The 71,086-nt window shown below is 45.1% G+C and overlaps 3 protein-coding genes and 1 long non-coding RNA gene across 5 annotated transcripts in view; 3 read left to right on the top strand and 1 right to left on the bottom strand.

Annotated features, from left to right (window-relative positions):
* Positions 1–4,852, top strand: part of BTC (betacellulin) — a gene marked incomplete at its 5' end in the record, with an annotated part of 24,135 nt that extends 19,283 nt beyond the window's left edge. Inside the window, one exon of the mRNA XM_081887330.1 lies at positions 653–4,852. The remainder of the gene's footprint in view (positions 1–652) is intronic.
* An 8,723-nt stretch (positions 4,853–13,575) lies between these two features.
* Positions 13,576–59,427, top strand: SMYD1 (SET and MYND domain containing 1). 2 transcript variants are annotated; one of them, XM_081884182.1, is made up of 10 exons: positions 13,576–13,767; positions 35,716–35,892; positions 43,439–43,652; positions 46,190–46,320; positions 49,181–49,219; positions 53,144–53,336; positions 54,496–54,588; positions 55,838–56,001; positions 57,462–57,630; positions 59,011–59,427. In XM_081884182.1, exons 1-10 carry the CDS (start codon positions 13,646–13,648, stop codon positions 59,167–59,169), a joined length of 1,461 nt encoding a protein of 486 aa, XP_081740308.1. In that variant the 5' UTR covers positions 13,576–13,645; the 3' UTR covers positions 59,170–59,427. The 2 variants fall into 2 exon arrangements, with proteins under 2 accessions (XP_081740308.1, XP_081740309.1); XM_081884183.1 differs by lacking the exon at positions 49,181–49,219.
* LOC309354401 lies at positions 49,229–51,906 on the top strand. The gene is made up of 2 exons (XR_014162261.1): positions 49,229–51,153; positions 51,331–51,906. It is a non-coding gene; the product is annotated as an uncharacterized lncRNA (long non-coding RNA).
* Positions 59,428–61,084: 1,657 nt separating the features above from the next.
* Positions 61,085–67,666, bottom strand: FABP1 (fatty acid binding protein 1). Its single transcript, XM_081884515.1, has 4 exons — positions 67,521–67,666; positions 66,324–66,496; positions 64,358–64,450; positions 61,085–61,200 (listed from the first exon to the last, which is right to left on the bottom strand). Exons 1-4 carry the CDS (start codon positions 67,585–67,587, stop codon positions 61,150–61,152), a joined length of 384 nt encoding a protein of 127 aa, XP_081740641.1. The 5' UTR covers positions 67,588–67,666; the 3' UTR covers positions 61,085–61,149.
* Positions 67,667–71,086: the final 3,420 nt, after the last annotated feature.

Below are 71,086 nucleotides of genomic sequence, written 5' to 3'. Positions count from 1 at the left end.
TTATGCTTTACTCTGACTCCAGTGCACAGCCTTTGCTGGTGTTTGAAACTAGAGTACACAAGATGTTAGCCTCAATCCATTTGCATCCTGTAGTTTCTTGAGAAATACAGTGGTACCTCGGGTTACATACGCTTCAGGTTACATACGCTTCAGGTTACAGACTCCGCTAACCCAGAAATACTGCTTCAGGTTAAGAACTTTGCTTCAGGATGAGAACAGAAATTGTGCTCCAGTGGCGCGGCAGCAGCAGGAGGCCCCATTAGCTTAAGTGGTGCTTCAGGTTAACAGTTTCAGGTTAAGAACGGACCTCGGAACGAATTAAGTACTTAACCCGAGGTACCACTGTACTGCTGATTGATGCACATTCCCTCAAAGCAGCTTCCACCCAATTCAAAAACTTAAGCTGAGGTGTGTACAGTTTAGACACCCATTGCACATGTGCAGATGACAGCGTCATTGAATAGGAGTTGTGGGGGATTGTGGAATTGCATGACTTGTGGGATAATAACCATTGGCATGATTCTGTAAACTGATGTGGGGAGGAAAGATGGGACCCAGATTTATTAAGAACACAGTCCTCCAAACCTGGAAATGACTGCAGTGAACAGAGTAAAAAATCCTGACTGAATTACTTTCTCTCCTTACCCCGCAGGTTGTCAAAAGATGCTTGCAGGCAGGTTCCATACTTTCCAGTGCCCTTTTCATCTTGACGGAACTCACAAGGGCTAGTGACTTGAAAACCAATGTGGCTAAATGGATGCAGGTGTAATAATTGCTGTGCGTTTGTGACTTGATTCCGTGAAAAAAACCAGGAGGAATTGTCTACCATGGGAAAAACAGGAATTTCCAGAAGCAAATAATGGATTATCACAGGGCTGCTTTTCATATCCCCTTCAGTGCTTCAATACCTCCCCCCCCCCCCGAATTTGCCAGCATGGAACAGAAGCAGTCGTTCTTTTTTATAAATAATACAGGAATTGGTGTAATAATCTGTAGTATTTTTATGTACAGCAGAATTCGTGAACCAAAGTGTGCCTTTAGGAGCAAATGTAAATGCCGATGAGGTCTGGATGTTGTATTTATACAAATAGCTGCAGCTTTGATTGATGATACAATGTTTTTTTGATTTTACGTGGCAAGGATGTTTTCTGTTGGCTGTTTCGAGCGCAGCTGACCCCTTGCTTTGCTTTAAAAAAGAGAGTTGCATTGTAACTGTAGTAATGAGAATTTGGAAAGTGTAAATTTCCCTGTTCTGTGTATCTTGTCTCTTAGATATTTGAAAAACACAAAAGGCAGATTATTTTTTGCGGGCATCTTCTACTTCCATTATATCAGAGCAATACTAAACAGCAAAGGGTCTCCTGCACTTTAAAATATTTTTTTGAAGGACTCTTTGTTAAGATATAAAAGCAGGATATTTTATTATGAAACAGGACAACGTTGTATTTAGGAACTTCCCATGCGCTGTGGGTTAAAACACAGAGCCTAGGGCTTGCCAATCAGAAGGTCGGCGGTTTGAATCCCCGCGACGGGGTGAGCTCCCGTTGCTCAGTCCCTGCTCCTGCCAACCTAGCAGTTCGAAAGCACGTCAAAGTGCAAGTAGATAAATAAGTACCACTCCGGCGGGAAGGTAAATGCCGTTTCCGTGTGCTGCTCTGGTTCGCCAGAAGCGGCTTAGTCATGCTGGCCACATGACCCGGAAGCTGTACTCCGGCTCCCTCGGCCAATAAAGCGAGATGAGCGCCACAACCCCTGAGTCGGCCACGACTGGATCTAATGCTCAGGGGTCCCTTTACCTTTACCTATATGATCAGACAAAATCTGCTTTATACATTTGGGAGATTCCCAAACTGTTGCAAATTCTCCACTGCAAGATTTGGTAGTGCAAAAAGCACGTTTTATCATAGACCAAAAAAATAAAAATAAATCAGCCCTCGGTGCCTTAACCCGTGCGGTCACAATTTTTTCGAAAAACATCCTCACCTGCAGGGTCACAATTTCACTAAAAATCTGACATTATCCAATTCACTCAAGAATGGTGCCAAACTGTTGCAAGTTCTCCCCTGGAAGGTTTGGCAGTGGAAACAGAAGGGTTTTTCTTATAGGCCCCCAAAAACCAGCCCTCCACGCCTTAACCCGTGCAGTCACAATTTTTTCCAAAAAAATTCCTAACCCGCAGAGTCACAATTTCACCAAAAATCTGACGTTATCCAATACACTCAAAAATTGTGATATTCACTCCTTTAGTTCCTATGAATGGTGCTAACATTGTTCAAACATAACTGGCTGAGGTATAACCAGGCTGATAGTTCCACCTTCTTTAAGAGAAGAGGAGGAAGAGGAAGAGGAAGAGGAAGAGGAAGAAGAAGAAGAAGAAGAAGAAGAAGAAGAAGAAGAAGAAGAAGAAGAAGAAACCTGTCTAGAAGTTGGCTCCAGTGCAGGAGAAGCAGGAGGCAAGACCACCAGAGAAAGTTTGTGTTGTTGTTGTTTCAAAATGGCGGTACACCTTGGAGAAGGATGGATAAGCTAGCTGTTGTTAATAATATTTAAAGGTGAACTCTCTTGTGCTGGCGATGTATGGTGGGAGATGCATAACCCTAAAATAATTTAATACTTGTTCTCAGGTGTGGGGTGGAAGGGTCTGTGCTGCTCATTATCAAAAGTGGCCTGTGATAATCCATACAGTAAGTGATGTGGCACATTACTTTTCCCCAGGTATAAGTTATTGTAATTCTATTTCTGGGGGAAAGGTGATCTCCTCAATGGAATTGTAACCTTGTGAGGAGACACTTTGACAGTATTTATTCCTTGTGTAAAGCTGCGAGGAGAGGCTTTGTTGAGTTCATTTTTGTAAGTGTCTTTTGTTGCTGCTTTTTGAATAAAGTGGTCTGGGCAGCTAAGGAAGGACACGTGTAATTATAGTTCAAACGGCCCATGTCAAAACTCCAAGAATTTTTAAAATATTCCTGCCTGCCCCACCCCTTCCAATTTTCACCATCCTTTGTAGGGATATTGTGTCGTGTATTTCAACTTTGAGGAACACAAATTTAAGATTCCCCCCCAAATTCTGCAACACATCTCTTTCTAGCTTCACCTGGAGAAATTATTTGGGGGAAGTTAATGGATTTTCAATTACCCTTACATTGTGGGATTTCAAAACCACTTCCCAAAGCAAATGGGACTTCGCCCTCAAATTCCGTGACTGGTAGGAAATCCATTTTTTATGTACTGATACCGAAAGTGTACATTAGTTTGTTTGAGCCTGACCTAGTAACCATACTCTGAATAACCACTCACAATCACAGTGTCTGACCAGGCCACCTTTTCTGTCGTAATATGTCCGTCTTTTGGTGATATGAGATGCAACTGTCTCAGTGCTGAAACCCCAGTGGGAAAATCAGATGTGTTCCGTTCCAATTGGTATTTTGCAGCCTAACGCAGCTAATCGCGCCAGTTTTGATGGGGAAAAGGTTTTGTCTTCTCACTGGTGAATCTGTTGGACAGGCTGTTCCCCGTTCTAAAAGTCCTTATGTGTGAAGTAGAGATTCTGACCTTCAGGAATGACTGGCTCTCCAAAACCGAATGCATGTTAATCTTCCTCGATGAATAGCCACTACAGAGGAGGATTATCATCACCTTTGTAGTCTATAATGCGCCCACACTGTCCTTCTTATTGGCAGTTTTCTCACTTTTCGATTGTTCCAGTGAAGAGGGAAGTGCCGTATTTTTCTCTCCATAAGACGCACCTGACCATAAGACGCACCTAGTTTTTAGAAGAGGAAAAGAAAAATATTCTGGATGTATAATTTTTGTGGTTCATGCTGTGGCTACAGACATGATATGTGATTTGACGGTGAGTTTGGGGTAGCCCAATGCAAAAATCCTGAGAATCCATGTGGATCCGTGCTTTGTAACCACATTTTTGCGCCATTGTGGCCTCACAAAACAATGGGTGCATGATTTTTTGGTGCAGACTGTAGCCATGGACATGCTATGTGACCTGATGGTGAATTTGGGGTGACACAATGCAAAAATCCTGAGGATCCATGTGCTTTTACCTCCCCCCTCCCAGGCAGCCTCCTTTATCTCCAGAATCCCTTACCTCCCTCCCGATCCCTTACCGATCAGCTGCTCAGTGGCTTTGTTTCAACACCCCCTTCCCTCTTGTTTGCCTTAGTGTCTTTTCCTTAGCTGGAGCAGTTTTTTGCTCCTCCTTTTCTTCTAATTTCTCTCCAAATTGCTTTAATCTTCCTGCCTCCTCTCCTTGCAAGTTCACTGTCTTTACCTCCCCCCCTCCCAGGCAGCCTCCTTTATTGCTAGAGTCCCTTATCTCCCCTCCTGATTGCTTGCTCAGCCGCTTTGTTTCAACACCCTCTTCCCTCTTTCTAAAAAAAAAAGCACGATCTGCCTTTTGCCCCTGGGCAAATCGGCTCCAGGGACCACGCATTCGCTCCATAAGACACACAGACATTTCCTCTTACTTTTTAGGAGGAAAAAAGTGCGTCTTATGGAGCGAAAAATACGGTATAATGGCTCATGAGACCTGATCAACCATCCCCAGAAGGACCCACCTTATTTTGTCTAGCCTTTGGTTATGATGAGCCAAGTTGGACCCAGGAATAAGTCACATCCCTACAACATTTGCCAGACAAGACACTCAGTTCATATTGTGGAAAAGTCAACAGAGATACTGACTGTGCAAGTTGTCAGTAAATATACCCAATCTGATTTAAGACTGTAATTCTTTAATATTGGGACTTCTGAGTAGATGTGTACAGGGCTGCGTTGTAAACAACTGGAACTGCAGTTTGCTTCCCTCTGTCATGTACAAATAAATAACATCATGGCAAATGCATTTGCTGTTGTGTTTGATATGGGGTGCTGCACTATAATGGTGAGCTGAAGGCAGTCAATATTTTTGCTCTACTGGTAGTTGGGAGGAAAAGACGGCTACAAACACATGGACCCGTGAAAGGGAAAATAGCACCTCACGTTGATATTCTTTAGCAAAGGTGTTTCACAGCTGTGTGCCTTTTTTCCTGTTTTTTAGTCATTTAGTCGTGTCCGGCTCTTCGTGACCCCATGGACCAGAGCACGCCAGGCACTCCTGTCTTCCACTGCCTCCCGCAGTTTGGTCAAACTCGTGTTGGTGGCTTCGAGAACACTGTCCAACCATCTCATCCTCTGTTGTCCCCTTCTCCTTGTGCCCTCCATCTTTCCCAACATCAGGGTCTTTTCCAGGGAGTCTTCTCTTCTCATGAGGTGGCCAAAGTATTGGAGCCTCAGCTTCAGGATTTGTCCTTCCAGTGAGCACTCAGGGCTGATTTCCTTCAGAATGGAGAGGTTTGATCTTCTTGCAGTCCTAGGCTGCAAAAAAACTAGATTGAGGGAATGGGTGTGTGAAGAGGCTAAAGAATATTATCATTAAAATTTCTATACCACACTTCATCTGACGATCATGGGGGGGGGGGGTTGCAATATAGAAACACAAAAAGACATAACGTAATTACAAACATAAAACAATACCCCCTGAAGTGAATCCAAAGTGAATTCACAATTTTCCATAACTTCTAAATTTAAAAGCTGAGGAAGGTCGGACGCCTTGGTAATTTGTGACAATTGACAGGAATAAAACAGATTTATTTTCAGAAAACCTTTGAAGCCCACTAGTTAAATGTGTTCCCCCCAATATTTTTTTTTTATCACAACAGGTCTGTTTTATAGGCTGCGGCTGCTCATGTACACGACTATGTATTGTTTGGACAAAAGGAAAAAAATTGTTCCCACAACGTCAGGTCCACAAGTGGAAGTAGAAATGCAATCTCCAAAGAAAGTGCCTATTCATTTACATTAGTAAGATCAATATGCATCTCAGGACTCTAAGCTTATCTGATTTTTTTTGCAGCAGAAATCCTAGAAGTGTGCACCAGTATTTTAGACTCTAATGGGCAAGCCTCCAGTTAAAAAAATATATCTGGAAATATAGAACCAGGAAACCCAAGGCAAAATCCTAAAGGTGCAGAAAAATGGGTTTTATAGATTAATCCTTCAGTAAGAATATCACTTTCCTGTCAGGGAATTTTAAAAGATATTCTGCACCAACATATATTTTCTTCCCCTGCTCTTGCTAAAACCAATTGCTAACTATATTACCTTAGTTCTATGGGCTACTTAAGGTCGTCACATTTAACTCCCTCCTCCCAAATTTTAGCTGAATTGGAGCCAATATTTTTATTTTTCAAATGCAAATTATTTGTACTGCAGAAGAGACCAAGCCCAATTAACCTTCCCTGCCAATTAATGAAGCTCTCGGTGACAGTTTCCTGAATTGTAGCTGCCTAGTTTTTCACCACATGATGGGGCTATATTATCAGCTTATGTCTAAGCTAAGAGAAGTCAGTCTTTTGAATGTTTGCAGCATTCTGGAACTAAAAAAAACCCATCCAATGCGGTAGTGGTCTCTGGCTTATCTTGTGAAAGGAAGAATATCTGCTGGCATTGCTTGAACTGCACATCAGCAAATTTCAACAAGGCATTTTATTGTTTCAACTTAGCTTTTTAATTGCAGTTCTGGGTATTGCTCTGTTTGTTTAATATACATTTACTCTTTGGACTACCTGTGTCCTGGTCTGTGTGCATTCTAAGGGTGGTATATCTCGCTCCACAAGTTGCTTGTAGATTAATTTGAATAAGATTATAGTGTCGCCAACAAAGGTCCGTATATCCAGTTACAGATAGGTAGCCGTGTTGGTCTGCCATAGTCAAAACAAAAAAAAATCCTTCCAGTAGCACCTTAAAGACCAACTAAGTTGGTATAGTTGATGAGCTATACTAAGGTCCGTATAGTTCAAGCTATGGTTTTCCCAGTAGTGATGTATGGAAGTGAGAGCTGGACCATAAAGAAGGCTGATCGCCGAAGAATTGATGCTTTTGAATTCTGGTGCTGGAGGAGACTCTGGAGAGTCCCATGGACTGCAAGAAGATCAAACCTCTCCATTCTGAAGGAAATCAGCCTTGAGTGCTCATTGGAAGGACAGATTGTGAAGCTGAGGCTCCAATACTTTGGCCACCTCATGAGAAGAGAAGACTCCCTGGAAAAGACCCTGGTGTGGGGAAAGATGGAGGGCACAAGGAGAAGGGGACGGCAGAGGACGAGATGGTTGGACAGTGTTCTCGAAGCTACGAACATGAGTTTGACCAGACTGAAGGAGGCAGTGGAAGACAGGAGTGCCTGGCGTGCTCTGGTCCATGGGGTCACAAAGAGTCGGACACGACTAAATGACTAAACAACAACAACATAGTGGGAGGGTCTTGCTGGCCTCTGTAGGTGGTGGAGGCAGTCATTGTGTGCGAACCATTAAGAGAATTTTGCATTCAGCAGAGCAACTGGCAGGGGCGTCTTACCCATAGACGTTAGTGGCGTGGGGCACCAGGGCGTCAGATTTTGGAGGGCGCCACAGACTGAGTGTCCGGGAAGGAGGGTCAGGGTGCTCCCTTCCCTGCTCTGGGGCATCCCGCTCTTCTCTTAGCCACCCATTGGAGCGCGCTGCATCCAGCTCATTCTGTGCAATCCCGGCGTCGAGCGAGGATGGGACAGTCGGCGAGTCACCTGATCTGCTTCCTGGCCCTCCTGTTGCGTGGATTTCCTTGGACGGGGGCAGGTAAGGGACGCTGGGCGCTTAGAGGGAGGTTTCACAGGAGGGTGTGGGAGGGCATCTGGGCTGCGATCTGAGTGCCTCTTACGTGCAGTGCTGAGCGTGCGTTGGACCACGTGATGTAAACGATGACGGACCGAAGTCCCCCCCCTTTAAAAAAATGTCAACAACTTTGGGAAATGGGGGGAGGGGGAGAGATATTTGCACCACGGCACTGGATATGCTTAAGACGGCCTTGGCAACTGGCCTAGTGACCTCCAGGAGCAAAGACGTTGCAAGGAACCCTGAGCCCTTGCCCCAGGATATAAATACAATAAAAATACAGTCGTACCTTGGTTTTCGAACAACTTAGTTCTTGAACATTTTGGTTCCTGAACGCCACAAACCCAGAAGTGAGTGTTCCGGTTTGCGAACATTCTTTGGAACCTGAACGTTTGACGTGGCTTCCGATTGGCTGCAGGAAGCTCCTGCAGCCAATCAGAAGCCGTGCCTTAGTTTTCAGACATTTTCGGAAGTCAAACGGACTTCCAGAATGGATTCCGTTTGAGCACCAAGGTATGGCTGTAATATGAACAAGTCCTACCTACATTTTTAACATCATGAAAGCTGTTTGGAAAGAAATGCTTTTTTCAGAAACGAGCCAGCCCCCACCTAAACCTAGTCTGAAACACTCACCTAAGCTAACCCAATCTCTCTTCTCTTTGCTCACTAACACCTCTAACTCTCCTTCCTTCTCTCTCTTAATGCCTCTCCTCTGATTTCATCACTGGACACTTCTGGCAGCAATAGATGTCACGAAGGAGGGCAGGCCACTGTTCCCTGGACAACCCACCATCGGAACTTGATGCTCCTTCAGAACTTTCAGACAGAACGTTGGTCTGATGGTCCGTCTGCTAGGTTGCTTCAAAGTTTAACATCTCACTGCATTCCCATATCTCTCTTTTGGGTTCCAAAGTTACTGGAACAGGCCCTATAGATGATTTCCCTTACGGCAGTGTAACACAAGGAAACTTAGTGAAATGGGCATAAAAGGCATATTTGCAGAGCCCAGCACAGTGGGCTGGGGGTGGGGGCACTTAGAGGAAGGGTTTAGAAGCAACCAAAATGTCACTACACTGGCTTGGGATAAAAAATGGCCACAACTTTATTGATTCCAGATGTAAGCTGGTTTTGGCATAGGCATTGGGTATGTATCCTGAATCGGCCAACTCGATGGCTGAGTCATAACTCCGTCAGGGTTAATCCTGGGGTTAAGGATCCCTCCATGTCTCAGATCAAATAGGGCAATTCCACCAGGATGCCATCAACCTCCATCTGAGCTTTTGGACAGAACCCTACCCTTGGAGCCTTTTACCAGGGTGCCCCAAATTTTGATCCCCTAGGTTTTTGACTAGATAGATAGATAATCCAAAGACCAGCTCACGTAACATAACACAATAAAAACAGCGTTCATAAAGATAAAATATGCAATCGGAGCAGATTGCAGCAATAGCTCATAAAATTGAGATATATACATACACCTATACAACTGAGATTTGGGCTACCATTAAAAAATTGACCTTGAGGTGCCTCAAAGAGCGACTTCAGCATTTACCTAGTGAGCTATTTTATTCTAGAGGGTGATATGTGTTAAGTTGTGGGTGAACATATCAGACAACACAGCGATTCTTCAAACAGCTCTTGTTTATTCACAGGCCAGAACAGAACTGAACTGAGGGGTTCAGCCAGCCTGCTTATATAGAGCACCACTAGAACCCGTTGCTCGGTCCCAGCGCCTGCCAACCTAGCAGTTCGAAAGCACCCTCGGGTGCAAGTAGATAAATAGGGACCGCTTTCTAGCGGGAAGGTAAACGGCGTTCCGTGTGCTGCGCTGGCTCGCCAGAGCAGCGATGTCACGCTGGCCACGTGACCCGGAAGTGTCTTCGGACAGCGCTGGCCCCTGGCCTCTTGAGTGAGATGGGCACACAGCCCCAGAGTCTGGCAAGACTGGCCCGTACCGGCAGGGGTACCTTTACCTTTACCTTTAGAACGCAACAGTAACCATTTTCTGTAACTATCCAATCACTGAACGTCACTTTCAACCCCTTATTTGCATATGTGGACCTGAGTGAAAACTATCTACAGTATCCGCCTGCTGGCCCAGGGTATGAACTTCAGTACATAACAAACGGTGCCTCCAGATCTGGGCGCAGAATCTGGCTATCAGCCAGGTGGTCTTGTGATCTTTGCCTAAGAGGAGAGAATTAAGTATAGACTTGTCTGAAAGATCGGTGAGCCTCTTCAGCAAAGGATCAGTGGTGTCTCTACAGATCTCAACATAAAAAGGACATCTAAAAATATATATGTTCAGGGCTTCTTATTTGCCCTAATGGGCAGGCGCAAAGTCTCTGTGCATACAGGACTCTTCTATAGGAGCCTACCAGAACCGGTGAGGGCAAGGCTGAGCTTCTAGCAAGAGTAAAAGCCCTTCTTGTGTTTCTGGATGTGAGGAAATACAGATATGTTGCTGGAGCGGCTACGTATCTCCCATTTTCTATGATTTTATAATTGGGGACCCTTGTACAGTCCTGTTGTCTCTCTATGTCCATGATTCTTTGCCTAACCACAGATCTAGCTTGGCCCAGGCCCATAGTTATGAGGGTTTGGGGAGCAAGGCTCAGTTTCTGAAGAGTGTTTAGAACTGCTGTCTGCCTGTCAGACTGAAACTGGTCGCTCAGAATCAATGGGGCTATTCCTCGGGGAAGCAGTTTCAGAGTTGTTGTTGTTGTTTAGTTGTTTAGTTGTGTCCGATTCTTCATGACCCCATGGACCAAAGCATGCCAGGCACTTCTGTCTTCCATTGCCTCCTGCAGTTTGGTCAAACTCATGTTCATAGCTTTGAGAACACTGTCCAACCATCTCGTCCTCTGTTGTCCCCTTCTCCTTGTGCCCTCCATCTTCCCCAACATCAGGGTCTTTTCCAGGGAGTCTTCTCTTCTCATGAGGTGGCCAAAGTATTGGAGCCTCAGCTTCAGGATCTGTCCTTCCAGTGAGCACTCAGGGCTGATTTCCTTCAGAATGGAGAGGTTTGATCTTCTTGCAGTCCATGGGACTCTCAAGAGTCTCCTCCAGCACCACAATTCAAAAGCATCAATTCAGTTTCAGCGTTAGCCACTTATATATTGATGTTAGACTAATATGAGCTTCGACTTTCATCATGCCTGTTTCTACTCTGACCCATGCATCTGAAACGCATCTAGGAACTTGTAGAAGGGCTCTGAGGAGTTTGGATTGCACTCTTTCAAGGGGAATGAATGAGGAGGGTAGGTTTTTGACTAAAGGATCCAACCCAATGTCTTTCTGCCAAAGTAGGGGCAGTTACGATGAGGATAGCACACCCCCCAGACTGGTCCAATTTGTCTGCAGGCAAATTCCTCTCTAGCCCCAAATACAGCAACTGAGTAAGTAATTCCATAGCAAAGCCATACACGTGCGATACCTGCGTAAGCCCTGGGCAGAGCTGCAGGATGACCAATTTCGGACGGCACTGCCTGATCACAGTGCAGCCAGTTTTTAGGCCCCGGCAGCGGAACTGACAGAAGACTGGCTCTGCCAGGTCCACTGCCAAAGGACCACCCCTGAGACCACCAGGGTCATGATTGGCCCAAAGGAGTTTAAATCTTGGCAGGCAATCCCACCAGCCCCCATGGCTGAACAAGGCCAACTGGGATGCTAGCTGGTTGCATGGACTAGAAAGTTGGCCTTGTTTGGCCATGGTAAAATACATCTTAGTGTATTTTTTATCTTTGTGGAAGCCACCCAGAGTGGCTGGGGAAACCCAGCCAGATGGGCGGGGTACAAATAATAAATTATTATTATTATTATTATTATTATTATTATTATTATTATTATTATTATTCTCCAGTGGCTGTGTGGGGTCTCAACGGCCACTGACGTCTGGATACAGAAAGTGGTCTTTCTATTTTTGTGCCGTCCTCCAGAGACATACCAGACCTGCATTCCAGACTGGTACATTGATACCACCCCCTTTCCTATCTCGAGCCAATATTTTTATCTCTCCTGTTATAAAAAGAAAACACCTTAAGCCTCTTCCGTCTTAATCAATCAAACCACCTTTGTAGATTAGTTGAGTCAGTCATGTTCACAGTGAGTACTATTTTTAACTTCGATGCTTTCTAGCCTCAGATGTGGGTCATATTATTGTACAATTTACATTTTGATCGTATGTCTTTGTAACTTTTATCAACTTTCTCTTTTTAAAAATACAAAAAGCCATTTGTATTTGTTGTACAGTGGTACCTCGGGTTACAGACACCTCAGGTTATAAACACTTCGGGTTACAGACTCCGCTAACCCGGAAGTAGTACCTCAGGTTAAGAACTTTACCTCAGAATGAGAACAGAAATCGCGCGGTGGCCTTATAATTGCACACATGTGCTTAAAGGTGTGTGGACAATGCCTGATGAAATCTCCAAAGACAGGAATTTCAGAAATAAGACTTCTACTATTCAGGGGTGGGGTTAATCTTCAGAATTCTGCTTAAGCTATTTGTCTTTCTCTGTGACGAGCAGAAGTAGAATGAATTAAAAGCTGCAATGTTATGAACAGTTACAGTCACCGTGCTTAATTTGCATGTGGAACACATCTTTCATATATCACAATCTGGTTTAATGTAGTGCGGGGTTTTTTTTAAGGTATGTATATCTTGCCTAGGGATGTGGGTGGCACTGTGGTCTAAACCACTGAACCTAGGGCTTGCCGATCGGAAGCTCAGCGGTTCGAATCCCTGTGACGGGGTGAGTTCCCACTGCTCTGTCCCAGCTCCTGCCAACCTAGCAGTTCGAAAGCACGTCAAAGTGAAAGTAGACAAATAGGTACCGCTCCGGTGGGAAGGTAAATGGCATTTCTGTGCACTGCCGTGGTTTCGCCAGAAGCGGCTTAGTCATGCTGGCCACATGACCCGGAAAAAATGTCTGCAGACAAACGTCAGCTCCCTTGGCCAGTAAAGCGAGATGAGCGCCGCAACCCCAGAGTCGTTCGCGACTGGACTTAGTTGTCAGGGGTCCTTTACCTTTACCTTTATATCTTGCCTCCACTCCCAAGCAGGTTCATGTTTGTTGTTGTTGTTTAGTCGTTTAGTCGTGTCCGACTCTTCGTGACCCCCTGGACCAGAGCACGCCAAGCACTCCTGTCTTCCACTGCCTCCCACAGTTTGGTCAAACTCATGCTGGTAGCTTCGAGAACACTATCCAACCATCAATGGTTCATGTTTACATGAGTATAATCTCATCTTCACCCAAGGGACAAGCAAAGATGCCATGTCTGCTTGGGAGAAGGGTGCCAGATTTCTGCAAGACCTTTGAGTGACTTCCAAGTGCAGGTTGCATGGCTAGTGCCCTCTGGGCAGCTTATGTGCTTAGGGGGACATGTTTTCAGTGCACAGTCTTCAAATGCAGCCCCACATAACTCCGCTTGTGTGTCAAACAAATGCAGCATTGTTTAATTTCTTTTTAAAACAGTGCAAACAGTGTCGAATGTTACTGGGCATTACACGCAAGGCATGCTACTTAGCACTTTCTCAGCTGTTGGCTCCTGACAGGCAGAAGCATGTGGTTTCTAAAAATACACACAAGAACACACATTATCTTTCCAGTAGGAGAGTGTAAAGTAAATGTTGTGGCTGTCGCATGCACAATAATTTTCATTTTGGTTGAAAAATAATATTGTGTTATTTCGTTGGGCTAATGAAACAAACTGCGATCCTACAGGACCAAACTCTCGCCACCCATCCAAGGACACTTTGAAGCCCTTGTTGTGTCTCCCGCCCCCTTTGCTATGGAAATTTGGTGTTAGTTGGGAGGTGCCGAGGCAGACCATTTATAGGATTGGTCATCTGGAAAGCCTTTAAAGAGCAGGAGTGATAAGAGATTTGAGTCACTTGGAAACCCTCATCTTACGAGCTTGGATGCTTTGATATAACAAAAAGGAGCATGGAGAACGTGGACGTGTTCACCTGCGAAGCCAAAGGCAGGGGGCTGAAGGCCGTGAAGGAATTTTGGGCAGGAGATGTCATTTTTGCAGAGCGAGCCTATGCTGCAGTAGTATTTGACAGGTAAGGACAACCAAAAGAAAGGAAAGTGTGTTGCTGAAAATTTGGACCTCGCTGCTAACAGTGAATGGAAGAGGGAGCTGATGTGGAAACAGCTGGCTTTAATTCATCCCAGTCTTAGCAGGGGGAATGCTGTTACTCCTTGTCTAATTTACTAATGAGAAGCATTTCAGGAAGAGAGATGCATTTGGCTGTTAGCTAGAAGGTTAGTGAATCGAGCCCACCCAGGGACAGCTGTGGGCAGGATTCCCGTAAGGGGTTGGACTTGATGACTTTCGAGGTACCTTCAAGCTCTACAATTCTATGATTCTGGTGGCGCTGTGAGTTAAACCACTGAGCCTCTTGGGCTTGCCGATCAGAAGGTTGGCGGTTTGAAACCCCGTGACGGGGTGAAATCCTGTTTCTCGGTCCCTGCTCCTGCCAACCTAGCAGATCGAAGGCACATCAAAGTGCAAGTAGATAAATAGGTATCACTCTGGCAGGAAGGTAAACGGCGTTTCCGTGCGCTGCTCTGGTTCGCCAGAAGCGGCTTAGTCATGCTGGCCACATGACCCGGAAGCTGTATGCTGGCTCCCTTGGCCAATAAAGTGAGATGAGCGCCGCAACCCCAGAGTCGTCTGCGACTGGACCTAATGGTCAGGGGTCCCTTTACCTTTACCTTTTCGACCCTATAGCCAGAACAGAGCAGGTGCAGAGTGGCAGCTCAAAGACTGAGCTGAGTCAGAAAGTTCCCAGTGAAATTCTCACCTCTGCTGTGATCTCACTGGGTAGCCTTAGACAGGTCAGTAGTTCTCAGCCTCAGTCTCCCCCATCTGTGCCATGGGGATAATAATATTGATCTGCCTCACAGGGCTATAAGAATTACTGAGATATGAAGATGCTTTAGCATTCAAAGCACTGCATGGTTGACAAACATTTATCACCATGGTCACCTGACACCAGCAGTGTCAAGCATATGAATGACTTGTTTGTACTATTCTGCTGAGGCTACCAGATTGCAGTGCCGTAGTGTGTGGGGTGCAGGGGGGGGCGGCCGCACCGGGCGCAACATCTGGGGGTTAGGGTTAGGGTGCGCAAATCCACGGGTTAGGGGGCGCAAATCCACGGGTTAGGGGGCGCAAATTACTTGCCTTGCCCCGGGTGCTGACAACCCACGCTACGCCACTGCCAGATTGTATGCCACAGGGATATTTCTGCCCGTAGCTGTCAGCATTTTCCCTTTTTAAAGGGAAATTCCCTTATTCCGAATAGGATTCCTCGCAAGAAAAGGGAAAAGTTGACAGCTATGTTTCCGCCTCTCTTTTATTAATACATTTACTGTACTGAATTTTACAGAGATATGTCTCTCAAAGGGTGGGAGTAGGATTAATCAACCTTTTTATTTATTTAATTTTATTAAACAAGATTTATATAACAATAAAACCTCTAGGCTGTTTACAGAAATATAAAACATTAAAAATCTAAATTAAAAAGTTAAAAACACATACTTAAAATCATTCAAAATCAACAGCAGCTACAAAAATTATAAAACGCATGTAACTTCTGCGTGTCTGGATAGGCTTTTTTAACCATTTGCCCAAAGGCCCCAATGAATATTTCCTCGTTGAGTTCCTACCTTCCTTCTTATTCTCTCATTATTCCTTCTTCTCTGCTACTAAGTGGATGCTTTAAAACCTGGTGATTGTTTTCACATAAATATATTATTTAGTTTGGATCAAGCCTTGGAGAGGATTCCCCCAAATTTGTTTTGTTGTTGCTTAGTCGTTTAGTCGTGTCCAACTCTTCGTGACCCCCTGGACCAGAGCACGCCAGGCACTCCTGTCTTCCACTGCCTCCCGTAGTTTGGTCAAACTCATGCTGGTAGCTTCGAGAACACTGTCCAACCATCTCGTCCTCTGTCGTCCCCTTCTCTTTGTGCCCTCCATCTTTCCCAGCATCAGGGTCTTTTCCAAATTACTGGGCATTAATCAATTATTATTTTTAATTATATTTATTAATTTCCAAGAAAAAGGATATAAGCATAACATTGTCAAAACAATTGGTTCCCCCTCTCCCACCCTTCCTTTGGAACAGAAGATGAATGCAGCAAATTTGCACATATGTGTAGTTGGCAGATACTAGTCATCAGGGCTTGAATACTGGAACGTGTCCAGAGGAGGGCAACCAAAATGGTCAAAGGCCTGGAAACGATCCCTTATGAGGAACGGCTAAGGGAGCTGGGCATGTTTAGCCTGGAGAAGAGGAGGTTAAGGGGTGATATGATAGCCATGTTCATATATATAAAAGGATGTCACATAGAGGAGGGAGAAAGGTTGTTTTATGCTGCTCCAGAGAAGCAGACACGGAGCAATGGATCCAAACTACAAGAAAGAAGATTCCACCTAAACATTAGGAAGAACTTCCTGACAGTAAGAGCTGTTCGACAGTGGAATTTGCTGCTAAGGAGTGTGGTGGAGTCTCCTTCTTTGGAGGTCTTTAAGCAGAGGCTTGACAACCATATGTCAGGAGTACTCTGATGGTGTTTCCTGCTTGGCAGGGGGTTGGACTCGATGGCCCTTGTGGTCTCTTCCAACTCTATGATTCTATGACTTTATAAAGCGATGCCATGTTCCAGCAAAATCATCCTTTTCAGTCGCATCATTCAGGGTGTGAACTCTTAATGCGTTTCTCAGATACATCCTGTTTCCATGGTGTGATATGAAGACGACCAAGTCTTTCCCAATATTTCGCTATGAGCAATCGTGTCGCTACAAGAAGAAAAATGATATGTTCCTAGTGCAACAATTTACGTTGAGTATCTTAAAAAATTCTTGGTGAACCCAAGCATGGGTTGCATTGTACATCCTAATTCACAATTTTGCTTGTTTCTGTAAATACCCTTTTCCAAAATGGTTGACCTATCAATTAACTGAAATGCTTTTTGAATCGAGCAGTTGAGAAGTCCCAGCTGGCTCCACTGACTGACTCCACCTTGAAGCGAGGCACTTGCAAAGGTTTCTTTAACTGCTTTCTCTCTGGTGTGAACACTATAACTCCTCTGTGCACTGTAGTCAGGAATGGTGAATTTGTAGTGCATGCTGCCCTTAAGTAAAACCCATCCTCAAGTGTCTTCCTTGAAACACTGATCTCCTGTTGCAGGCCTGTGTTAATAACCTCCCAGGGGGCTGCCTGTAAGTTAGTAAAGGTAAAGGGACCCCTGACCATTAGGTCCAGTTGTGACCGACTCTGGGGTTGCGGCGCTCATCTCGCTTTATTGGCTGAGGGAGCCGGCGTACAGCTTCCGGGTCATGTGGCCAGCATGACTAAGCCACTTCTGGCGAACCAGAGCAGTGCACGGAAATGCCGTTTACCTTCCCGCCGGAGTGGTACCTATTTATCTACTCACATTTTGACGTGCTTTCGAACTGCTAGGTTGGCAGGAGCAGGGACTGAGCAACGGGAGCTCACCCCGTCGCGGGGATTTGAACCGCCGACCTTCTGATCAGCAAGCCCTAGGCTCTGTGGTTTAACCCACAGTGCCACCAACCAAGTAAATTACTCTTCCATGTTTGGAGCCTGAAGTCCAGTGTTATTTTTCTAGAAAAAGAGGTGCTGGAACTCACCATGAAAGTCTCCCTCATTCTCTTAAAATGGCAATGGTGCCCAGCTGAGAGGTGCCAAAACTAAGTTCCGGTGAGTTCCAGCTGAAAAAAACCCTCTCCTGAAGTCCATCTTCAAGGTTCAGCAGACAATGGGCACCCCTTTAGTATGCAGTTCAAATTCCTATTTCAAGAAATAGGCAAAAGATCTTCTAACTCTCCCTTCCAATTCATCCCTGTCTGAAAGTAGTAAGAGTTCTGATATGTACTGAGTTGAACAGGATCCAAACTGCAGCAGTCTGATTGGTCCTAGAACAATAGGATCCAAAATGCTGCAGTTTTATTGGTCCTAGAACAATAGGATTCAGAATGCAGCAGTCTGATTGGTCCTAGAACAATGCAGCAGTATGATTGGTTGGCAGGAGCCACCCAATCCAGCTCCAGATAGAAGTGAATCCACAACCTGTTGGCCTACAGGAGAGTTCTGGAATTAGCCAATCACGCGCAGCCCATTGTGTAAATAATGTATATAAAGCAGATACTTTGAGGGGACTTTCATTCCTCCTCGCCACTATGAGCTGAATAAAGAGCATGAAATCCACTCTCGAGTTCTTTCTTTGCACACTTCATGTTCTGAATTCTGGGCCGCTTGTAGTACCCAAGTCACAAAATTTGGCAGAGGCTCTGTTGTTGTTCACACTGGGGGGGGGGTGACTTAAAAAGCACCCTGCCTGCATTTTGGCTCACACAGGAGAAAGTGGAACATGTACTGCAGGCTATTGAGGGCAAACCTGGGATCAGAGTTTGTGGCCGAGGCTGGGTGAGGTTGGAATAATGCTGGTTGTAAATGAGAGTAAGATATTTCTTGTGAGGTGCGGAAGAGAGTCATGAATTCTCAAATTGCTATTTGAAACAAGTTGATTGCTAGAAACCGAAAATTGTAGTGTTGCTTGTTTGGTTTTTATCTATGAGCTGCCTTCAACCATTTTGCACTTTTAACAAAACTGAAAAACAAGGAAAATTTGCTTCGCTTTATCTTTATCTTTTTAAGGATCTGGCGTACAAACTTTAAAACACTGAAGTTGGTACAATTTTAAGACGTGCAATGTCTTCCAAGCTCACTTGGGTTTTTGTTTTTTTTTAATTAACAGTTTTATTGCAGGCTTTCCACATAAATAGACAAGGCATGAAAGATGTGCAGGCCCATACGTCAATGTCTCATTGTGGAATTCTTGATCGTTATGTACAGCTGTCTTCTGACAAAATGGTTTATATGTGGAGAAGCAGGAACTGTTGATGTTACCCTTAGGCTTGTTCCATATCACCATTGCTTGGATAGTAGGTGGTGAGCATGCCATTGCTAAATACTGTATGCACAAACAGATAGTGGTAGTTTCCCCCCTGTAAAGTTAAAGGTAAAGGTAAAGGTAAAGGGACCCCTGACCATTAGGTCCAGTCGTGACAGACTCTGGGGTTGCGGCGTTCATCTCGCTTTATTGGCCAAGGGAGCCAGTGTACAGCTTCCGGGTCATGTGGCCAGCATGACGAAGCCACTTCTGGCCAACCAGAGCAACGCACAGAAACTCCATTTACCTTCCCGCTGGAGGTTTATCTACTTGCACCTATTTATCTACTTGCACTTTGACATGCTTTTGAACTGCTAGGTTGGCAGGAGCAGGAACTGAGCAACGGGAGCTCACCCCGTCGCGGGGATTCGAACCACCAACCTTCTGATCGGCAAGTCCTAGGCTCTGTGGTTTAACCCACAGCGCCACCCGGTCCTCTGCCATTGCTAAATACTTTATGCGCAAACAGATAGTGGTAGTTTCCCCCCTGTGCTGTTGCACAACTTGGAAACCATGGCTGCTCGACTGAAAACTCATCTATACACTTCTACTTTTTCCATGGCTTTCCCCAGAACACAGGACAACCCGAATTGTGTGTGAGCCTTCTTTTGATGAACGTTTAATCTGGCTCATTCACCCTGCATGGAAGAAACCAACCATGGCTGGGGATCTGACCATGTGGTCTTGGTGAATGGACTGCTAGTTTTAAACACATGAGACAATTTTATTTATCTGGGATGAATTCTGGTCTTCATTGTGAAGTGCATACAACTTTTCTGTTAAGGAACAAACTCCTTAACAGAATTGCTCGCAAGTGTCAAAAAGAAGCCAAGGCTGTTTTGGAGTTTCTGGGTAATAATCCAACACAGATTTAAGAATATTCAATTCTGTACTGAATCAGTGAGTTCCAGTAGCTTCTGAGAACAGAGAAATACATTGCACTGGGCACAATCCTTGGTGCTCGCAACAGATCATATAGTAAAGGTAAAAGGACCCCTGACCATTAGGTCCAATCGTGACCGACTCTGGGGCTGTGGCGCTCGTCTTGCTTTATTGGCCGAGGGAGCCGGCGTACAGCTTCCGGCTTGTGTGGCCAGCATGACTAAGCCGCTTCTGGTGAAGTAGAGCAGCACACGGAAACGCTGTTTACCTTCCCACCAGAGTGGTACCTGTTTATCTACTTGCACTTTCACGTGCTTTTGAACTGCTAGGTGGGCAGGAGTACGGACCAAGCAATGGGAGCTCACCCCATCGCGGGGATTCGAACCACCGACCTTCCTATCGGAAAGTCCTAGGCTCTGTGGCTTAACCCACAGCACCACCCGTGTCCCCAACAGATCAGATGCACAACAGCAAAGAAAATCTAGAGCCCAAGAATGTCCAGCATGTGAGTTGATTGCAAGGGATAGCCAGCCATGCATTCCCAAATCTTTTCTAATCACAGGGATCTAAAAGTTATTGGTGAGATGTCCACATGCCTTAGGACTTCAGTCTCTCCACTGAATGTAGCTGGTAGTTTCCAGAATGCAATGTACTGGAAATCAAGGAGCACATTCTAGAGCTTGGCTCTGTCTCTAATGCGTTGACAGCTTATTCCAGTAGCTCATGTTACACTCAAGGCATTCATGTTGGGAGGGAAGCTATGGCAGCTTGTCATAATGTAATGAGCTACTGTCCTGTATCCAATTAAAAGCTTGCATCATTGCTTCGGAGGATTATGATGAAGCAATTTTTAACGGATGAGATATTGTTTGGTAAAATATAATTGAGGTAGATGTCATATTTGGCTGGGAAGGTTAGGTAAAGGTAAAGGGACCCCTGACCATTAGGTCCAGTTGTGGCCGACTCTGGGGTTGCGGCACTCATCTCGCTTTATTGGCCGAGGGAGCTGGTGTACAGCTTCCGGGTCATGTGGCCAGCATGACTAAGCCGCTTCTGGTGAACCAGAGCAGCGCACAGAAACGCCATTTACCTTCCCGCCGGATCGGTACCTATTTATCTACTTGCACTTTGAGGTGCTTCCGAACTGCTAGGTTGGCAGGAGCAGGGACCGAGCAATGGGAGTTCATCCCGTCACGGTGATTCGAACCGCCGACCTTCTGATCGACAAGTCCTAGGCTCTGTGGTTTAACCCACAGCGCCACCCACGTTATGAGAAACCATATATAACTATATATGTGCCATATATAACTATATATATATATTATATGAGAAACCATATATAACTCTGAATATCAATGATCATACCCTTTAACCAAAGCACAACTATTTTGTGTGATGTCAACCCTGATATAGCCAAAGGTTAAGTATGCAGACTGAATTTCTCCACACTTAACAATGCTGTTTGCTTTTTTTGTGTGAAGAATGGGGCATTTGAGGGTTAGAGTGGTCTGATCTCCCCAGAGTAATGTGTTATGTCTTTGTCCAATTTGAAATGCGTCTGAAATGCACCACATTTTTTGAAAAGAGAAGCCTTGCTGCAGAGCCTAGCAGTGGGGCATAGGGTGCAATCGTATCTGCATATCTGCTCTGTAATAGGGGCAGATAGAATCATAGTATCATAGAGTTGGAAGAGACCACAAGGGCCATCAAGTCCAACCCCCTGCCAAGCAGGAAACACCATCAGAGCACTCCTGACATATGGTTGTCAAGCCTCTGCTTAAAGACCTCCAAAGAAGGAGACTCCACCACACTCCTTGGCAGCAAATTCCACTGTCGAACAGCTCTTACTGTCAGGAAGTTCTTCCTAATGTTTAGGTGGAATCTTCTTTCTTGTAGTTTGGATCCATTGCTCCGTGTCCGCTTTTCTGGAGCAGCAGAAAACAACCTTTCTCCCTCCTCTATGTGACATCCTTTTATATATTTGAACATGGCTATCATATCACCCCTTAACCTCCTTTTCTCCAGGCTAAACATGCCCAGCTCCCTTAGCTGTTCCTCATAAGGCATCGTTTCCAGGCCTTTGACCATTTTGGTTGCCCTCCTCTTGACACGTTCCAGCTTGTCAGTGTCCTCCTTGAACTGTGGTGCCCAGAACTGGACACAGTACTCCAGGTGAGGTCTGACCAGAACAGAATACAGTGGCACTATTACTTCCCTTGATCTAGATGCTAAACTCCTATTGATGAATGGGTCATTTTGGGTTTCTATCAGTTTCTCAGTTTTCCAGTTCTTCACTTTTCTGAATTAGTTGGCCAGTTCTTTTTAATGAGTCCTTGCGGAAACTTGTGAGTATTTTAGTGACAATTTCTCTTAATGCACAACTTTCTTTGCAAGCAATTTCCCTTAATATAATTCATTTTATAGACTTTCCCCACTAATCAATGCCTTCCAGTAACAGACCAATCTTTGTACACTTTATTTGGTTGGAGCACTGCGCCACAAAATTCAGAGAAGCATGAATTTCAAAGGATCGCTGTGTTTCGGTTTACGTATTGTTTTTCAAATTACAAATTGGGTAGGGTTCGCATTAAGATCCTAACCATATGGAATTCCCCCACCATCCCTACTCGGTAGTAAGTCCTGGTGCACATCTGGGAAATGAACATTTTAAAAGCTTCAAAAATTAAATGTTAAAAAATAAATGTTCACAAGATGGTGAGGCACTACTCTGTGAGAGGGAAGGTCTTTCTGTTTTGTTCTCTCCCCTGCCCTCAGTCCTGTAAAAGTCTAAATGAACACTCCTTCCAGGAGATGTCATTTCAATATTCTATATATCTTTAACTGGATACCTCAGGTTACAGACACTTCAATTTACAGACGCTTCAGTTTACAGACGCTTCAGGTTACAGACTCCGCTAACCCAGAAATAGTACCTCAAGTTAAGAACTTTACCTCAGGGTCGAACAGAAATCGTGTGGCGGCAGCGGGAGGCCCCATTAGCTAAATGGTACCTCGGGTTAAGAACAGTTTCAGGTTAAGAACGGACCTCCAGAACGAATTAAGTTCTTAACCCGAGGTACCACTGCAATACCCTTTTTCTATATTGGGTTGATCTGAAATTATTTGCCAAAGGGGATTGAAGAGAGCTGGGCATGGATAGAAGCGGAAAGGAGGGTGAAAGTGTAAGTAGGGCCTCCCCAGCTGATCTTGGGGGTGGGGAGCTGGGTGACAGCTGCTTGGCATATTCCTCACCTGGGTGGCTACCTGGAAGTTCAACCATCTCGCTGGAGGTTTTCCTAGCTTCAATGTGGCACCCCAGAGGGATAGTTTCCTGTGTGGGGTCTGCAGTCTGACACCTATAAAGACTGAAAAATGAGTGAATAATAATAATAATAATAATAATAATAATAATAATAATAATAATAATAATTTATTATTTGTACCCCGCCCATCTGGCTGGGTTTCCCCAGCCACTCTGGGTTGGCTTCCAACAAAGATTAAAAATACATTAAAATGTTACACATTAAAAAAAGGACATTCCACAGGGTGGGTGCCACTACTGAGAAGGCCCTCTGCCTGGTTCCCTGTAGCTTTGCTTCTCGCAGTGAGGGAACCACCAGAAGGCCCTCGGCGCTGGACCTCAGCGCCTGGGCAGAACGATGGGGGTGGAGACGCTCCTTCAGGTATACTGTGGTATATTGTGGCTGTGGGTCCCAGGCATCTATCTTTCTTGAGAGACAATAGAGTGGGCCACCAGGGGAGAAGTCAAACCACAGAGACTTACTTCTCTGTGGCACAAGCCTGGGCAGCGTGGATGGAGGTCCTGAGCTGCCCCGATGACAGGAGCCCCCTCTGAGCCTCGCTGATGTGGTCCAAATGAAAGCAGAGCAACACATTTGGCACCGGTTTAGCTGCATGAGTTGCTGGAAGGAAGTGTACAAGGCTCCCTTAGGTTTCCAAGCCCTGACAGGTTCTCCTGCCAAGTCGGCACTCAAGCAGAGACTCAGAAAATGCTTCTTTTTTAAAAAAAAGGGCATAAATTTCTTGCAGATAAGCTGAGCAACCCACACAAGGCTCCATTTCCCCCTGTAGGACTAAACCAGGCAAGTGTTAGAGGGGGAACCAGAGCACATGGAAATGCCATTTACCTTCCCACTGTAAAGGTAAAGGGACCCCTGACCATTAGGTCCAGTCATGGTTGACTCTGGGGTTGCGGCGCTCATCTCGCTTTATTGGCCGAGGGAGCCTGCGTACAGCTTCTGGGTCATGTGGCCAGCATGACTAAGCCACTTCTGGCGAACCAGAGCAGCGCACGGAAACACCGTTTACCTTCCTGCCGGAGCGGTACCTATTTATCTACTTGCACTTTGACGTGCTTTCTAACTGCTAGGTTGGCAGGAGCAGGGACCAAGCAATGGGAGCTCACCCATTGTGGGGATTCGAACCGCTGACCTTCTGATCGGCAAGTCCTAGGCTCTGTGGTTTAACCCACCGCGCCACCCATGTCCCTGTTCCATTAATACAGTCCCTCTTAAGATACGTTCAGTAGACACACTGCCTTCCACAGAACCCAAGAAACTCGGCCACAGTGAAGTGATGCAAACCCTGTACATTAGGGTATCTAATGTTGTGTTTACTTTTGTTGTGGTGGTGACAGGATGTCCTGCTCTTGGCCTCGGGTGATCTGGGGAACTCTGCTGTCACAAGTAGCTCCCACTCACAAATGCATGGTTACCAAAGGCGCTGAAAGACTAGAGTCACTTCGACAGGGATGCAATGGGTCGCTGGGCCATTCCTCAAAGGGCAGAGGAGGGCTATTAATAAAATTGTAGGGCAGGGGTGAGACGTGACTGACCCACAGCTCCTTGTCAGGAAAAGAATGCTCTGCAGACACAACCCTGTATCCGTGTGATGGTTGCATCTAAAACTGTGTCACAGTGTATGCTTTTAGAATACATCTGATGGCATCCCTGTTTAGGGAAGCTTTTAATGTTTGATGCATTACTGTATTTTAATATTTTGTTGGAAGCAACCCAGAGTGGCTGGGGAAGCCCAGCCAGATGGGCGGGGTATAAATAATAAATTATTATTATTATTATTATTATTATTATTATTATTATTATTATTATTATTAAGCGAAGCACCCACGCTACACTAGCACTGCATTTATGACGAAGCAGGAATCTTCTTTCAAACCTCTCCTTTCCCCTTCATCTTTCCAATTTTCTTATTTTCCCTCAGAGCCCCCAGCACACCCTGTTCCCTGTGACTGTAACATGGCCTTATCTAAACTGGCAGCATGCCAGGCGGTTGTCCATCTTTGACCCGCTTCATGTGTTGCCACTAAGAGAAGGGGAGGCACCACACGAGTATTAACATAACACCGGTCTTGAAAGACCTACACTGGCTCCCAGTACGTTTCTGAGCACAATTCAAAGTGTTGGTGCTGACCTTTAAAGCCCTAAATGGTCTCAGTCCAGTATATCTGAAGGAGCGTCTCCACTCCCATCATTCTGCCCGGACACTGAGGTACAGCGTCAAGGGCCTTCTGGCAGTTCCCTCACTGCAAGAAGCCAAGTTACAGGGAACCAGTCAGAGGGCCTTCTCGGTAGTGGCACCTGCCCTGTGGAACCCCCTCCCACCAGATGTCAAAGAGAAGAACAACTACCAGACTTTTAGAAGACATCTGAAGGCAGCCCTGTTTAGGGAAGCTTTTAATGTTTGATGCATTACTGTATTTTCATATTTTGTTGGAAGCCACCCACAGTGGCTGGGGAAGCCCAGCCAGATGAGTGGGTATAAATAATAAATTATTATTATTATTATTATTATTAGTAGTAGTAGTAGTAGTAGTATGCATCCATTACCTCTAGGATGAGAAGCATGACCTCATGCATTAGCATAGCTGTCTGCAAAGCAAAAAACCTACATGTGAATAGCTGCTTGCCCATAGGCTTCCATGCAGCCAGGCAGGGCCGGCCCATCCATGAGGCAACATGAGGTGACTTCCTCAGGTGGCAGGAGCAACCGGGGCAGCAGATCCTGGTGTAGATCTTTATCCCCCCGTGTTCTTGATGTTCTTTCCTGGTGGGGAGTTGGGCACTATTTTGTGGTTCACCTCAGGTTTCTTTTCCTGACTTAGGTTCTGTTACCGCCTTTTGCTCGACTATGGAACCAGCAGAAAATAAGCTACAGAACTGATGAGAGATGATAGTTGATGATATTTTAATACAGCTCTTTGAAATGAAGATGTCGCACCTTTCCTCTCCGAAGTCACTGAAACCTTGTTTGTTAGGCAGGCTCCACTACCTTGCGTGCTGACAAGGTCGACAGATTTATGTGGTCTATTTTTTTTCTCCCTGGCAAGCTGTCGCAGCCAAGACTTGGAGAAGGGCAAGTGCAGTCGCCGTGGGTTTCGTTTCAGGGACTTGAGAAGTTCATGTCCAGTGAACTTTCTGAGGAGGGGAGCTTCTGCATCCTCTGAGTCAGATGACATATGGAAGCTGTAGGCCTCCCAGGGTTGTAGGACTTCAGCTTCTATGTCTGTGGCTCTGGTGGCTGGGTGATGGAATCCAGTAACATGTGGAGAGCTGCAGATTCCTCTTCTCTAGTGACGAAACACTCGCAGGAATGGTCATCTTCAGCATACCTGCCTTATGTGATGGAGCTCTTGCCCAGCTTCCCATCTATCTATCCATCCATCCAACACACAGAGGTGCAGAACATGCCCATGCCCACCAGGCCTGCCACAGCATCACATATCCCAAATGCCTGCACATTGAGCGCCAATGTTGAAACATATTTGGGAACAGCTGCATATGAATGGGCTCTCCACTCATTCAGGAACCCTGTGCGGTTCGATGCTCTCATGAGCTGTATCTTTACAAAGTCCACCTTGCAGCCACCCCCCTTTGATCAAGGCTAGCCCTCTTATGGTGGGGCGGGTGGCGCTATGGGATTTGCTGATCAGAAGGTCAGTGGTTCGAATCCCCGCAATGGGGTGAGCTCCCGTTGCTCGGTCCCTGCTCCTGCCAACCTAGCAGTTTGAAAGCACGTCAAAGTGCAAGTAGATAAATAGGTACCGCTGTGGCGGGAAGGTAAACAGCATTTCCGTGTGCTGCTCTGGTTGTCAAAAGAGGCTTAGTCATGCTGGCCACATGATCCGGAAGCTGTATGCCAGTTCCCTTGGCCAGTAAAGCGAGATGAGTGTCGCAACCCCAGAGTCGTCCGCAACTGGACTTAACGGTCAGGGGTCCCTTTACCTTTACATAACATTAATGTTCTGTGGGAACATTAAGCTCAAAGTCATTTTGCTCAGTGCCAAATTGATTATCTCTGAGCAGGGATGGAATGATAGGTTGGATTTTCTCAGTTTCTCGTACAGTTCTTCATGTCCCTACAGCAATCTGCAAATTCTCTTTTTAAAAATCCCCACGGAAATTTGGTTTGGGGTGGGAACTGCTTTTGGGAATGAGGGTTGATAGAGGAGATAACGTGAGTCATTTGTCCAAGCTGATGGGCTCAGAAAAATGGCCCAGGTTCTTCCGACTTTTAAGAGCTCATGTAATTTTCTACTTAACCTAAGATGAGCTTAGGGGAGCTCACCCACCATTACTCTTCTCCAAAAGTAAACTATTTTGTGATTAAACATTTTTGAGGCTCTGCACTGAGACAGGAAAGGGATGTGGGTGGCGCTGTGGGTTAAACTGCAGAGCCTAGGACTTGCCGATCAGAAGGTCGGAGATTCAAATCCCCACGACGGGGTGAGCACGTCAAAGTGCATGTAGATAAATAGGTACTGCTCTGGCGGGAAGGTAAACGACGTTTCCATTCACTGCTCTGGTTTCGCCAGAAGTGGCTTAGTCATGCTTACACCAGTTCCCTCGGCCGATAAAGCGAGATGAGCGCTGCAACCCCAAAGTCAGCCACGACTGGACCTAATGGTCAGGGGTCCCTTTACCTTACTGAGACAGGAAGGCAGGAACAAGTTGCAAAACCACTGGGTGAACTGATGCAGAAGTGTACCCTCTACTTCTGCAGCTGCCTTCCTGCTTATCTAGTAGGTTTTATTTATGTATGGAGGTGCTTTTATCTTATGCTGGTCTACGACCGTATTAAAGATTTGGATTGGATTGGAAGTGCTTATGTATCTCAGTTGGACGCTGACTTACATGGCCTGCAATGCACTTGCATCAACATGGTAATGTGATATATAGTATCTTGGACAAGTGAAGTAGTGATCTAATAATTCCTTGCATTAATCCTAGCAACAATGCAGTAAGTCAAGTGTGACTTATTTTCAGGGAGATGTGAAACAGAAGTGTGGTCATGCAGCTCATTCATATGTATGTTTGCTCATAAATAAGTCCTAAGGAGTAAAATGGGATGCAAGTGTCTCTTCTTCATTACAACTTGTGTTTATCATGGCCTCCTCTAAGATGGTTTATTTCTTCAGGCAGCTGTTGCAGTTGTTTTTATCCCAAGCCTTTGTCTCCTTGCTGCCATATATGGAGACAAGCTCCGCTGCCCCTTTTCACCCTACTGACTTGGCAGCTGACAGAAACCAGAACATCTTGAAGTGTCCGAATCTCAGTTTCTCTCAGTTTCTTGTTTTCCCAGTCCAAAGTTCACTTTGCCACCATTTCACATCAGTCTGACTTTTTTGAGAGTCCTCTTGAAAATTCACCTGCATTTTTAGTGCCCATTTCGTTTGCAGTTTTGCCAAATACACACATAAGGTAAGCAACAGGAGCTCACCCCGTCGTGGGGATTCAAACCGCCGACCTTCTGATCGGCAAGCCCTAGGCTCTGTGGTTTAACCCACAGCGCCACCCGCGTCCCTTAAATACACACATGCTTACAAGCAATTTCCCAGAACACAATGCATCATTGTATGTTATTTTTTACTTTAGCATGCCTTTGATAACTACATCACAGCATTTGGAGAAGTGCTGGAAAAGAGAGGGGTGGACTTGGTTAGGGGGCAGAACAGAACAAGATATACTTATTATTTATTTACCCTTTCTAATACAGTGGAACCTCAGTTGTTGAATGTAATCCATTCTGGAAGACCGTTCAACTTCTGAAATGTTCGAAAACCGAGGATTAACGGGCGGCCAGCAAAATCCATTGAAAAATGGAAAAACATGCAGCAGAAGCCATTTGACTTCTGAGGCACGTTCGAAAACGGAAGCAATTATTTCCAGGTTTTTGGTGTTTGGGCTCCAAATCGTTTGGCTTCTGAGATTTACGATAATCTTTATTGTCATTGTCCCATACAGAACAACGAAATTGAAAAAATCTACATCATCCATTAAAAAACCAACAAGCCTGCTATCCCAGCTATCCCAGCCTGGTTAACCCCCTAAAAACTCTGATACCCCATAATAAAATACAATATACTCCCACAGAGACTACCTTACACTGTGTTCAAAACCAAAATCGCATTTGGATAGAAACTGTTTCTCAGGCGGCTAGTCCTAGTCTTTATAACCCTGTGCCTTCTTCCAGAAGGCAGAAGCTGAAAGAGATTATTTCCGGGTTGGGCACTATCCTGCACTATCTCTGCAGCTTTCTTGTGATACCTGGAAGCATAGATTTGATCCAAGGTGGGAAGAGTGCACCCAGTTATTCTCTCTGCAATCTTTACAACCCTGGAACCAGCATTGTTTTTTCCCTAACCGTGTAGCTCCCAAACCACACACAGAGACCATAAGTTAATACACTCTCAACAGTACAATGGTAAAATGGCATCAAGAGGTCAAAACCCGAGGTTTCACTGCATGTCCTTTCCTGTTTTGACCTACGTATCTCCTTCCCCAATTCTTTAAGCATGCTGGAACAACTCCAGAAAGTTGTCTGTTACGTCTGATTATGAAAAGCAAAAAAAAAACCCTTCCAGTAGCACCTTAAAGACCAACTAAGTTAGTTCTTGGTATGAGCTTTCGTGTGCATGCACACTTCTTCAGATACACTGGAGTGTATACACTTCAGATACACTGGAGTGTATCTTCAGATACACTGGAGTGTATCTGAAGAAGTGTGCATGCACACGAAAGCTCATACCAAGAACTAACTTAGTTGGTCTTTAAGGTGCTACTGGAAGGATTTTTTTGCTTTGACTATGGCAGACCAACACGGCTACCTATCTGTCTGATTATGAAGATAGTTTTGCCTGTTTGTACAACATGAAGCAGCTGTGTGAAGCTGTGGCTTGGATACAGAATTTGAGCCCACTGCTACTGAAGAATGGAGCCTCTCAGAATGTGGCCTGACGAAAGGAGCCCTTGACGGAAGTATCCCAAACACCTCACCACAAGACAAGGATAAAATGTAATTTGGGAGGAAAACAACAGAAATGCCCAAGCAAACACACACAGAGCAGGGAGTGCCAGCAGTGACTGGAAGGATGTTTTGTTTTGTTAAAAGTGCAACCACAGGGAAGTGTGTGGCAGTAACAAGAGTCTATTGTAGTTTATTCCCCTTGGTTTCTTCATGTTCCCATCCAAATGAAAAGCTACACTATAGCTGTAGGTTACGAGAAAGCTACAGCAATAATTCGCCAACGAATTTGGGATGCGGAACTGCAATGCCACGTGAGCAAGATGAATAAACACCCAGCAATAAAAGGTAATGGGAGACGATTTACCCCAGCAAATTATTTGTCAAAATTACAAATACAGTGGTACCTCGGGTTAAGTACTTAATTCATTCCGGAGGTCCGTTCTTAACCTGAAACTGTTCTTAACCTGAAGCACCACTTTAGCTAATGGGGCCTCCTGCTGCCGCCGGAGCATGATTTCTGTTCTTATCCTGAAGCAAAGTTCTTAACCTGAAGCACTATTTCTGGGTTAGCGGAGTCTGTAATCTGAAGTGTATGTAACCTGAGGTACCACTGTACCCAAATACAGACAGTCATTTACCCTCGCTAGTTTCAACGTGCTGCCATCTGCCTTATTGCAGGGCAGATTCGAGGGTAAACCATACATTGAATGAGTCTGCCCCTGCAGCTATATCTGTATTGTCTCTGTTATACCCAATTGCAATTGAATGTATTCCTGTTGTGTTTTATGATTTTCCTGATATTGTAAGTGAGTCTGTGACCGTAATAATAAAATTCATTCATGTTCCCATTAAGTTCTGTAGGGCAAAAACCTCGCTTCTTGACACTGGGCCTCATCCTGAATTCTTTCCTCACCCACAGCAGTTATTAACTGACTCCAGAAGCTCTGTCCATTTCAGCTTCCAAGTCCCTGCCCTGTGATCTATTAAAACATGCATCTCTAAAACCCACATTGCACTCTTGTCTGAAGCCCAAATTATGCTTGGCACCGGGCCTGTTTAAGCTGGCCAGTATGTGCACACCAAGTGGTTTTTCCTAAGACCAGCAATGCCCACGGAGGTTTTATCACTGTTCCAACTTCTCTGTTGTCTGGTAGGTTCCCTATTTCTCTCAAGCCAAGGAACCATTTCATCATCTCTTAAAAAGTGTTTACTAGTTAACGCTTTAAAACTCAAATGCCCACATTTCCACGTGCAAACCGTGATCTATAATGGAATCTGAAAGGCAGAGAGAGGCTGGCTTGCAGCTGTTGTGTCACCTTTGACTAAATGTCCCCTACATTTGAAATGGAATTTATGGAGACAGCTGGTTCTTGTGCAAAGAGCAGCTGCAGCCAAACCATTTGCCATGGCCTGAGAAGTGACAAAGGTGTTCTACAAACCATTAAACAAGCACCAAGTTTACAGAGACAGAAGTGCAGCTCATTATTCCATATACAGTGGTATCTCTGGTTACGAACTTAATTTGTTCTGGAGGTCTGTTCTTAACCTGAAACTGTTCTTAACCTGAGGTGCCACTTTAGCTAATGTGGGGCCTCCCAATGCCACTGCGCTGCCGCCATGCGATTTCTGTTCTCATCCTGAGGTAAAGTTCTTAACCCGAGGTACTACTTCCGGGTTAGTGGAGTCTGTAACCCGAAGTGTTTGTAACTTGAGGTACCACTGTAATACTCAACTCTATGTATGTATAACTGCCAGTTGATCCAATTCCATCACCTGTTAGGAGTATGACAGAATTGAGCAAGACATTTGTGTTTTGTTTTGTTTTTTTATAAATTTTATTAGTATTTTCCACACAACAACAGCACGAAAAATATTGAAAAATAACAATACACAACACACAAAACCCAACATTCGATAAACTAAAAAAGCAACAACTGAAAAAAACAACAAATCCATATCTTACAAGTTAATAATATAAATACTAAAACAAAACAAAACATTGACTTCCACCAATCCCACAGAACCTCCTTTATCTCTCATTGTGTCTTCATGTTTTCCTGTTTTCCTTATCATCTCTATCCTAGCATCTAGATATAAATCCTTCTTTCATGTCCTTTCACTTCACTAGGTTATTCCAGACTCAGCCAGATTTCTGCCCTCTAACCTTGACTTTTGAGGTATTCATTTAGGCACTCCCATTCTTTTTTAAAATCACTTTTTGGTTTTTGTCTTATTATGTCTGTCAATTTGGCTAATTCTAAGTATTCTGTGAGCTTACATAGCCACTCTCCCCTAGTGGGTAACTGATTCCCTTTCCAATACTTAGCCACCAGGATTCTTGCTGCAGATGTTGCGTATAAGAAAAAATTAGTTTTGTCTTTTGGAATATCATCATTTAAAAGTCCTAAAAGGAATGCCTCTGGCCTTTTACTATACGATATTCTTAATATTTTCTTCATGGGTTGAGCAAGACATTTGTAAGATAAAGTGTCTGCCTGCCTGCCTGTGTGAATAGCAGTACATCACAAATGTATTACATCTTAGCCTGCTCCAGAGATCATTTGGGAAGTCCAAGCAAACAACTCTGGCAGCCTAGGGGCCAAACCCCCAGTACGGTTTCATTTGGCTCCTCGTGATCCTATAGCCAATGAAATGATTGTCCACAGATTCACCAGTATGGAATATGTGTGTGTGGAGGGGGAGCTCCTTCTTCCAATAGTTCCACTTTCTGCTTGTGATATCTCACAAATATTTTGCTACTTTATAAACGGCGCTTTATAAATGCATGGTGCAATGCTATGAGCAGTGGTGCACAGATACCTAGCATTGCATAAACAGTATAAACCATGGAGTGCTGAGACTGGATTATGAATAATGTGCTGCTGCCACTGTTGGCTGGTATATTGTGTTCCATATAAGTTGAGGTGTGTTTAGGAGTGGAGGATGGTTGTGGATTAACATACAGTGGTACCTTGGTTCTCAAATGCCTTGGTTCCCAAATGCCGAAAACCCAGAATTAGGTGTTCTGGTTTGTGAACATTTTTCAGAAGCCAAACATCTGATGCGGCTGTTGGCTATTGTTCCCGGGGCACCTGCACCAATCAAAAGCTGCGCCTTGGTTTTCAAACAATTCGGAAGTCAAACGGACTTCCGGAATGGATTAAGTTTGGTGCTATTGTTTTTGCTATTTATTTTGCGTTTTTGTTTTTGAATCTGTTTTGGTTTATGTGTTTTTGTTGACTGTGTGGAACCCAGTTCATTTGCTGATTGATTGATTGTGTGATTGTGGGAATGGATAAAAGCCTCCCATCCAAACAATGACTATCATCAGTGAAGGTAAGAAAAAATAATAATTTTAATTTTTACCATCTACCATCACTTTAATTTTTACTGTCTTATTTATTTTATCGTACAATACATTGATTATTGCTTTCATTTTATGGATCGTTGGTCTCATTAGATAGTACAACTCATGTTAAATTGCTGTTTTAGGGGTTGTTTTTAAAAGTCTGGAACGGATTAATCCGTTTTGCATTACTTTCTATGGGAAAGCGTGCCTTGGTTTTGGAACGCTTTGGTTTTGGAACAGACTGCCAGAACAGATTAAGTTTGAGAACAAAGGCCAGGTACCACTGAACTAAAATGTCTTGGGCAAAGCCTGCCCAAGGCTAATGTTTCTTCTGTTCTGTTTGAGAAGGATCGCTGGTCAGATTGTTTCAAAGCAGGATGTACAATTCAACCCATGCCTACATTTATTAACAATCTTTAAAGATACTCATTTAAAATTATTGCACAGGGAACTTATTGCTTTTCTTCTTGTACCAACACATAGCAAAACATGGCAAAATACTGGATCATCTACTATATCACAGAACAGGAAATATGGATAATTGCTTTATCTGAGAAATTAGCTCATGCCCTGAATGATGCAGCTGATATGAATGATTTTGCTAGAACACTGTATCCCTTTACAAAGTATTCAAATGAGCAACCTGAGGGGCTTGCACCCTCCAACTATGTATATAGATTCATGGGGAAAGTTGTTGTATACAGTATATGGGGAAATTTGCTGTTTAAGAGGGAGAAAACCAGTTGTTTAGATAATGTTATGCTTATATCCTGATATAAAATTAAAAAGGTAAGATTGGGAGGGTATTGTGGTATTTTACCAGTAAGAGACAAATTGCACTCCCCCAATGGCTCCAAATGAGTCTGCTTCCTTTATTTATTTATTCATTTCATTTCATTATTTCATTTCATTTCTATACACTTTATATTTTTAAGAAAAATCACAAAGCAGTTTGCAGAATATTAAGACATCAAACAAACAATATGAAGAAAATCAAATATAGAGTATACAGTCAAAGCAACATAATTACCGTATCTTTCGCTCTATAAGACGCACCGGACCACAAGACGCACCTAGTTTTAGGAGGAGGAAAACAAGAAAAAAAATATTCTGAATCTCAGAAGCCAGAACAGCAAGAGGGATTGCTGCGCAGTGAAAGCAGCAATCCCTCTTGCTGTTCTGGCTTCTGGGATAGCTGCACAGCCTGCATTCGCTCCATAAGACGCACACACATTTCCCCTTACTTTTTAGGAGGGAAAAAGTGAGTCTTATATATTTTTTTAAATGATTTTTTTATTGATTTTCCAACACAAATTAAAAACAAAACAACACGCAATACATAGACAAACAAAACATATAAACATGTATAATTTCAAAACCTCTTTTTCATAAACCTTACTTCCCAGACTTCCCCTTACCTCCCCTTTTCTGCATCCCTGTTTTAAAATTTCTTCAACAACCCCTCACTCCAATTAACTAGTTACTCATTTTCTTTTTTAGCTTCTTCTCATACTTAATCAATTACAGCTGTAATTCTATATTTTCCTTTCTTTTGACATTTTAGCACTCATTAATTTTACAACAGTTCTTGAGATATACTTTAAATTTCTTCCAGTCTTCTTCCACCGTCTCTTTTTCTTGGTCGTGGATTCTGCCAGTCATCTCCGCCAGTCCCATGTAGTCAATCACCTTCATCTGCCATTCTTCCAGCGTGGGTAGTTCTTGTGTCTTCCAATACTTTGCTAAAAGGATCCTTGCTGCTGTGGTAGCATACATAAAAAATGTCCTATCCTTCCTTGACACCAATTGGCCGACCATGCCCAGGAGAAATGCCTCTGGTTTCTTATGAAAAGTACATTTAAGTACCTTCTTAATTTCATTATAAATCATTTCTCAGAAGGCCTTAATCCTCGGGCAAGTCCACCAAAGGTGATAGAAGGTACCTTCAGTTGCATTACATTTCCAGCATTTATTATTGGGCAGATGATAGATTTTTGCAAGCTTGACTGGGGTCATGTACCACCTGTAAATCATTTTCATAATATTTTCTCTTAAGGCATTACATGCCGTAAATTTTATACCGGTGGTCCATAACTGTTCCCAGTCAGCAAACATAATGTCATAACCAATGTCTTGTGCCCATTTGATCATAGCTGAAAAAGTGAGTCTTATAAAGCAAAAAATACGGTAACAGAAAACTAAAACGTTATCTTAAAGATTTCAAAATAAAACATTACAAAGGAGGTCAGCTACAGAATACATGTTTAACACAAACCAAGTTAACAAAAAACAACAACAACTTACACATTTTTTAAAAACACCACTGCTAAGTGAAGTCAAATATAAAACGCACATTGAAAACAGCAAAATTAACAAGAGAATAAAATATTATCATAATCATGTCAGGGCTACTTGGCTGGCACCAAAAGGTGGGGCAAAAGAATCCAGTAGTTGGGGTTTGTTGTCAGGCAGAGAGATGTCCCTCTGGTCTCACCAAGAACCTCTATTCCAGCCTCACCCACCTGGTCTGCCACACCTGCTTTAAGCGCCATGAGAAGCTCCAGCGCTGCGGTCAGTGCAAGTTTGCCCATTATTGTGACCGAACCTGCCAGAAGGATGCCTGGGCGAACCACAAGAACGAGTGCTCGGCCATCAAGAGGCATGGGAAAGCGCCCAACGAAAACATCAGGTGCGTGAATAGGCTGGTCGCCAACGAATGTGTGTAATTAATTGATCAGGGGCTAATAATAATAATTTTTATTTATACCCCGCCCTCCGCAGCCAAGGCCGGGCTCAGGGCGGCTAACAAGCACTAATAAAAACAAGTTGAATGAATACAACTTAAAAACAACATTAAAATATTGAAACATTATAATATTAAAATGCAGCCTCATCACAGGAGGAGAAAGGAAAAAGAAAAAAGAAAGAGGGGGAGGGAATCAAACTGGCTCCAAGCCAAAGGACAGGCGGAACAACTGTTTTACAGGCCCTGCGGAAAGAAATCAGATCCTGCAGGGCCCTGGTCTCATGAGGTAGAGCGTTCCACCAGGCCGGAGCCAGTGTTGAAAAGGCCCTGGCTCTGGTTAAGGCTAATCTAACTTCCTTAGGGCCAGGGACCTCTATGATGTTGTTGTTTATGGACCTTACTGTCCTCCGTGGGGCATACCGGGAGAGGTGGTCCCGTAGGTACGAGGGTCCTAGGCCGTGAAGGGCTTTAAAGGGCAAAACCAGCACCTTGAACCTGACTCCACTGGGAGCCAGTGCAGCTGGAGAAGCAGTGGGTGAATATGCTCCCATGGCAGAGACCCCGTGAGGAGCCTCGCTGCAGCATTCTGCACCCGCTGGAGTTTCTGGGACAGCTTCAAGGGCAGCCCCGCATAGAGCGAATTACAGTAGTCAAGCCTGGAGGTGACCGTAGCATGGATCACTGTGGCCAGGTCGGGGTGGGAAAGGTAAGGGACCAACTGCTTGATGCGGCGAAGGTGGAAAAATGTCGCCTTGGCTGTTGCTGTAACTTGCGCCTCCATGGAAAGGGAGGAGTCAAGGATTACATCCAAACTCTTAACGGAAGGCAATGGCACTAATTGGGCCCCCGCAAGAGAAGGGAGTTGGTCCCTCATCCCCATGCCATCCCGACCTAGCCATAGGACCTCTGTCTTCGAAGGATTTAGGTTCAATTGGCTCCCATGAAACCATCCAGCCACAGCTTCCAAGCATTTGGTCAGTGTGTCCGGGGCTGGTAACATTATCCTCACCCATGGATTTGTGCTCACACAGGTTTAGCCATGGACAAACAGAGGAAAAACACAATGGGGCACAATCTTGTCCAAACTTTACCTGTACACTGCTGCCAATCATTGTAGACCGGGGGTCAGCCACCTGAGGCCCATTGGCCCGGTATGGCCCACGAAGACCATTTTACCGGCCCACGAGCTGCCCCCAAACGAAGCCACCCGCGCGGCGAGGCCCCTGTGCACTGCGACCAGTGCAGCATGGCCCGGGGACTCGCCGAGTGTCGCCGGAAATGGCGTCTGCGCAGCGCAGATACCAGAAATCATGTCTGCGCATTCCAGATGCCCAAAATTGCTTCTGTGCAGGCGCGATTTTCGGCACCTGGACATGTGCAGAAGCGATTTCTGACGCCACGGACATGCGCAGATGCGATTTCTGGCATCACGCTGCGCCAGTCTGGCCCACGGATGATCTCCATGGAAGTGATCCAGCCCATGGCCGATAAACCTTGCTGACCCATGTTGTAGACAGCACTAGGCCAGCTTGACCAATAGTCTGATTTAATATAGGATGACTTCCTATGTCCCTATAACCACCCCATGGATTTCCAACTTGGAAATCCCTTTGGGTGCATCTACTTCTTTCCCCAGAACTCAAAACCTTCCGGAAATACTACTAGACTTCTAACCACAAGGCTTCTCCTTGAAGGATCTCCGTCTGGGCCACAAGGACTGAAGTGAAGCATTTAACAAGTCTTCTGCTCCTTGTGCTCTGTCCAGGGTCCTGAAAAATCTGTCTAGGCTGCTTGGCGTCTTGTTCTTCCTACCCAATCCATGAGCGTGGTCTCTCCACAACATGCAATGAGTATTGGTGACAGTAGGACAGTAGGATCAGTATTCAGAACTGTCACTTGTTAAACAGCTTTTCAAACATCTGCAGGGGACCCAGATGTTTTCACGGGTAGATCTGGTATAGTCCCACAACCTGATGAGAACAAACAGAGATCTGTGTTCTGCATGTGATGTGGCAATTTTTAAAAATATTTCACGATGCTGTTTATTTTTATTTCTTTTATTATTTATTTATTTATTTATTTATTTATTATTTTATTTCTTTATTTAGAAGAATTTATAAAGCGCTTATGGGAGGGGGTGGTGGTTATTGGTTTGTTTTCCTTTTCCTTTTGTTTTATTATGCATTTTGTGTTTTTATGTTGTGAACTGCCCTGTGATATTCAGTTGAAGGGCAGGATAAAAATTTAATAAATAAATAAATAAACAGTAAGCAGTGTACACAAAAACACGATCATGGTGCACTGACTCTAGAACACCTACTCCAGGCAACCCTGCCTGGTTCCAAGCCTGCTGTATTTTGGGCACCAGTTGAAGACTTTTAAAAATTAGCCCAATTATTCTAAATATTGCCATTATTCATATTGAAATATTGCTTAACGGCTGCTGCTCTATTATTTTTTATTTTTTAAAAAATATTTTTATTGGTTTTTACACATAATAAGAACAAACAAAACAAACATAAACATTAAAAACAAACAACAAAAATTGACTTCCCCATGCCTTCCCTTCGCCACATCCTTGTTTTACCATTTTTTCGAGCAACTCATCGATCAGTCTTTAGTCAAGTCCCTTTTGAATTTTCTTAAAGTTTAAGATTTACAGCTGTAATTCTTTGTTTCCTACCCCTTAACATCTTATCAGTCCACAATTTTACAGTAGTTTTTTAGATATATTTTAAATTTCCCCCAGTCCTCTTCCACTGTCTCTTTCCTCTGGTCGCGGATTCTGCCGGTCATCTCTGCCAGTCCCATATATTCCATCACCTTCGATTGCCATTCTTCCAGAGTAGGTAATTCTTGCATCTTCCAATACTTTGCCAACAGGATTCTTGCTGCTGTAGTTGCATACATAAAGAATGTCTTATCCTTCTTTGATACCAATTGGCCGACCATGCCCAAGAGAAAAGCCTCCGGTTTCTTAACAAATGTCCACTTAAGGACTTTTTTAATTTCATTATAGATCATTTCCCAGTAGGCCTTAATCTTTGGGCAGGTCCACCAAAGATGGTAAAAAGTACCTTCAGCCTCATTACATTTCCAACATTTGTTATTGGGCAAATGATAGATCTTTGCAAGTTTGACTGGGGTCATGTACCACCTATAGATCATTTTCATTATATTCTCTTTCAGGGCATTACATGCCGTAAATTTAACACCGGTGGTCCATAACTGTTCCCAGTCGTCAAACATAATGTCATGACCAATATCCTGTGCCCATTTAATCATAGCTGATTTCACTGTTTCATCCTGTGTATTCCATTTCAGCAGCAGATTATACATTTTAGATAGATTTTTAGTATTGGATTCTAACAGTTCTGTTTCTAACTTTGACCTCTCCTTCTGAAAACCAAGTTTCCTGTCCTGCTTAAACATCTCATTTATCTGACGGTAGTGTAACCAATCTCGAACTTTATGCTTTAGCTTCTCAAAACTTTGTAGCTTCAATTTTTCGCCATCATATTCTAAAATTTCACAATACTTAGGCCAATTAGAGTCCATGTTAATTTTTTTCACTGCTTTCGCTTCCATTGGTGACAACCACCTAGGGGTTTTACTTTCCAATAAATCCTTATATTTATTCCAAACATTGTACAATGCTTTCCTGACAATATGGTTTTTAAAACTTTTATAAACCTTTACCTTGTCATACCACAGGTATGCATGCCAACCAAAACTATTGTCATATCCTTCCAGATCAAGAATGTCTGTGTCTTCAAGAAGTAGCCATTGCTTCAACCAGCAAAAGGCTGCTGATTCATAATAAAGTCTTAAGTCCGGCAGGGCGAAGCCCCCTCTATCTTTTGCATCAGTTAAGATCTTAAATTTTATTCTGGGCTTTTTGCCCTGCCAGACAAATTTAGATATGTCTTTCTGCCACTTCTTGAAACAGTCCATTTTGTCTAGAATCTGCAACGTCTGAAATAAAAACAACATTCTTGGCAATACATTCATCTTGATAACAGCAATTCGGCCTAACAAGGAAAGTTTCAGCCTAGACCATATGTCTAGATCTTTTTTAACTTCTGTCCAGCATTTTTCATAGTTATCCTTAAATAGATTCACATTTTTTGATGTCAGGTTTACCCCCAGGTACTTAACCTTTTTTTCTATTTCCAACCCAGTTTCACTTTGAAACCTATCTTTCTCCTCTTTTGTTAGATTTTTTTCCAGCACCTTTGTTTTCTGTTTATTCAATTTAAATCCTGCGACCTGGCCGAATATCTCCATTAATTCTAAAACTCTTTTGGTACTAGCTTCTGGCTGTTGCAGAGTTAGCACTAAGTCATCTGCAAATGCCCTTAACTTATATTGTTTGGATCCGACCTGTATTCCTTTTACCAGCTGGTCCTTCCTAATCATATTTAATAAAACCTCCAGGACAGATATAAACAGTAAAGGGGATATAGGGCATCCCTGTCGTGTACCTTTCTCTATTGATATTTCATCCATTACCACATTGTTCACAATTAGCTTCGCTCTTTGTTCAGAATATATTGCACCTATACCGTTTTCAAACCCTTGGCCTACCCCCATCCCATGGAGATTCTTCTTCATAAATTTCCAAGAAATGTTGTCAAAGGCCTTCTCCGCATCCACAAAGATCAGAACTGCCTTCCTATTAATGTCTACCTCTAGCATCTCCAAAATGTCTATAATGTTCCTCACATTCTCTGACATATGTCTCCCTGGGAGAAAGCCTGTTTGGTTCTTATGAATCTCCTCCACCAAAACTCTCTTAAATCTTTTTGCCAAAACGTCTGCAAAAAATTTATAATCCACATTCAAGAGTGATATAGGGCGGTAGTTTTTAACTTGATGTTTCTCAGTTTCTGTCTTCGGTTGCTCTATTATTTTTTATATAATATATTATATATTATATTATATTATTATATATTATATATATTATGTTATATTTTATATATATATTATATAACTTATTTATAAGCCTTCCTGAGAGCTAAAGCAACGGCATTTAATGCCTAAAATGACCATTGCTAACCAAGGACAGTTTGCCCTGATTTCTATTGTGGGCACAATGATTTTAAATTATGTTTGCCACATAACCAGATATTCCCTTCTGGAGGCAAATGACATCAGTAAAAAGAAGGTGGGGAATGTCTTATTTTCCCACTGTCCACCACTTATTATTTTTAATTCCAGCAATTAAATAATAATAATAATCTAGAAACCTCCTGTAACACTACATCCTGAAACAAGAAGATACTGTATCTCAAGAAGTTAAGAGGAGGATATCTTAAGCTACCGTCAGGAATTTGCACTTGTTCTCTATCAGGCTCAGCCACTGTGGGTTCCTTTATCAACTTGTCCTATTTATAGAAGTGGCTAAAAATACTCCATTGTGATACAGGAGCCTGGAAGGTATTGTGAGCTGTAATGGAAAGTATGCTTCAGGCTATGGGAGGTTGCCAGCTGTGACTGTGTTTGTAGCAGGAGGGAAATACCAGCATGAATTTTCCATTCTCAAATGCACAGGGGGGGAAATCTGCTTTGTTAGCAAGAGCAACCCAAGAAGGTCTTCCTTTCTATACTGTTAATCTGACGATCCAGTCAACATCAGTGAACAAATGCCAAACCCTGGTCGATGCATTAACACTCACTGGATCCCAGTCAAAGTTCGGTTTTGCTCAGTAGCAACCCCAGAGCTACAGGGAATAAAAGCTTACAAATACCAAGACAAACCACAAGCTACTGAACATAACTGAAATAATTTAAATTTAAATTATTTATACCTCGCCATATCTGGCTGGGTTGTCCCAACCACTCTGGGCGGCTTCCAACACGTATATAAAAACATAACGGCTGCCTTCAGATGTTTTGTTCTTTATCTCCTTGACATCTGATGGGTTTATTGCTATACAGAGCTGAATTGAAATGGAAAATGGAAATGCTATGGAATGTAGAATGTACAGTGGTTCCTCAGGTTAAGAACTTAATTCGTTCTGGAGGTCCGTTCTTAAGCTAAAACTGTTCTTAACCTGAGGCACCACTTTAGCTAATGGGGCCTCCTGCTGCCGCCACACAATTTCTGTTCTCATCCTGAAGCAAAGTTCTTAACCCGAGGGACTATTTCTGGGTTAGTGGAGTCTGTAACCTGAAGCGTCTGTAACCTGAAGCGTCTGTAACCCGAGGTACCACTGTATACAGAAAATGGAAAATGGAATATATATAGCAATTAATACAAAATCAGGCAAGATATTATCAAATGATTATCAATTGAGTATGGTCTACATATGGATTAACAAATGGAATGGAATGACAAAGCAATAGGTCAAAGCCAGGGGTCAGCAACCTTTTTCAGCCGTGGGCTGTCCCATGTGGTGGACCAGACTATATTTTGGGGAAAAAATATGAACAAATTCCTATGTCCCACAAATAACCCAGAGATGCATTTTAAATAAAAGCACACATTCTACTCATGTAAAAACACCAGGCAGGCTCCACAAATAACCCAGAGATGCATTTTAAATTAAAGGACACATTCTACTCATGTAAAAACATGCTGATTCCTAGACAGTCCTAGGGCCGGATTGAGAACGTGATTGTAGCTGTGAGAGACAGAATAACAACAGGAAAACCCCCAGAAACCCAGAAGACAAAAGTCAGAGATTCTGTCTCTCACAGCTACAATAAACCTACCATTAAAATTATGGACTGGTCATTTCTTCGTCAGAGGGCAAATGGGCAAATTTAGCATGGGATCAAATACTTATTTCCCTCACTGTATGTTCAAGCAGAGAGAGCCCGCCCCCATTATGCCACCGTCGCAGGGGAGAGCAATGACAACCTCTAGGCGTATGGCCAGAGCCTCCCCTCAAACAACCCCATTAACGGGGAACCCTGGTATTGCCGCCGCAAAGAGGAGGGGGGAGTGGGTCACCGCTACACGCCCCCCCCAATTCAGGGAAGATAGACTAAAGGATTCCGCCCAAGGCCTGATACCGCCAAAGTTGTGACATTTTGCTACGGGAAAGGCAAAACCTGCCAATGCAGGAGAATTCCTTTCTGGCCCTTCAACAGAGACCTTGACGTAGCAGTGCCCACGTACCTGTGGAGAAAAGGTTGACCTGCAAAAGAAGTCTTAACTGAGGGTGGGTAGGGTGGGAGAAGCTCTGGAGCCAACTGACGATTCCCAGGTAAGATCCCTGTGTGGACAGGTGGTCCCTCCCCCTACCTGGCCTGATCACCTTGGCAACGCCTCCCCTGGTGGGATTGGGCAACTGGCTGAGGTAGGTGGAGACCTCCAGGTATCCCACCTGGGGAAGGCGAAACCAAGCCTATGCTGAGGGAGCCGCACCAGGTCCAGGGGGCTGTGCGCAACCATGCAAAGGGCGCCCCCCATTTAATGTGGGGAGCGATTACTGTAACTCCTTAAGGCCCAGTGGTTAAATGCACATTTTTGGCCTACTAGGTTGGCTGCCCGAATCTTGTGGAGAATAGAGAAAGAAGGAGGAGGCCTGACAGAGGGATGCTTGGTTTCCATTGACAACCTACAGAACCACGTGGATCACTTTGGAGACGAAGAGAAGAAGGAGATGAGGATCGACCTGGAGAGCTTCTTGGAGTTCTGGCCACCTGACAACAAGCAATTTGGCATGACGTACATCTCTCACATATTGGGTGTGGTATGTCTGCCTAGTGACCCAAGCCTGGACGAATAAAGGAAAAGCTACAGTAGTTAGATTGCGCTGCTCATCCCACCATTTAGTGCCACCTTATGTAGGCATAAGGGGGTTCTGCTGGAGCTTTTGCATGTGCTGATTCAGGTTATACAACAGAAGGGATCTAATGTGGGTTTTGTTTGGTTCTCAAGACCCCAGCTGACTAACCTTGCTTCAGATTTTGGAGTATTTGTAAGGCAAGAAAACCAGGCTTTCTTGTCCTCCTAGGTCTTCCCTGGTATTTTAACATCTTCTGTACTTTTTGAAGACCACTTATCTTGCAAGCTGGTTTTAACCCTATTGGTCTCTTTTTTTAATGATAGCTAGTCAGGTTTTTTTAGCCCTCTGTTCTAAACCACTGAACCTCTTGGGCTTGCCGATCAGAAGGTCGGCGGTTCGAATCCCCGCAACGGGGTGAGCTCCCATTGCTCAGTCCCAGCTCCTGCCAACCTAGCTGTTCGAAAGCACGTCAAAAAAGTGCAAGTAGATAAATAGGTACCACTCCAGCGGGAAGATAAACGACGTTTCCATGTGCTGCTCTGGTTTCGGTGTTCTGTTGTGCCAGAAGCGGCTTAGTCATGCTGGCCACATGACCCGGAAAAACTGTCTGCGGACAAACTCTGGCTCCCTTGGCCTGTAAAGTGAGATGAGTGCCACAACCCCAGAGTCGTTCGCGACTGGACTTAACTGTCAGGGGTCCTTTACCTTTGCCCTTTTCATATGATGAGGCTGTTTTTGCTCTGGTTATTCTTTAAGTATGATGTAGTATTTTTTACATTGGATTAGTTTATATCATTCTGTGCTGGCATCATGACTTTACTGGTATGCCACCTTCCCACAAAAAAACGCATGCTCAAAGCTTGTAATGACAATAACAGTAATACACTGTTAAACCTACCTATTGAATGTTCTGGCAAGAGAATTTTGAGTAACAAATGCAATGAATGAATGAATGAATGAATGAATGAATGAATGTCAAAGAGCAGATTTGGTCAATGGGCAGCCTTAGAGACCTACCCTAACCACAGTTCACTATTAGCTGGTCCACAGAAGCCTAGCAAATTTTATTCAAGATGTAGATAAAGAGTGCACCTGTAGGAAAGAAAGGTTTATTTCCCAAGATTGTACACATGTGAGAGGTTCCATTATTAAACATACTGTTGGATTTTATATATAAAGGGTTGATTCTAATGCTAGTCATACTTATAGCAGACCCATCATCATCATTATTTACATTTATATACCGTTCTTCACGGGTGGCGCTGTGGGTTAAATCACAGAGCCTAGGACTTGCCGATCAGAAGGTCAGCGGTTCAAATCCCCACAACAGGGTGAGCTCCCATTGCTCGGTCCCTGCTCCTGCCCACCTAGCAGTTTGAAAGCACGTCAAAGTGCAAGTAGATAAATAGGTACCACTCCAGCGGGGAGGTAAACAGCATTTCCGTGCGCTGCTCTGGTTCGCCAGAAGCGGCTTAGTCATGCTGGCCTGGAACCTGTACGCCGGCTCCCTTGGCCAATAAAGCGAGATGAGCGCCGCAAACCCAGAGTCGGTCACGACTGGACCTAATGGTCAGGGGTCCCTTTACCTTTTACCTTACCGTTCTTCATCATAAGATCTCTGGATGGTTCACAGAATAAAATACAGGCTAAAACCAAGGAAATCATTAAAGCAAAACAGCAAAACAACTACCTCCCTTCCCACAGACACATCTGAAATTTAAACACATTTAATCAGCCTGGTTGAAGAGGAACATTTTCACCTGGCACCTAAAAATATATAATGAAGGTGCCAGACGAACCTCCCTGAGGAGAGCATTCCACAAACAGGGACCCACAAAGTTTAGTAGACCTAAGTTAGTCATGCCCATTCATTTCAGTGGGTCTCCTCTGAGTAGGAATAGCACTGGCTACTTGGAGATTTTGTTGCAGACCTTGTCCTTTGCTATGCTTTGGGGTTGCATGGCAAAATACTTCTGTCCTACCTCTCAAAAGGGACGTGGGTGGCGCTGTGGGTTAAACCACAGAGCCTGGGACTTGCCGATCAGAAGGTCGGTGGTTCGAATCCCCACGATGGGGTGAGCTCCCCTTGCTCGGTCCCTGCTCCTGCCAACCTAGCAGTTCGAAAGCACGTCAAAGTGCAAGTAGATAAATAGGTACCACTCCAGCGGGAAGATAAACGACGTTTCCATGCGCTGCTCTGGTTTCGGTGTTCTGTTGTGCCAGAAGCGCATTTCCGTGCGCTGCTCTGGTTACCAGAAGCGGCTTAGTCATGCTGGCCACATGACCCAGAAGCTGTATGCCGGCTCCCCCAGCCAATAAAGCGAGATGAGCACCGCAACCCCAGAGTCATCCACGAATGGACCTAATGGTCAGGGATACCTTTATCTTTACCTTTCAAAAACCATCCAGGAAATAGTCCTGAGAATACAGAACTTGGCTGCTCCTGTTCTGGAGATCCACAGATCCCCTAATCTGTCTTGCTCTTCTGTTTTGCGGAATAGATAAACTGCAATGGCTTCACTCTGAGTGATCAACGGGGACTGCAGGCAGTTGGTGTGGGTATCTTCCCAAACCTTTGCCTGGTGAACCATGACTGTTGGCCCAACTGCACGGTCATCTTTAACAATGGCAAGTAAGTCATCTCCTTCTGTGCATCGATATGAGAAACTAAGGGGTTAAGATCACGTTTTCCAGAAAATTAATCTACTCTGAGCTGAGAGGTTGCCTGGCTCTGTGGATTCGTGTTTTGGAGCTGCATGAAAATACATTCTTGTGAGCCTTTCTGTTGGCTTCTAACATTTCATTGGGACCTAGTCACTGATAAAGATCCTATCAGTTCTTGGGGCGGTGGGGAGAAAACGCATTGGAAAATGGCAAATTTCCACAGCCCGTTGGAAGGTTCTCCTCTGCAAGTCCCACTAAAATGATTGGGAGCTGTATGTGAGCATTAGTATATCGGTGGGGTTTGCGCCGAGAAAATTGCTAAGGGCTGTGCTCAGAATGTGTGATTTTGACAACCCTGCAGAACAGTCTTGGGTCTTGAAGATAAGTTAGGGGAAATGGATAACGTGTGAAGTTTAAGCGAACACCAGAATGAAGCTGCCAAATGTTGGTCTTCAACACATCGGCATATTTCCCCATCCAAATCCTTTTCGGTTCTTTTCTAACACGATTAAGCAACTTTGTGCATGCATTTGTGGTTCTGCAGGCTTGTTGTCATGCAAACTGCATAGCTTTGCAAGATGGAAGCTCCTCTTCACCCCCCCCCCCGCCCTAAAAGCAGACAGGTGGCACCAGCCTGGATTTTAAAGAATCTGCAGCTGTAGTTAAAGGCATAGCTGAAATATCTTTCCTCCAAAACCAAAAGCTTGTAACAGAAACTATGCATTTATCTGCCTGGTGGATAAGCGGTGCCATAAGGAAGGAGATGGTTTATACCAACAGTCTGATCTACAACAACTTCTTTTTTTACATTTTATCCTATTAGAGAAGTTTCAAAACAGTCAGACTAAAATATTGCAACAAAAGCCTATCACAGTTTGAACAGAACAGAAACAGGAAAATGTAAGTCACAGGACAGATCTGATACCAACTAGTGCATGGGAAGTTGCTGGGCTAGGGAATTCATCTCATCTTTGCCATCACAGTATTGTTGGTTCTTCCCAAACAGCAAATTTATTTTAAAAAAAACCTTCCCCCAAAGTAAGAGAGATCATCCACCAAGTAGCATCAAGGCACAGATCCTATGCTGAGCTTTCGAAGACCTAAGTAAACACTCAAATAGTTGTTATGAAACAATCCATTAGCAGCCTGTTCAGTTTTTTAAAGAGAAAGAAAAACTGTGGACTTGGCTATACAGCTTGCAAATAAATGTTTAAAGTGTGTTGCAAAGTGCATTATAAAAATGTGACACTAGATGGCGATGGCGAGCTATGACAAAGTCAATATATTTTTTGGAAACCGTTATTTTAAAAAGCAATGTTTTAAATAAGTGTCTAGATTCCCCCTGTGTTGAGCAGGGGCAATTGGGAGTGAAGAAGTGTGTAATCGTTCCTCTGTCTGTAGTTTCTCCAGTCCCAATGGCTCCCTCGCGGCTGCTCCCCCCCATGAGATTTCAAATGGTTCTTTGTCGATTGAGAGGAAGGAAGCTTCCAAATGGGTCTTGAGAGCTCTCAGTCAGGCAGTTTAACGGCACAAATATGAAAAGCACATTCAATTGTACAAAACATATAGGGAGGGCCACTGATAAAATCCATTAAGAGCCTGACGGAATGAAAAGTCTTTAGAGCCCATTTGCATAGCTGTCAACCGTCCCTTATTTGGTGGGAAACTCCCTTATCCCAGCGCCGTGTCCTGCTGCTGTCCCTTATTGATGATGTCCCTTAAATTTCAAAGGAAGCAGCTCCTCTCCTTCCCTCCCTGCAAGTCAGGGAGGAGGGAGGCTCCAACTGTGTTGCTTGGCTGCCCGGCCTGCCCCCCTCCAGCCTCCTCTCACCAGCCTCAGCCCCTGGGAGCCCCTCCCCGCTGGGACTGGCGGGAGCCTCGGGCCCTTCTGCCGCCATCCTCCTCGCGGCCGCCGAACTGAGCGTCTCTGCCTGGGGCCTCCCCTCTGCCCACCGCCACTGCCACTGCCGCTGCTAGGCCGTACTGCAGCTGCGCCGCCGAAGAACCCGGATGAGATGGGCAGCCTATGAATTGCTGAGGAGCCTTGAGAGAAGAGCGGGGGCAACTATAGAGAAAGCAGTTCAGAGAGAGGAGGAGGCGGCAGGTGTTCCAAGGGCTAACCATAGAGGGGGAAAGCGGAGGAAGGACCGCAAGCGCTTCTCCCATAGATTTGTAGTGGTAGACTAGCATAGATCTGCGGGTTTACTTTGGGCGCTATTTCCCCCCTCCTCCCACCCCGCCTGATGGAACTGAGAGCTGCAGATGGAGCACGAGAGAAAAGATACAGAACTGCAGCAGCATCTTCGTAGCTTAGACTTCGTTGTGCGTGAAAAGTGGTTGCTGCTTGTAGTTATTTAATTGCAGTGTTTCCTCGGCTGGTGTCTTGAGCAGCAACCTCTGGAAACGAAGGGCTAAAAACCGGCGCTGCTCTCCAAAATTACCTGGTCCCTTTTAACTTCGTACTTCAGCTGGTTGACTAAAATCCCTTATTTTGGCTGCTGATCCCTTATTTTCGAGGCTGCTGGTCCCTTATTTTCCAATCTGTAAGTCGACAGCTATGCCCATTTGAAGGCTGCAGGAAAGGGGTGGCAATTCCGTCTCCTGCTGATAGCTTTGTAAAGTCATGGAGGAGAGTGTTGTGGCTTAGGACTCCAACTTGCAATTTAATATGCTACCTTCACTGCTGCCTCTGATCTCCACATTGGCCCTCAAAAGCTGTAAGCTAGCATTTAATGTACTAAATGTATGGATTCCATTTGCTTTTCTTTCTTTCTTTTTTTAGCGTGTTTACCTCTGTCAAACTGCAGGTGTCTGTTTTTTTCTTTCAGTCATCAGGCTGTAAGATCAATGTTCCACACCCAGATGAGGTGGGTTGACCTTGATACCATAATATTCCCCCTTTCACTGCTATCCCGCTCGAACACTCCCCCGTACCGACCCCAAAGTCCCACAGGCAGTAATAACCAAGTTACAAAGATGACTTTGTTTTTACTCTCTCTACCACCTCTATGCAAAGTCCCACTAAACCCAACCCTTCATTTTGTAATCCCTGCATTTGTAGAGTCTTTCTTTAAAAAAGTAGTCATTATGACAATAATTCCCTCTCTCCTCTGACAAACTTCCCCCATACCTCTTAATGCCTGCTCCAATTTATTTTTCTCTCCAATTCTTTCATTGGCAATGATAGCATGAGAATTTCTAACGATGGTAACCGTAGTAGATCCAGTAGATCTTTTATTACAAGAGCAAATAACGTGGCATTGTCTGATACTCTGATTTTGGCTGCATTGACAAACACTTTCAGGCCCCTGTTTAGAATTACAAAACCTTAAAAGCGATTAAAATGGCAAAAGCCGCAGGTGTTTATCAGTTTAGCTAGTTCTAGCCCGCAAGGCGACACCTGTTTCGGCTGAGGTCTTCCAAGCAAAGATCAGCCCTCTTGGTGGATCCTCTTTCTTCATGTGGGAATGAGTAGATGTAGATCCCATGGGGACAATCCAGCCAAAGTTAAGTACTTAAAAAAAATATGTCTAATTTTACGTATTAACTTAATAACACAATAAATGCTAAATTTCATTCATTTCAATGGGAGAGAGTTGAGCACATGGTGTCTTGGACCGGCTAGATGCAGAGGAACGGTGGAAGGAACCAGCTGGGGAAAGCTCAGAGACGGGGGATTGGTGGTGGGACAGGGATGAATGATCAGAGGGAGCAGATTGGGAGGAGGAGATGTCGGAAGATGAAGAGGCAACAGGGCTTAGTGAACAGGAAGAGGCTGTGGCAGAGCGCAGTTCAGACTCCGAGGCAGAAGCAGAGGCTGGGGAGGAAGAGGGCAGGGTGCTGAAGAAGTGAGGGTGTCTCCTCCTGCTACATTGTCCAGCTCCTCTCCACCTTGTCTCCCAGAACATAGAGAGGGATGGAGAGGAAGAGTGAAGAGAGAGAAGGCAAAGGAGCCTCAGGGTGCTTGGGAAAGGAGGAGATTTGGGGTGCTGTAGAAAGGAGAAGATCTACAGTCCTTGCAGCTTCTTCACTGGGGCAAAAGCTACAGGCTGTGCTCACGAGCCTTGAGCTGTTTTGTTTCTTTGAATAAAGATTTAACTTCATTGACACCTTGGGGGCTATTGCTGACCTGTCCCTGACTCCTTCCTTGACACCTGGTGAACTCTCCCTATTGAAATCAATGTGTGATCTTCTTCTTTTAATCCTTTGCCATTCATTTCATATTACAATTTTCTGGTGTGCTCACCCTTGCCACTGGCTCCCTTTGTAATGATAACAAAAATTAATAAACCTAAGTACCTCAGTGAAGAAGGGCTTGCCAATCAGAAGGTCGGCGGTTCGAATCCCCACAACGGGGTGAGCTCCCATCTCCTGCCAACCTAGCAGTTCGAAAGCACCTCAAAGTACAAGTAGATAAATAGGTACCGCTCTGGCGGGAAGGTAAATGGCGTTTCCGTGCGCTGCTCTGGTTCGCCAGAAGCAGTTTAGTCATGCTGGACACATGACCCGGAAGCTGTCTATGGACAAACGCCGACTCCCTCGGCCTGTAAAGCAAGATGAGCGCCGCAACCCCAGAGTCGTTTGCGACTGGACTTAACAGTCAGGGGTCCCTTTACCTTTACCTTGGTGAAGAGGGAGGGAATGACTGGCAAGAGATCGTGTGCTCAATCAATTACAAGGAACTTAAAAATACATGCTTAGAAGGGCGAAGTCCTCTGGGCAGGCTGGTCCACGTGCTTTGGAGTGTGGAAGCAAGCACATCAACCTCCTGCTACCGGTTACCTCCTCCCTTTGCAATGAGGCAGTGGCGTAGCGTGGGGGGTGCAGGGGGGGCCGGCCACACCGGGCGCAACATCTGGGGGTTAGGGTTAGGGGGCACAAATCCACGGGTTAGGGGGCGCAAATCCATGGGTTAGGGGGCACAAATTACTTGCCTTGCCCCGGGTGCTGACAACCCACGCTACGCCACTGCAATGAGGGGAGAGATTTGGGGGCTGCGAAAACTGTAAGGGTTATTCCAAGCATTTCTGGTGGTCAGGGCCGGTCCAAGACATTTCGGAACCACAAAATGGAACCCCCACCAGGGAAGAAGGGATGGGTGAAGTTCTGCACTGGGGACAAGCAGGGGAATCAAATCAATCTTACCAGATGGTTGAAGTGGGAATCCAAGGCTGTTGGTGGTGGGCGGTGGGGAGGATCCTGCTCTCAGTTATGCCTAAGGATGGGAGGAGACCAGAAGTGCCTCTTATTTGCCCGTGGGGGGCGCTACCAAGGAGGTGGCAGGTCATGAGTCCAAGGAGTGCCCCACAGCTGCCCGAGTTGATTGGCTCACCTTGGGTCATGGGTGTCAAAACTCCAGTGGTTTACAAGGGAAACGGTTGCTTGCATGTCTCTAGATAGAATAGCTGATTGTAAAAATTTTTAAAAGGCCTTTGTTGGGCGATGTTGCATGCTTGAAACTTAAGACTCCACAACTAACACATTGTTGTCTTTTTAAACCTGTGTGTCTCTAATTATGAACATGGTTAATGTGGCATGTAAAGGAACATCCTTTTTTAAAAAGAGAGTGGTGCTTTCAGTTGAAAAGTTGTGATTGAATTTGAGTGCACTGTGGCAGATGTTTGCTATTGGTCCCTGTAAATCAGTGTTGCGGAATGCCATCATCCTTGACCATTAGCTAGGCTGTCTAAGACTGATGGGAGTTGGCATTCAACATCTGGAAGTCTACCAGTTCCTTGGCCCTGCAGCCAATGAGCAAGCACTCGTAGATATGTATTCTTCATTTCCCCGAACAAATCTAGGGTCCTAATGAACTGTTATGGGGTAGCACTGTTGAAATAAACAGCTATGGACCTGGTCAGGGAACTTTGTGCAGGCCTTCCTGAGCTATATGCCTAAAATAAATGACTTTTTAAAAAATTAAACAACACTTGTGGTTGAAAGTCTAGCACATTTACCACGGCATAAGCTTTTGTGGTCTCTATCCCACATTAATAAAATTGCCAGAATAAATGTGTCGGTCTTTAACTTGCCAAAGACTCTTTATTTGTGGCAACAGACTAACACGGCTACCCCTCTGGAAATTAAGGGGAATGGTGGGGAAAACTGAAAGATCTTTACATGCAACATGCTTAGAAGAATTGCGGCTGAAAAAAATTGACACAATTCTGCAATCTGGGGAGTCCCAAAGCCTATTTAAGCAGACCTATTGAAATGACGCGGGTGGAGCTGTGGGTTAAACCACAGAGCCTAGGACTTGTCGATCAACAGGGTGGCGGTTCGAATCCCCACGACGGGGTGAGCTCCTGTTGCTCGGTCCCTGCTCCTGCCCACCTAGCAGTTCAAAAGCACGTCAAGTGCAAGTAGATAAATAGGTACCACTCCGGCGGGAAGGTAAACTGTGTTTCCATGCGCTGCTCTGGTTCGCCGAAGTGGCTTAGTCCTGCTGGCCATGACCCGGAAGCTGTTTGTGGACAAACACCGGCTCCCTCGGCCTATAGAGCGAGATGAGCGCCACAGCCCCAGAGTCGTCTATGACTGTACCTAACGGTCAGGGGTACCTTTACCTTTTATGCAGGTAGCCAAATACAGCCTTCCTTCATGCAGTATTTGTGTTACCTTGGTACAGGGTTTTGGTTGTGTGGAAGGGATGCACAGCTCTGGGAAGTAATCCTTTCGTCCTAGGCATCGTGGGTGGTGGTGGGTCACTCCTGATATCTTTATTACTGGAAAGCTATACAGACAAATCCCTGGTGTTTATTTGGCGCTGTCTCTTTGCTTGTTGACACCAGGATCGAGCTGCGTGCTCTGGGTAAGATCTCCGTCGGGGAAGAGCTGACTGTTTCCTATGTAGATTTCCTCAATGTTAGTGAAGACAGAAAGCAGCAGCTGAAGAAGCAGTATTATTTTGACTGCACCTGTGAGCATTGCCAAAAAGGAATCAAAGACGACCTGATGGCGGCTGTGAAAGAGGGGAATGAAAAGGTATGTGACTGAACTTGAACTAGTTCCTTCTACAGTGGTACCTCAGGTAACATACGCTTCAGGTTACAGGCTCCGCTAACCCAGAAATAGTACCTCGGGTTAAGAACTTTGCTTCAGGATGAGAACAGAAATCGTGCTCCGGTGGTGTGGCGACAGCAGGGGCCCCATTAGCTAAAGTGGTGCTTCAGTTTAAGCACAAAATAAGTACTTAACCTGAGGTACCCTGTACTTGGACTACCGCAATGCGCTCTACGTGGGGCTACCTTTGAAGGTGACCCGGAAACTACAACTAATCCAGAATGCGGTAGCTAGACTGGTGACTGGGGGTGGCTGCCAAGACCACATAACACCGGTCTTGAAAGACCTACATTGGCTCCAAGTACATTTCTGAGTACAATTCAAAGTGTTGGTGCTGACCTTTAAAGCCCTAAACGGCCTCGGTCCAGTATATCTGAAGGAGCATCTCCACCCCCATCTTTCTACCAGGACACTGAGGCAGTGGCGTAGCGTGGGTTGTCAGCACCCGGGGCAAGGCAAGTAATTTGCACCCCCTAACCCATGGATTTGCGCCCCCTAACCCGTGGATTTGCGCCCCCTTACCCGTGGATTTACGCCCACTAACCCTAACCCCCAGATGTTGCGCCCGGTGCGGCCGGCCCCCCCTGCACCCCCCACGCTACGCCACTGCACTGAGGTCCAGCACCGAGGGCCTTCTGGCGGTTCCCTCACTGCGAGAAGTGAGGTTAGAGGGAACCAGGCAGAGGGCCTTTTCGGTAGTGGCGCCCTCCCAGTGGAACACCCTCCCACCAGATGTCAAAGAGAACAACAACCACCAGACATTTAGAAGACATCTGAAGGCAGCCCCGTTTAGGGAAGCTTTTAACGTTCGATTTATTACTGTATTTTAATATTTTGTTGGAAGCCGCCCAGGGTGGCTGGGGAAGCCCGGCCAGATGGGCGGGGTATAAATAATAAATTATTATCATATTAGTATAAAATGAATTTCTGAGCTCTGGCTGGTGTACACAATCAGGAATGTAATTGATCCTGGAGTTTTGCTAATGAAAGGATAATTGGGTTGCCAGCTGGGCACTTTTGGAATAGTCTGACAGGAAGACCTAAGACACACATTTGAATCGTTTTCCCTTGCCTCTTGCAGCCATCCAAGGAACTGGTGAAGGACGTCATCCAGTTCTCCAAGGAAACCCTGGACAAGATTGACGAGGCTCGCACAGAAGGGATATACCACCAAGTGAGTCGCAGAAGGCTGGTCCTCTGCTTATTAATGCGTTGAGGAAACCCAGACAATTACATCTCACATCTACATTATTTGATAGCTAGGGACATGGTGGGAGAATATTATTTTCATGATCTCCATTTGCCTGCCCAAAAGAAGGCTCTGAGTGATTGGGAAGAACAATGATAGAACACATGAAAATAGCTCCTTCCCTTAACAGAAATATTTAGCTGCCAGGCAAAGTTTAAGGTTTTACCATTTGTGTATAAAGCCCTAAACAGCCCAGGTCCTTTCTTACCTGAAAGGATGCATCCCCCTAGGAACCTTGTACCTATGGGACCGCCTCTCCTGGTATGCCCTGCGGAGGACCTTAAGGTCCATAAATAGCAACACTCTAGAGGTCCCGGGCCCTAAGGAAGTCAGAATAGCCTCAACCAGAGCCAGGGCCTTTTCAACACTGGCCCCGGCCTGGTGGAACGCTCTGTCTCATGAGACCAGGGCCCTGCGGGATCTGATTTCATTCCGCAGGGCCTGTAAGACAGAGTTGTTCTGCTTGGCCTTTGGCTTGGAATCAGCCTGATCCCCTTTCCTTTTCTTTCTGTGATGGAACTCCTATTTGGGGACTTCCCTGGCTTTTTATCTGGCCCACATAGGACCAGTCTGGATAGTTGGCCTTGGTGAAGATTTGACGTATTCTCCGCCCAAACAGTTTTTGATCTGGGCTTCCACTGAAATGAGGCTGCATTTTAAGTTGTATTTTAATCCTGTTTTTAAGTTGTATTTTAATTAATGGTTTTTATACCTGATGTTAGCCGCCCTGAGCCTGGTCTTGATGATGATGATGATTATCATCCAACTCAGGTGGTTAAGTGGTGTCCTCTTCTGGGTACCACATACTCCAGGAATTTGTTTAATGAGTACCTCGGACTTTTAGTGTGAGGGTTGAGTGCTACCCCAGAAGGAGCATGGTGTGTCCCCCACCAGTGGTACTACCCTTCCCCCAAAACACCAAACATCCCATTCCCCAAACATGATAGTGTGCTAGTTGACAATGACAACTGTACAGGAAAGGAATAGCTATCTTCTTGGGAAACAAAATACCATTTTGGATATGTGTGTTAAGCGGTTACCGAAACCGGTCGTATATGTCCCAACTCCCTTGTAAAACATCATGTCTTCAGAACTATGCACTGCAGAGGCAGATTTGTTCTGCCACAAGTGTACCTCTTTTACGATGTTCCTTTCTCTGTGTGGTTTGTCCTAGGTTGTAAAGCTGTGTCGAGAATGTCTGGACAGGCAGGACCCAGTGCTGGGAGACACAAACCTTTACCTACTCCGGATTCTCAGCATCATGTCAGAAGTTCTCTCTTACCTCCAGCTCTTCGACGAGGCAGCTGGTTATTCAAAACGAATGGTGGATGGTTACATGTATGTATATCCATTTTATTCATTTCTTTGGAATATCTCTAGGCTGCTAAAAGCTACCGAATATTGTAGCAGAGTACAGCCGCAATAAAAATCCAACAAATAAAAATGATTTTGAAACAGTTTTCCAAAATGAAACATGATGCTGACTGCAAGCCAACTCACCTTTCTGTAACAATGTTGTTGTTTAGTCGTGTCCGACTCTTCGTGACCCCATGGACCAGAGCACGCCAGGCACTCCTGTCTTCCACTGCCTCCTGCAGTTTGGTCAAACTCATGTTGGTAGCTTCGAGAACACTGTCCCACCATCTTGTCCTCTGTCATCCCCTTCTCCTTGTGCCCTCCATCTTTCCCAACATCAGGGTCTTTTCTAGAGAGTCTTCTCTTCTCATGAGGTGGCCAAAGTCTTGGAGCCTCAGCTTCACGATCTGTCCTTCCAGTGAGCACTCAGGGCTGATTTCCTTCAGAATGGAGAGGTTGGATCTTCTTGCAGTCCATGGGACTCTCAAGAGTCTCCTCCAGCACCATAATTCAAAAGCATCAATTCTTCGGCGATCAGCCTTCTTTATGGTCCAGCTCTCACTTCCATACATCACTACTGGGAAAACGATAGCTTTTACTATATGGACCTTGGTCGGCAAGGTGATGTCTCTGCTTGTCTAACTGCTTGTCCTGTCCTGTACATTTCCGAGCACAATTCAAAGTGTTGGTGCTGACCTTTAAAGCCCTAAATGGCCTGAAAGAGCGTCTCCACCCCCATCATTCTGCCTGGACACTGAGGTCCAGCGCCGAGGGCCTTCTGGCGATTCCGTCACTGCGAGAAGCCAAGTTACAGGGAACCAGGCAGAGGGCCTTCTCGGTAGTGGCACCCACCCTGTGGAACGCCCTCCCACCAGAGCTCAAAGAGAAAAATAACTACCAAGGTTTTAGAAGACATCTGAAGCTAGCCCTGTTTAGGGAAGCTTTTAATGTTTAATAGGTTATTGTATTTTTGTGTTTTGTTGGAAGGTGCCCGGGGAAACCCAGCCAGATGGGTGGGGTATAAATAATAAATTATTTTTATGCATTCCAAAGATCTGTGAAATTATATTGGCAGGATCCCAAGGGGCTCCAGGCTTTCACCCTCCCATAACTGTTTACCCCACCTTAAGTTTGTATGTTCACTTCCATCCATTCAGCTTGCGCCTCCAACCATTCAACATCACAGCTTCCAAGACATGGCCCAAAGGCACAGCAGCAATGGTTGTGTAGTCCCAGAGACCTAGCATAACTTTCCATCCATTATGGAGGCTGTAGTCATTGGTGGAAGGAAGAATGGAGTCAAACCTCCTTCTTTGGACTGAGCCCTCCCATGAAGCAAATCACCACATCTCCAACAAGCTGGAAACCCAGGCAAGAAGCAACATATATGCCCCAACACTGACTTGCAAATGTCAAGTGGCTTCCTCTTGTATTTCCCCTAGGAAACTCTACCACCCAAACAACGCACAGCTGGGGATGGCCCTCATGAGAGCTGGAGTGACTCAGTGGCATGCTGGCCTCATTGAAGCGGGCCATGGGATGATTTGCAAAGCCTACGCTATTCTTCTGGTGACCCATGGCTCCACCCACCCAATTACCAAAGATTTGGAGGTAAGTAACTCGTGGTATTGTGAGGCTCCAGGCAGGTTTGCTTGAACGTACAGTGGTACCTCTAGTTACAAACTTGATTCGTTCCGGAGGTCCTTTCTTAACCTGAAACTGTGGGAAGTTTAAGCCCTGCCCACTCACGGATTCTGCCAGTGAATGAGTCAACCTTGGGAGAGTGGCGCTCCGGACAGATAAAGTTTATTTTTGCAGCAAAAGCAAGGCTTCACACCCCGAGCAGGCAGGTATTTGCCTGTTTGCTCTTGAGCAACCCCTTGGAAACCTAACAGGTCTTGACTGTTTTAACACACTGGCAACACCTCCTGTAGAATTATATCCTCTATATTTTACCTGCACAGCCAGAATGAATTGCAGGAACCAAAAAACTCATACTGAAAAATACGACTTTTGAGTCGTCTGGCCCCCCAAAATGGCAACTAGGCATTCCATTATGGCAACTGCAACCCTGATTTAAGCAGCCATTTGGCACCTAGCTTGCATATCTGAGTTTCTAACACTGCCCACTAAATGCTCTGTCTGTAGCCTGAGCAGTGGGATCTCAACTTGAATAGAAGAGCATGTTTCTAGGTGTCAAGACAATGACACTTGTAATGGTTATAGGGGTTGCTTGTGCATAAGTTGCTGCCACTCCTGGCTAGGTTGCCTGGTTAAACCTTTTCTGTCTGGACAGCCCTTCACTTCGTGGCTGTTTCAGTCGCTGGCAGAATCCGTCTGTGGGCGTTTCTTGAACCTCTTCCAGCAAAGAAGTTCTTTGACGCCAAGTCTCCTCCTTCTCTCCCTGCGCGGAAGTCTTCTGCGCAGGGAGGGTGTGGGCAGTGGAGGACCCGTGCTCTCCCCACTGGTCTCCGGCGAGGAGTCCAGGAGCCCCCTCGCCGATTCCCCCATCTGCCCCCCTTTATCCCTGGTGTTACGCTGATTTCCTTCCCCAGCCGATGAGCTCCCTCTCTCCCTGCTGGGCCCTTCTCCGGCATCGCTTTGGAGCCTTGCCTCGGCCTCTAGCTCCGATGGCAGTTCCCTGACAACACTTAAAAATGTGTGGACTTTATGAAACATCAGAAGCCACAGAGTAGGGGCTAAATGAGAGTTACATTGGCCTTTGTTAGTTCACATAACCCCTAAGAGCAACTGCTTGCTGTATGACTAGGAGAAGCAACGTAAATTATGGAAGATTATCATAATGAAATGCAGACGGCAGATTTTTAAAAAACTTGTTTTTGCACAGAGGATGCGCAATGTGTAGTATGACAAGGCAAAAGGTTAGCAGTTTGCGATGGAAACTGGGTTTCAGGGATGAGGGCTTCCTCACACATTGGAAGCAGACTCTCAAGAAATTAGCTGTGTATCGCTTTGTCTCCATCCTTTCAGGCCATGCGCGTTCAGTCGGAGATGGAGCTGCGCATGTTCCAAGAGAATGAGTTTATGTACTACAAGATGCGAGAGGCAGCTCTACAGAACCAAACAATCCAGGTCATGCCTGAGCCCGCCGCCAATGAGATTTCGCCTGGCATCTTCCAGAAGAAATAAGAATGGGATTGTCGGCCGGCCTGGAGGTGTCTTGCTGAATCCCGACAGCTGGTGCAAAATCAGCCATTTTGGTTCTGAACAGGAAGAGAGTGCCAAGGAAAGTGGGGGGTCTGGTTCTGAATGTCCGGCTCTCCTGAGGACAGCACCAGAGAGACATGCTTTTTCTACATGCCCAGCATGTTGAGTTAGAAACATTTCACAGGAGGAGTCAAAGCCTACATTCACTCATTTCAATGATCAATAAAGTTATTATGACACATGTGGCTTCAACACTTGTTTCATTCACTTGTGTTTGGCTTACTTATGGAAGAACATCACTTTGCCACAGTTTGTACATCCTTCTCAGATGGAGGTTACATTTATATTATTCCTTAAAAAGCATTTGAGTGCTAAGATGTTGCCTTAAGTGTGTCCCAAGTAAGGTAAAGGGACCCCTGACCATTAGGTCCAGTCGTGGCCGACTCTGGGGTTGCGGCACTCATCTCGCTTTATTGGCCGAGGGAGCTGGCGTACAGCCTCTGGGTCACGTGGGCAGCATGACTAAGCCGCTTCTGGCGAACCAGAGCAGCGCACGGAAACGCCATATACCTTCCCGCCGGAGTGGTACCTATTTATCTACTTGCACTTTGACGTGCTTTCGAACTGCTAGGTTGGCAGGAGCAGGGACTGAGCAACAGGAGCTCACCCCATTGTGGGGATTCGAACCACTGACCTTCTGATAGGCAAGCCCTAGGCTCTGTGGTTTAACCCACAGCGCCACCCGCATCCCATTGTGTCCCAAGCACCACCCTACATTTGCACTAGGGCTAATGGCACCCGGCATACCAATTTAGCTTAGGTCAGGGGTTGACAAGGTTTACCTTGCCTGGGCCAGATCACTCGGGTGGAGATCCTCCATGGGCGCCGGAAATCACTTCTGCACATGCCCAGACGCCGAAAATTGTGCCAGCACAGAAGCGATTTTCGGTTTCGGTGCATGCGGAAAAGTGATTTCCGGAGCCACGGAAAAGAGTCCCCACACAGTTTAATGCAGGTTTAACGCAGCACTCTGGGACTCGCTGAATTGGCGGCTCGGTTCTGGGGCGGCTTGTGGGCCGGTTAAACGGCCTCCGCGAGCTGCTTCCGGCCCATGGGCCTCATGTCGCTGACCCCTGACTTAGCTTTTCAGAAGATAACAAATCTGAGGATTCTTAGTTAAAGCAGCATTTATTTCCACTTAGCGCCTTCCTTTTTCTGACTGAATGTCTGTCCTAGCAAAGCTTTCCAGCTTTTCCCATGACCTTATGGGTGTTTGAAGGCCTTATGGGCAGTGGCGTAGCATGGGGGGTGCAGTGGGGGCCAGCCGCACCGGGCGCAACATCTGGGGGGCGCACTCGCACTCGCAGCTCTCTGCCCCTACCGGGTTAGGGGGCGCAAATTACTTGCCTTGACCCGGGTGCTGACAACCCACGCTATGCCACTGCTTATGGGTGAAACCCAAAGGTCTCTACTGATCCCTTCCACTCACAAAGCAGCAAGCATGAATCATAAAATATTAGGAGATTAGGGTTGCCATATTACAAAATGCGAAAAATCCAGACAGAAAGGTTGGCAAGCTTTGTTTTTTGTTTTTTAAGCTTTGACCGAAGAAATTGGGCGTTTTTGAGCTACTTCTGAGGGAAATAGGCAAAAACGACACTGCTGCCATGGACTGCCATATGTCTGGAGTTTTTCAGACGTTAGCCGATTTCCGAGCGGATGCTGTTTGCGGCTGCAGTATTCCTATATGTCCAGAAAATTCCAGACATATGGCAACCGTATAATAAATCCTGTTAAGTTGGGAGAGAGACACAACCTGGCCCTAACTGCTGCTCTGGGCGCTCTTGTCTTTGATAGCTGTCTTCCGTAGACCAATAATGACAGCGACGAAGAGGCGTTTGCATACATTTCACTTTATTGTTCTACTTTTACACAGTAAAAGTATAGAAATGCCTGAGTTATCTAGATTCTTTTGCTGATCCTCTTGTATTGAATGTCACCCATGCTCAGTGTCTAGACAGGAAAGGAAAAAAAAACAAGAGTTATAATCATCAACATTTTATACTTAATTTCTTTTTTTTTTTAAAAAAATGTTTTCATTGATACCCTGCCCTTTCTCCCAAAAGAGATCAGGGCAGCATATCCATGTTTGTACTTATTAAGGTAAAGGTACCCCTGCCCGTACGGGCCAGTCGTGTCCGACTCTAGGGTTGTGCGCCCATCTCACTTAAGAGGCCGGGGGCCAGCGCTGTCCGGAGACACTTCCGGGTCACGTGGCCAGCGTGACGAAGCTGCTCCGGCGAACCGGCACCAGCGCAGCACACGGAAACGTCGTTTACCTTCCCGCTATAAAGCGGTACCTATTTATCTACTTGCACTTAGGGGTGCTTTCGAACTACTAGGTGGGCAGGAGCTGGGACCGAACAACGGGAGCTCACCCCGCCGCGGGGATTCGAACCACCGACCATGCGATTGGCAAGCCCTAGGCGCTGAGGTTTTACCCACAGCGCCACCCGCGTCCTGTTTGTACTTATTACCTGGCTGCAAATCTGCATTGCTAAATTCAGAGGAGCGTGAATTTCACAGAATGACCGTGTTCCGGTTCATGGATTGCTTACGGAAAGGCTTGAATTAGGTCGGTTTGCCTAGACATGCAAACTGAATTGAATTTCCCTGCACCCTTGTTCCCCAATAGCTACTGATACATGATGCAAGCAAACCTTGAACCCAGAGTCTTGAGCCTACTGCACATTTGGTATATATGGGTCCCCCAAAATATTACTCCCATTTCTAATCGGTAGCACCAATTATAATAAGGTAACAATCACTGATATATTGTCTGCAACCAATGCCTGACACCCTGTTATCTGACCCAGATTTTGTAAACCAGTCTAGAATCATTGCTTTTTTGAAAACCCCTAGCAAATAAAAATGTAATCAATATAGGCATAAAAAACCAGTAAGGGGATTTTGCCTCCTACTCAAATAATGTACATTAATACCATGAGAAATCTTTTTCAGGATGACCTCAAACTTCAAGTTAGCCTTCCCAAAAATGACTAATACTTGATTTGTTCATGGGATGGGATGCTGTTCTCTTAAACACCTGCACCAGGAGTGTAAAACAGGATGACCTTTAAAGTCCTAAACGATCTCGGTCCAGTCTAACTGAAGGAGTGTCTTAACCCCCATCATTCTGCCCAGACACTGAGGTCCAGCGCTGAGGGCCTTCTGGCGGTTCCCTCACTGGGAGAAGCCAAGTTACAGGGAACCAGGCAGAGGGCCTTCTTGGTAGTGGCACCTGCCCTGTGGAACGCCCTCCCACCAGATGTCAAAGAGAAAAACAACTACCAGACTTTTAGAAGACACCTGAAGGCAGCCCTGTTTAGGGAAGCTTTTCATGTTTAATAGACTATTGCATTTTAATAATCTGTTGGAAGCAGCCCAGAGTGGCTGGGGAAACCCAGCCAGATGGGCGGGGTATAAATAATAAATTATTATTATAATTCTCCACTTAGCAGATGACCCAAAGGCTGTGGCCCCCTGCCATACATTAAAATATTTACATTCTACCTGAATTTGAAACCAAACCACCCAATGCATTGAAACTGAAAAAAGTATGGATATGAGGAACATGCTAAATCCTTTGATACTCTGGTGCAGGGTAGCCTATGTGGTGGACCCCAGATATTGTGGAACTACAACTCCCATCAATAGCTATGTTGGCTGGTGTCAAAGAGCAAGCCGTCAGTAAATCACAACAGAGTTGGGAGTTATTAGCAAAAACACAATCTCTGCACTGCAAACTTGGCTGACTTGGCCCAGCTGGTGCTTGTTGCAGGGGGACCTGTGCAGACTGGGGCTCTTCAGAATCAGGCCCAAAGAACACAGTAAATCTTCTCTGGCAGGTCTTGCCCGCATGAAGCAGTTGAAGACTGAAAGTCCCCATTTTCCCACAGCTGTCTTAAGTCCCCTCCTCTCCAGGGTTTTCCCCAAGCTATCAGAGACTGCATCTGCGTTCAGCCAACCACTTCTCCGCCCTTTTCATGCCTCTTCTGGTTCTGGGAGAGAAGAGGGAGGGGAGCTTGTCACAGCAGGAGGGGGAGACATCCATGACTCTTCACTCTCCTAACTCAACTCTGCATCTTGGCCTCCTTCCTCTCTCTTTGCCTTCTTCAGTTTCTGCTTCTGGTTCTGGACTTATCTGTGCCACTGTGATGGCCTGGGACTCGGGCTCGGACTTGGAGCCAGAGAAGTCTCAGTCCGCACCGGATCCTTTGCCTCAGGCGGCATCGGAACCAAGTCTGGGGCCTGATTCTGAAGAGCCCCAGTCTGCACAGATCTCCCTGCAACAAGCACCAGCTGGGCCAAGTCAGGGGCCTGAGCCTGCCCTGGCTCCAGATGTGGGGATGACCTCATTGCCTTCAGCTGGGCCATCACTTACAGCTGCTCCACTACCAGTTGGGTCAGGAGAGGCTGAGGCAGCCTCTGGGTCTAGTAACCCACCAATGTCTCCCGAGCTGCAGAGACTAAGGTCTGAGAGAAGGAGAGACCTGAGTACTCGCAGAAGGAGTGCTCATCTTTGGGCAAGACAGGGAGGTGAGTCACTGGGGGATCAGGACCGGCCGTTACCCCGACAAAGAGAAAAGTCTGTTGGACCCCGCCCCAGGTTGCGGGAGCAACTTTGCTGTTTGCTAGAACCTGCCTGAGACCCTGCGCCCGACCTTGCCTGGTTTCCTGCCTTGCCCCTGTCGGACTGACTCCTCGTGGAACCCTTGGATTTGGGACCGGACCTGGACCGTATTGCTTGGGTTAACCCCTGGGCCCAGCACAGCCACTGACTCTCCCACCTCTCTAAGCGCTGTAACCTTTTCAGCTTCTGCCACCTCCTCTTCTCCCTCTGACTACTCATTGTTGTCCCACCACCACTCACTGGGCTCTGAGTCTTCTTCTCTTGGTCGTTCTCCAGCTGGTTCCTCTCCCAGTCCATGACAGCTGGGACTGATGGGAGTTGTTCAACAACATTTGGAGGACACTAAATTGTCTCCTCCTGTACTAGAGGCCTTAACTTCCAAGGCCCTCTGAAAATGGAGCAGTTAGGGTAAAATATTGTAGTGGTGGTCTGTAATGGAGGCCTCAAGTTTGACATCCCCATTCTAGGTGGACTTACATTAGTGATGGTGTCCCCGTTTATTTCAGTGACAGACTTGATGCCCTTCAGATTCACAACCATCTTGTTGTCTCCTTCCATTTGAACAACGGCCTGTGGGAGAAGAAAAGCAGATGAGACTGGGTTCCAGTTCAAGCACTGACATTTTCATGTACCTTGTCAACATGTTCATAAGCCCAAGTTTTCCTTCACACATTTAAGAGGTGCCCAGTAAGCTTGCCTTTTTATTATGATCTATGGCAGTTTGCCCCAAACTTGGTCTCCAGCTGTTTTTGGATTACGATTCCCATTATCCCTGACCAGCCAGGGATGATGGGAATTGCAGCCCAAAAACAGCTGGAAATATAAATAATTAGAAGTCACTTGAAAGTACCAAATAGGCCTCGGATTAAATTAGGATTTAATTAAATAAATGGGATTTAGAACAGTAAGAAAAGTGAATAAGATGGAAATATTTTTTGTTTAAGAATGATATTGGAAAGCTGTTACATGCAGATGCAAGGAAATTCAGAAGGGAGGGATTTGAGGAAGTCAATTAACAATGTAAACAAAATTGGGTTTTCAAGGGATATGGGATTAAGATTACTTTTTTATTCCTGTGGTTTTGGTTCTGTTTTTTTTTAGTATTGTATTGTTTTCTCTTTGGTATTTTTTCTGTTTCTGTTTTTCTATTTTGTTATCTTGTATTTGTTATAATTGTGAAAAATTTAATAAATTGTTTTGGAGGGGGAGGAAAACCAGCTGGAGACCCAAGTTTGGGAAACACTGATCTATGGCAATGTGTCAGTATGGCTGTGTGAAATCTGTTACACCTCTCTGTTTTTATTAAGTGAGAAATATGCGTGTATATGATCAAAGAATGTGGTCTTCCCACATACATTCCCTGGAGAAAAAAAAATGCTTTTGCCTGCTTCATAATATTTCTTTTGAGGCTGCTGTATATTGATAGGGTTACCAGACGTCGCCGGTTCCTGGGGACTGTCCCTGGATTTGCAAATCTGTCCCCGGACAAATTCCATCCCTGGAATGTCCCCAGATTTGCAAATCTGTCCCTGGGAAACATGGCAGTGGCAGCCCCAGCAGCCCAGAGCCAGCCTGGTAGCACAGTTGGCTCTGGCTGGCTTCAGGAGCTGCTCAATGCCCTGGCGCCCGCCATTTTTCCTCACCAGAAGTCCCCATATGATGTGTCTTGTGTGTATATTATGTGTCTAGTGCGATCTCCTGCCCCCTTCCCCCTTTGTTTTGACTGATTGGGGGAGTCTCGGGAGTTGCGGGCGGCCGGCCATTGCCCAGTTTTTTAAAAACTCTGCACATTTATGTTTCACAGGGTGTGAAAGAAGGGCTTTGCACCTTTATAGAAGATGCATGTGTGCTTGGGCCCAGGGTCTTTTGCCTCACCATCACCACTACAGTGGTACCTCGGGTTACATACGCTTCAGGTTACAGACGCTTCAGATTACAGACTCCTCTAACCCAGAAATAGTACCTCGAGTTAAGAACTTTGCTTCAGGATGAGAACAGAAATTGTGCTCCGGCAGCAGCAGGAGGCCCCATTAGTTAAAGTGGTGCTTCAGGTTAAGAACAGTTTCAGGTTAAGAACAGACCTCCAGAACGAATTAAGTACTTAACCCAAGGTACTACTGTACTGACTCCCTGTTGCTACTCAGCTTCAAAAAAAAAGTGTCCCCGGAGTCATTGAAAAAAATCTGGTAGCCATAGGATATGGGGAAGATAGAGTTTGCGTACGGTTGTAGGTGGGATCTGATTGTTCTCATTGGAAACTAGCTTCCTGTTCAAAGATGGCAGCCCTGTATCAGGTGTGGGGAAACTTTGATTCCCCCAGACATTGATGAACTACAACTCCCATCAGCCACAGCAAGCCTGGCCAATGGGAACTGTCATTCAGAAAGATCTGGAGGGCTGTGAGTTCCCCATTCCTGCCATAGGTAAATGGAAGAGACTCTACCTTGACCCTCTCTCCTGTTGGCGTCTGCAGCTCAGCCTCCTCTCCGATGGTAAACTCGTTAGTCAACACCTTGCTTCCGGTTGTCACGGTGACCTTGAACTTCTTGCCATTCTGAACAATTTCAGAGATGCTTTTGAGGTCCTTGCCCTTTTCAATCAGCTCATCGGAAAGGCCTGGGCAGAAGGAAATCAACAGTCATATCAAATGACGTAATACAGTGGTACCTCAGGTTACATACGCTTCAGGTTACAGACTCTGCTAACCCAGAGATAGTGCTTCAGGTTAAGAACTTTGCTTCAGGATGAGAACAGAAATCGTGCGGCGGCAGCAGTGGGAGGCCCCATTAGCTAAAGTGGTGCTTCAGGTTAAGAACAGTTTCAGGTTAAGAACGGACCTCCAGGACAAATTAAGTACTTAACCCGAGATCATTAAATAACCCTATGGCCCCGAGATCTTTTGATAAAGGACAGTATATAAACTGAAAATAAAATAATAATAATAATAATAATAATAATAATAATAATAATAATAATAATAATAGAAATGGGGTGGGGACTTCACAGCTCTCAAACTCTCAGAACATTTCCACATGAAGGTTGCAATCCTATGCCCACTTAGGTATTTTGGATCACAATACCAATCACTTCTAAGTCACACAGATAGGATTGCATTGTTTGAGTCTTTCAGGTGGTTGTTCAAATGTAAGAAAAAGCTATGGAGATACATTTTTGTAATGCAAAGTGAGCACTCTGGGAGAATGTAGATTTTATATTCACATTAGAAATCTGACTGAGGTGAGACGTGCTACAACCCTCCTTTTTGAAAATACGCTTAGCTACTACACTATCATACACAACCTCTTCAAGGCTTAGAATTGGATAGTACATCAGGTTAATTCTGCTTTTGTGGCATGCAGATTGCCACAAATTTTAAGGCAGGTTATTGCCACTATGCTCTGCATGAGACCGAAAGACATGTGCGTTCATTTTAATACCAGCAGGAAAGTAAGGTATATAAAAAGGACAACACGTGATCATAAAAATCCAATTACATTTGAGACAAAAGCACCATAACATTTTTTTTTTCATTCTTTACTGCTTACTGTTGGATTTCAAATCCCTTTTTAAAAGACAAAAATGAAGACAAGGGCGAGGCAGGGAGCACAAGCAAGTTAACCATCTCATTTGACCAGCTTACCAATGGCTTTCATGAAGGGCTCAAAATTCTCATGAGTTTGGAGTTCAAACTTTCCGTTGAAGCTCATAATGGCGATGCGTTCTTTGGAGAGAAGAGAAGAGAAGGCAGCTCCTTCGGAAACCGGCTCTTCCTTTTATAACCCGCCCTTGCCTTGAAACTTGGTCAGAGGTTAAGTGATTTCACGCCTTCCCCCTTTTGCTGAAGCGTCAACTTTGTACCGAAGTGATAGGCAATATCACTAAATCACCTGAGCGAAGTGTAATTGACAAGTTGCACTTGCCGTGTCAGAAAGCCTCTGTTTTCTGCAGACGGAATGCATATATAATAAGAAACATCTGTAAAAAGTTAGGGCAAAAATATGCAAGTGACATTGAAGATCAATCTGCATTCTGTAGCAGTACTACAAATGTTGGAAATGCTTGCGAAAGATTGAAAGTTTAAGGAGGAAATTGCTGCAATAAGCATTACAAGTAAACTCAAACTCACTGGTCAATGAACTTTCCATTGATTTCTCTGGGTCCGCTTTGAATGCAGCTAAATTGGCTATCACCCATAGTGTTTTTCCACTGGGTCACTACTACTACTACTACTACTACTACTACTACTATTATATATTGCCCTTCATCCGTAGAACCCAGGATGGTTCGCAACATGAAAATGCAAAATGAAAACACATAATACTGTAATAGGAATTTTATGGTCTTAGATATATGGTAATGCTCATAAGTGTACCAACCAAGCACGTACATAGATCAGCACAGGAAGGCCAACCTGGAACCATTTTGATTCTTAAACTGACCAAATCTTTTCTCTGCAAGGTCAAAATGGAAAAGCCTCCCCATTGTCTTTTCCTTCACAAATCCTGTCTTAAGGATATGTCTGTTTGAATAGGGTGTGAGCCTGTGAACTGGCCCAGGAACTAAGCATTTATCATTACAAAAGACTGGACAGGCTACCCAGGAAATCCAATCAAGTAACCTGCCAGACAGGAGATAAACAAGGACAAGAGAAAAACAACATTTAAATTTCTGTGATGTAGGTATGATGTATCTGAGGGGTGGTCTTGATCTACAGGGTGGCAATTTCAAAAGTCTTTATAAGGCCTTGCACGCCATTTTTCGGGGTTCCTCTTACTCTCCTGTATGTGAGGGGAGCACCCTGTTGCAACAGATCAATAAAGATCAGGCTTACTAGCTGCTTTGCTTCTCAATATTCTCTGGTTGGCCTCTGTTATTTTCTCCTACCAATAGGGAACCTATGTAAGGACTCTATATTGAAGGGAAGTTTTCAACTCTCATTCCTACACTATATGGGCTCTTGGATACCCCATAAGGGAAAGGGGCAATTTTTGTTTACAACAATACACAATAAATTTCAAATTAATTCATCAGTATTAACACTGATGCTGGAATTTTTCTCTAGAGCAGACTTTTAATTGGTCTGCTGCCTTAAACTGAGCCATACTGGTATGAAGGTAAAGTCAAGCAATCATTTGCCCTGCTGTGATTATGTCTGCCATTTTTATAGTAGTTTAGCTGCATGGCTTTCATTTTATTTGATACTATTTGTTTCATTGCATTTCATACTATTTGAATCCTGGAATTAGTGATTTGGTAGGGGTGCTAGGAATTATCTGTTACAGGTCCATAAGCCCTGCTCCCCACCTACAGAATTGTAAATTCCTAGATTTGTTGAGAATAAATAATTGTCAAATCACTGTACGTATGTGGTGTACATCTGCTCTAAGAATCCTCTCAGCCAAAGAAGCAAAATTGTCCGTCTTCTTCGATCTGTTGCACAATGTGGTTTGCAACAGAGCAACGTGTATCACCAGAACAAACAGTCACATACTTTAAAAATAATTTTCTCTAGTCACTGCCATGGACCTAAGGAAACCCAGCTTCTAGTTTCTACCCTCCTAGAACCATTTCCTCTTTCTCCTTAATCTTCCCTGAAGCTCTGCTTGGTGGCAACTCATTAAAAGGTAAAGATAGATAAGTAGAGCAGGTTATGTATGCGGAAAAAGAGGTCAGGCGTCTTTCAGAAAAGCAGTGCAGGAATGGCCAGATCACCTCTGATACACTGCAATTGAGTTCCGTCCCTTCCAGCCATATTCCATTTGAAGCCATTTCCTTACTGTACAGTAAAGGGAAAGGACCCCTGGACGGTTAAGTCCAGTCAAAGGCGACTATGGGGTTGCAGCGCTCATCTCGCTTTCAGGCCAAGGGAGCCAGTGTTTGTCCACAGACAGCTTTCCGGGTCATGTGGCCAGCAGGACTAAACCACTTCTGGCGCAATGGGACACCTTGACGGAAACCAGAGCGCATGGAAACGCCATTTACCTTCCCACTGTAAAGGTAAAGGGACCCCTGATCATTAGGTCCAGTCATGGTTGACTCTGGGGTTGCGGCGCTCATCTCGCTTTATTGGCCGAGGGAGCCTGCGTACAGCTTCCGAGTCATGTGGCCTGCATGACTAAGCTGCTTCTGGCGAACCAGAGCAGTGCATGGAAACGATGTTTACTTTCCCGCCGGAGTGGTACCTATTTATCTACTTGCACTTTGATGTGCTTTCGAACTGCTAGGTTGGCAGGAGCAGGGACCGAGCAACGGGAGCTCACCCTGTCGTGGGGATTTGTCAAGGGACGCGGGTGGCGATGTGGTCTAAGCCTCTTGGGCTTGACGATCGGAAGGTTGGAGGTTCGAATCCCCGCGACAGAGTGAGCTCCCGTTGCTCTGTGACCCATGAGCCCTGTCCTTTGGTGGACCATCTATTTACCATCTAAATGTAAACAGCCTGAAGTAGACAGAAAGTACTTTGTGCCTTCAGAGTTTTGCCTGGAGACATATAATAAACAGTCCACCCTCCCAGCACTGAAAATTAAAGGCAGAGAGAAAGAGAATAGACCTGTTATACCATTAGGAAATGTGGGGATTTTCCCACCCACCCACCCACTCAATTGTCTCTTGCCAAATCGACCGTCTGGTTTCCCCCCCATAGGCCTGTTTTTTTAAAAAAATATTTTGCATCTTACAAAAGCTAAATAAGTAGAAGAATTACTAAACTTCTTAGGCATTTAAGAAGACTTAGCTGAATCCATTTGGAGACTAGTTTAGGCTTGGGGGGGAATTCCAGCCAGAAACTGGTAATTTCCCCAGGCATCAAAGAAGCTATTTGCCTCTTGTCATTTACTGCAAATGTCACTCTAACATGATCCCCCTGGAGGCTTTACAAATAATCGTCATTGTTCTATTCCACAAATCCAACAGTATAAAGCTTTTTAATAGATGGAATCACTAGCTGAATATACAGTTCACCCCCTCTCAATCTATTTGCATTGACTAAACTTTCAAACTTTTAAATCACACCTTCGGGGGTTGGGGGTGGGGGGGTTGTTTTTGTTTTTGTTTAAAACTGATGAGAAGTTATTCCAGCTGCCACTCAAAACCTTGAAGACCTTCTTCTGGAAACTCACCAGTGCTGCATGGGATAAAGTAACTACCATATTTTTTGCTCTATAAGACTCACTTTTTCCCTCCTAAACTGTATGGGGAAATGTGTGTGCG

The sequence above is a fragment of the Podarcis melisellensis genome, assembly GCF_964234715.1.
Source record: "Podarcis melisellensis genome assembly, chromosome: 13".
Taxonomy (NCBI): domain Eukaryota; kingdom Metazoa; phylum Chordata; class Lepidosauria; order Squamata; family Lacertidae; genus Podarcis; species Podarcis melisellensis.
This window is presented reverse-complemented; position numbering and strand designations above follow the sequence as displayed.

Excerpts from the sequence above, each read along its gene's own strand:
- SMYD1 (XM_081884182.1), top strand. The coding sequence starts at position 13,646 with ATGGAGAACGTGGACGTGTTCACCTGCGAAGCCAAAGGCAGGGGGCTG. Across the intron at positions 43,653-46,189 it reads TCTCTCACATATTGGGTGTG|ATAAACTGCAATGGCTTCAC; the intron begins GTATGTCTGCCT and ends TTTGCGGAATAG. Across the intron at positions 53,337-54,495 it reads TGAAAGAGGGGAATGAAAAG|CCATCCAAGGAACTGGTGAA; the intron begins GTATGTGACTGA and ends TGCCTCTTGCAG.
- FABP1 (XM_081884515.1), bottom strand. The coding sequence starts at position 67,587 with ATGAGCTTCAACGGAAAGTTTGAACTCCAAACTCATGAGAATTTTGAG. Across the intron at positions 66,497-67,520 it reads GCCCTTCATGAAAGCCATTG|GCCTTTCCGATGAGCTGATT; the intron begins GTAAGCTGGTCA and ends CCTTCTGCCCAG. Across the intron at positions 61,201-64,357 it reads ACGGGGACACCATCACTAAT|ACACTGAGCATGGGTGACAT; the intron begins GTAAGTCCACCT and ends TTTCCTGTCTAG.